This window comes from Ambystoma mexicanum, chromosome 1p (genome assembly GCF_040938575.1).
Source record: "Ambystoma mexicanum isolate Mex_15411 chromosome 1p, UKY_AmexF1_1, whole genome shotgun sequence".
Taxonomy (NCBI): Eukaryota; Metazoa; Chordata; class Amphibia; order Caudata; family Ambystomatidae; genus Ambystoma; species Ambystoma mexicanum.
This window is the reverse complement of record NC_090921.1, coordinates 1,437,762,686-1,437,834,774: the sequence shown is the minus strand read 5'-3', so window position 1 is coordinate 1,437,834,774 and position 72,089 is coordinate 1,437,762,686.

Sequence of the window (72,089 nt, the reverse complement as noted above, 5' to 3'; positions counted from 1 at the left end):
GAAATATGCATGGATGACCTTGAACATTTGTCAAGTTCGCGAACATCACAGCAATGTCCCTGAGCATCTGAGATGTTCGAAGACATTGGAGAAGAAAAAACACCTGATTTTTGGCTATTTTTGGTCATATGGCATCTCATCCTTGTCACCACTCACCTACCCAGAGATTGTTTCATTAGTTTGACAAGTGTAATGTGCTTTTTAATTTGTTTTACCGTGTTGTCTGTGAACTAAGGCTGAAGTTTGAGAATCCAACATCTTGTCAGTTCCAAAGGTTTTGACGCACCTCATATTTTTTATTATCCAATCAGTGGGCACATACGATATTTGCGAATGTCATGAGGCTGCCTGATTGGCCCATCAGCGTCCGCTGACAAAAATCAGGAAGTGAGGCAGCGAACAAACGCAGATCTCACTAATTTGTTTACTTACATTTTGTGCATTTTAAAACAATCTGCTGAGTGGCTTAACCAGATTTGCAAAAGCATGCTTTCGTGACCATTCCATTGCCCCTCGTGCAATTTTGTTGCAAATCTGTCGAGCGGTTTGAGCTGTAGCCGTGAGGCAAGCATTTTTCCATTCATGTCTACCCAGATTTAAAAGGTTTTGGGCAGTGACTTGAAGTTGTATAAAATATTCATTGTTGAAGAGAAGGATGTTATTCATCAGACATGAACAGATAATTTCAATGACCCCCCATAACTTTTCCCCCCTGAACAAAAGTGTACAAAACTTTGCAGATTAATTTAGAAGTGGCCATATACTTTTCTTGATTTGTTTTTTGTGCAGATTTGTCTAACGAGGTCAAAGTTGGAAGCTGCCCCAAAACTGCTCTTCCTAGGGGTTGAGCAACTTAACCATAACTACTGGCCCGCTAAGGAAGTTCCTGCAATAATATATGTATCTTTTAGTAGTAAACAATTTAATTCGATATATGAACCATAAAATCCACACAGTAACATAAAAACAGATACATTCACCACAGCCTGATATTACAAAATCAGTGCAATGGATACATGATTTTCTAAAACATACCAACTGTCATTCAGCAACAATTTGAGACTGAGCCCAGAGTTCAGAGTCACGCTGGGTTCCCAGAAAGGTATCCATTGACTGGCTGGTAGTCGCAATATTTAAGTTCCTATGTATTGGGAAGAGCCATCTACGCCACTGATTGTTATATAAAGGGCAAAAAGTGAAAAGATGCTGTAAATCTTCTTTCTCTGCTTCAAAGCTCTTACATATGAGTGTATCACCCCTCCTCCCGCCATTGCCTGTAACTGCTGCCCAAGGAAAGACCGGAATCTGGCCTTAAAATACAAGATTTTCATCTCCTTGTCTCCATGAGACTTTCAATACTTTTCGAGGACAATATGAGATTTAAACACTAGATACTTTGTACATCATTACGACCCAGGCGGTAAGTATTCAACATTACCGGCATGGCGTAATTAACGTTTACGCCCTGGTGCGATGCCGTAAAGTCTGGCACATTCCGACCCATCGCGCACGAGCATTACGCCATGCCGGTAATGTAAACTACGCCATGCCGTAAAAGACCCCAAAACGGCCCCTACCGGCATCGTACGCCGCGCAAGGTGCACTACTGCCATCCATCACAGCGGCGACCGTAATTAGCAGTCACCGTAAATAAGCGGACCCGGAAGTAGCGTCATCGCACAGGAACGGGAAAGAGCACGGCGGCCATCTTTAAAAACACAATCCATTGCCATCCTCCCCAACCACTCTACATCCGACCCTGAGACCTGTCAAAACCCATTACCCACCCATTTTCCCACTACAAAATGCCAAAAGTTGTCAAAAAAGCCTGCGATCGGCAGCGGCAGGACCGCTTCACTCGGGAGGAACTCACTATGCTGGCGGAGACCCTCCTGGAGAATGCGGCGGTAGTCTTCTCCACACAAATGACCAGGCCGGCAATTGCCAATAAAAAGGCCATATGGGCCCTGGTGGCACAGCGGGTCAGTGCGGTGGGAACTGTACCCCTCAACGCACAGCAGTGTCGAAAGCGGTGGGACGACCTGAGGCTCCGCGTCAGGAGCATCCTCTCCGCAAACCGCAACCTGGGCCTGGCAACCGGGGGAGGATCGGATTCCCCAATTAAACTCCAGCCATGGGAGGAAATCTGTGCCTCCACAATCGGCATGGAGAGCAAAGAAGGGGTAGGAGGGATGGAGAGAGGAGCACCGACATCAGGCGATGCAGGTAGGTGCCTCAAATCAAGCCATGCAATAGTCATTGAAGTCCATTCATGTGTAGCACAATGTTGCCCTACAGTGTCAATGCAACACATCAGCAGGAGACTGCCCACAGCCACATCCGACCTCCACCCTGTACACATGTAGTATGCATACCCTAACTGCAGACACCCACATACCTCCATGCTAAAGCCACACAAAAAGGAGACAACCTGCATGCCCCTGCCTCAAATGTGCTGCCTCTAGTAACCAAAATGATGTCAGTCATCGCGATTCCAATGTCCGCAGACCCATCAATAACACTCTCCCTCCTTTGCTCCACCACAGGCTCAAATTCCAACCCCGAGGATGAGGACACCCCTGCCACAACACCAGCCAAGAGGGCCAAAACCACTGTGCCAACACCCTCCACCTTAGCTGTAGTGACCAAGACACCGCAGCAGCCAAAATCCGTTGCCAGTACACAGGACGGGCCACTGACAGGCACCCCAGCAGGCAGCATGGCAGCAGCAGCAGCACCACACATCCCCACAATGTTCGCCACAGAAGACACAGGTTCTGCAGGAAGCAGTACCATAGGCGAAACTGCTGCCATTGCAGCATGCTCTGAAAGTGACACAGAGGAGTCCGATGTCGGACCCCCCACTGACCACCATCATTCCCCCTGTCTGTCCCAGAGCAGCCCCCATGAGGATCCCACACAGGGGCATTCAGAAGATGAGGACTGGCCATCCATCCCATGCCCTGTCGAAAATCAGCAAGAGGGGAGCAGCCCCTTTGTAACACCATCTGCAATAGACATGGGCCAGCAGAGCCAACATTCCCCGGAGGAGATAATCACGCGCCAGCAACAACTCTCCTCGCTTATGAATGAACATGCTGCAGAATGTGGGGGGGCAAGGGCAGCTATGGAACAATGTACAGAGACCCTGAGGGCTGAAATGGAGCGGAGCACCGAGACCCTGAGGGCTGAAATGGAGCGGAGCACTGAGACCCTGAGGGCTGAAATGGAGCGGAGCACAGAGACCCTGAGGGCTGAAATGCAGTCCTCCTCAAAGGACATGTGTGCGGAACTTGCCGCCGTGCGCCGCGTGCTCTCAGAGCTAGCCAACTCCATTCGGGACATGTGTGCACATGAGCAGGCAGGGACCTCCTCCGCTGCCAGTTCCACCCAAAGCAGCCCCATCCGCCGATCGGGGGGGAACCTGCGCAGGGGCGGGAGAGGGGGCTTGCAATAGCGGCTGCCCACTGTTATCATGCAACATTAGCCACTTAGTCACAGGGTGTGTTGGGGTGTTCAGGGGGAAGGGGGAAGGGGGGAGGGGGGAGTGGGTGTGTTGGGGTGTTCAGGGGGAGGGGGGAACGGGGAGTGGGTGTGTTGGGGTGTTCAGGGGGGGCAGGAGGGGGGAGTGGGTGTGTCACAACAATTCACATTTAAAATACACATTTTCCTTTTGCACAAATCAAATGTGTGGACATTCTTCATTGTGTATGTGTGCTTTATTGGTGTACAGTCCACAGTGTGCATGTCCCCGACACACACAGTGCCCCAAGTGCCGTCTCCATGTCATACACACCAGCCGTGTGTGCTAGAAGCATTGGTTGATGATATCTTGACGCATTTCACGCCCCTCCTGTGCATCACCTCCTCCATGAGTTGCGGCCCCATCTGCACCCTCCTCATCCTCATCGTCAGGTGGTTGCAGTTCTGCGTCAGGGGGCAGGGGCACATTTCGTCTGATGCACATATTGTGTAGCATGACACATGCCATGACGATCTTTGCCACCTTCTCATGGCGGTACAGGAGTGCCCCGCCAGACCTGCTGAGGCAGCGAAACCGTGCCTTCAATAGGCCGAATGCCTGCTCAATGACCACACGGGTATGTGTATGTGCAAGGTTGAAGTCCTCCTTGTGCTGGTTCTGTGGGTTCCGGACTGGTGTAAGGAGCCACCTCTTCAGGGGATAGCCTGCATCACCTGTATGGGGGCGAGAATGTATGTGTCAGTCATGACGTCTAATTCGAAACATGATGTGCCACCATGGCTTGCATCCAACTGTTACTTTGGACCACTTCTAAATGCACTAATTGATTCACACTATGCGACCGGTATATGCTCATGGCTCTCATGGCCTGTTTTGCATGCCATCAACCAATGTATGCAGGGGGGTCAAGTGCCTTGTGAGTGCCCATCCACTGTGTTCGTTCATGCCATTTGTTTTGGTGGCCTGGCACGTGTCCTGTGATGTCAATGCGAACATCATTGCAACATTGCTGTCGGCCTCATCATGACCCCAGTGAGCAATACTGATGTTTATAGGGACATTTTGGGGCCCCTGCTGTCTGTGTGATGGTGTGTTGATGTTTCTGTACGTCATGTGCCTCCTTCATGCTCAGTTATGGGGGACAGGCCTTTCGGTTGATGGTGTTTGGTGACGTGCATGTAGGTGCATTTCGTTGTAGTCAATGTGGTCTGAATTGGTACAATGCACTTGCAGATGGTTGTGTCATGGTTGGGACACAACCTCATTCACATGGTAGGGCTGCATACATCAGGCATTGGGTTTACTGGTGTTGGGTGAAGTTTGTTTTGCTTTAGGGTATGATCTGGCTCCGTTGTCTCTGCTACTCATAGCCAGGTGGAGTGTGCATCGTCCCCCCCCCCCTTTCAGCCAGGTGGAGTATGCATCATCCCCCCCCTCTTTCAGCCAGGTGGAGTATGCTTCATTCCCCCCCTCTTTCAGCCAGGTGGAGTATGCTTCATCCCCCCCCTTTCAGCCAGGTGGAGTATGCATCATTCCCCCCCCCTTTCAGCCAGGTGGAGTATGCATTGGTACATCGTTCACCTACCCACTTCACATTTCCATGGTCATGACATTAGACTCACCGAGTAGCTAGGATCTTGGGCCTGCATGTCGCTCCATGTAGCGTGGTATTGTGGAGTTCCTCAGGACCATTGAATCATGGGTTGCTCCGGGGAATTGGGCACAACAATGTGTGATGATCCTGTTGGAGTCACAGACCATTTGCATGTTGATTGAGTGAAATAGTTTACGGTTGCGGTACGGTACCTCCATGGCATGTGTAACCACCAATTCCACATGGGTGCAGTCAATGGCACCACTGCAACCAGGTATGCCGGCTAGTGCATGGAAACCCACTTTGGTGTTTGCAATCTCCTGGGCAGTCCGTGGTAATGAGATGTGGTTGTCTGTGTGCTTGAGGAGGGCATCGAGCACTTGGATCAGTGTACGTGAAAATAATGGTTGTGAAATGCAATGCAAGTGCCCCACTGTGTGCTGGTAGGTGCCTGTGGCCAGGAAGTGGAGTACAGACACTACCTTCAGTAGGGGTGGGATGGCGGTTGGTGTTTCTATCATGCTGACGATGTCGTTGTGTGTCATGTCTGCGATGGCGGTGATGGTGTCCCGGTCCAAACGGTACAGGGTGTGGATTTGCTCAGCAGTGAGGTTGAATGGACTGGCTCTGATGCGTGGAATTGGGGGCTGCCTGCGTGGTGGCACTGGCTGTGCTGGTGGGGCTTGCTGGCCCTGCCTTGTCCTCCTTCTCCTCCTGTGTCTCCTCTGTGCTGCCTTTTGTTGTTGTTGTTGTTGTTGTTGTTGTTGTTGTAGCACTTGCATTGATATCAGGTCCTCCAGCCCCAACATTGCCAGTCCTATTCGTATCATTGTGGAGTGTGACTGGGTGTGGGAAGGGGTGGGGTCTGCTCTTTTTGTACTTCCTGAGTCTGTATTGCCTCCACCTGTGCTGACTCTGTGCACCTGTGGCAGCTGGGTTCACTTTACATGGCCATTTACAGTTAGTTCGCGATGGCGTAATTAGCACCATGGCGGTAAGGTACTTAACGGGCTTTGTGATGGCATTAGGTGCATGTCCGCTTGGGTCGTGATCCGTTAACTTTGCGCCATGCCGCTATTTACGGCGTGGCAGGTCGCGTGCGCGCGACCTTGGTGCAGTTAGCAGGAGCGTTAACTACGATGCCGCTAATGGCATCGTAGTTAACGGTCACGGGTCATGATCGGACCTAGCGGAAAACGATGCCGGTAATCATTTACCGGCATCGTTTTTCGCTTACAGCCAGGGTCGTAATGAGGCCCTTTGTCATTATGCTTTTAGTGTCTATCGAGGATTATTTCATCTGTTAGTACCAGTCTTTATATTTCTGTAATATATATGCTTTTGGTACTGGATTCCCTAGGCTTATGATAGAAGAAATTTAAGGTAGCCCCAGTTTCACCCTTAGGTCGGAGATGTAACAGACCCAGGGAGGCTTTTTGCTCCCCTTTGTGCAAAGACATCCACAAATGTTGATTTATAGCTACATAAAGAGCCTGTTGTCAGTATATTATGCAAGTACAAGAGGGGTTTTAGTTTAACATCATATACTATCCCATCAAACGCTAACTCTAATCTTATAGAGATCAATGGTGTGGCAATTGGAAGTGAGAACATCTTCTTTGTCATACCTATCTCTTTTGGCTCCAACTTCCTGAGATAGGATTATCCCCATAGCTCAGCCCCATATAATGCTGATGAGTTGGCAGATGCCCACATGCCCTCAATATCTCCAAAATTTTATGAGTTGCCTTCCCACCATAGGGTTTCAGAAAGCATTTTGCAACCCCTTTGTCTTGTAAAATTAAGTATGGACTTATCAATCTGTTTTCCCCACGATATGATATGATCTGACATGATATGATATGATATTTTATTTATGGCGTGCCTATACACAAGTGTTTCAAGGTGCGACTAGGCAAGGGAGGACAAGACAACAATCTTACTAGGCCCGATGACATTGAGATCGTGCAAGTGCAGGGGAGAGGGAAGGGGGAGAGTGCAAGGGGTGGGGGAGGAGTGGAAAGTGCTGAACAAGGGATCAAGACATCAACAAGTAATGCGGCCAGCAGGTGGCAAGTGCAAGAGTCAAGTGCGGACAACAGGTGTCTAATAAGTGCAGGTAAGGGGACTGTAGGGTTGCAGAAACAGACCCAAGTGCAAGGGTTGCCAGGAGGCAGTGAGGGTATGCAGCTGGGTGTGCAGGGACCTGGGCAGCAAGCTACTTTACTACCAGCGCAGCCAAAGCCATGCTCAGCTTACCACTCCTGACCGCAGTCCTCGGCCATGCACAACACGCCCAATACCGTTGGGGCAGGGACGTGTGGGAATTTTCCGTGCCACCCCATCCATAATGATCGAAGATCAGTATGGTCTGCATCAACCACCAAAACTGCACACATGTGTCCAAAGGCTTTCATCTACAGCCAGCAATGCCCTGAGATTGGGAATGGACACTGACCAGCCCAGAGAACCTGTTCCAGCTACCTACCATAGAAGGTCCAGTGGTCCAGATACACTCTGCTGCTGACCTCCACGGGCTGCCACCCACCACCCCATCCATCAACGCCCTGGACCAAAGCACAAGGGAGATGCAATCCTGAGGCCCAGAGAAGGCACCACAACTGGGAGCCGAAACTTCCAAGGACCTGGCCCCTCAACTGCCCATCCACACTTAATTTTGGGAATCCTATTCCCGACGTACACCTAGGATTGGTCACCACTCAACTGCAGAAAGACCCACACTCAGTGGGGTTCTTCATCTCTGAGGACACACTTTTTGTTTACCCCCGTCCCAACATTTTTCAATCATCTCTCTTTGAAATATATGTACACCTGTACAATTATGCTTACTGTATATGTGTTTATGTTTGTATTGGCACTCAATTATATGATGCACCTTCCTCCACTCATACTGTGCTTAAATTCAATGTGGAGTTTGAAATTATTGTCTGTTTAAAAATGCCTAGTTCACTATAAATCTGAGACTCATGCTCTTATTCACTTGTTGATCTATGGCAAACTGGTATGCATCACCTTTATTATTTTACAACCAGAACTATGATGAACATGAAATAAATACCATGTTTAAGCCACATAGATAAGGCTAACAGCAATTGTGTAATTTGTTTATTAACTGTCCTTTTTGCCATTACACCTTTACCTCTGACCAAAGTATGAGTCACTGGTGAATTTCTGAACACCACCATTATCCTTGAGAAATAGTAAATCATACCTAACTAACAGTATGATGTAACTTAGACCGGGAGTTACCACTTCTGTGCCACGCCAATTTCAGAGGGTAACCAGATGCCCAGTTGCAATAGCAGACAGAGAGGAAGAGAGAAGGCAGAAGCAAAGAAGCGGGTCTTAAGGTACTTCCAGAACCGGAGATGGTTCTCCTCAAGTTTCAGAGAGGCAGGGAGGCTGTTCCAGAGGGAGGCCCCAGCCAAAGAAAGACATCTACCGCAAACTCGTTGCTTGGAGAAGTGACTGATCCTGAGGAAGTTGGAGGTGGAGGAGCAAAGACATCTTTCATCTAGGCGGCTTCCCAGATAATCATAGAACTCCACCTTCTTGACTTCAATGTTTCCCAGGCAGATAGAAGGGATAGATATCCCAGCGTATTTAGACCAAATCAATCATTTGGTTTTCGAAAGATTATTTTCAAGTCCCATACTCAAGGCTAAGGCTGCAAATGAGTTTAGTGCCTTTTTGATACGCATCCTTTGCCGATCAGTACCATTTCATCAGCTTATGGGAGGATTTCCATTTGATTCCCTCCCAAGAGTTTAGTACCCATGTACAGCCTTTAATATTTAAGAATTGTTTTTATGTAGAGACTAAAGAGAGTAGGGGCTAACATAGCCCTGCCTCATGCCTCTAACCAGCGGGAAGAGCCTTGTCAAGCCCCATCTTTACCCAGGCTACCTGAGCATAGGTTTAAGTGTAAAGGCTTCATATTGTGGCTAAAATATTTATCGGGATACCCAATTTAAATAAGTACCGTCATAATTGCTCTCTTGGAATTGAATCAAAGTGTATAGATCTATAAAGAACAAATACAACTTTTGATTCCTGAGCATTGTGCACTTATACAAGAGCAGAGTTAGCCTTAAAACCTGATCCAGTGGGCAACTACCCGCTCTGAAACCTGCCTGTAGGTCAGAAATAACTTCATTGTGGCTCATCCGCTCCTCCAGTCTTTTCAGTAATCTTTTACAATACATCTTGGAGGTATCATTGGTTAAAGAGATTGGCCTATAATTTTGTGTGCCAACATTTTTTTTTATTTAAAAATGTTTCAGTTTAAAATAAACTTTTCATTTTATCTTGTCAAACTTCTTACATTTAAGTTATACATTTCAATCAGTTCACATTTTCAATTCTTTCCATAATCTTCTTCCAAAAGTGAAAGATTATGTGGATCATTCGTTTATCAGTCCCTGGTAGTATCCATGCCCATCTTTGCTCTGGGCTCATTGTCTTATGTACGCAGTCAAAGTAGGATCAACATACATTTCTTTGTTGGTCAAGGGCAGGACATAACATTGTAAGATGATATAAACTTTCTGTTTCCATCTGATTTTTGCATATTTCCGATAAGAGATTTCTTTGTTTTCTTGCTGTTTAGTTCTTACTAATCTTTCTCTTGTGGGTAATATGTTCAACCGAAATTTCACAAAAAACATTCTTATATCTTTATCAGGGAATATAAACAAAAACGGTGGTAGTTCATTGATGGCTCTGGATTCTGTTTAACTTGTCAGATTTTCTTTATATCGGGTTATGAATTCATTTGTATTTATCCAGTCATTATACATTACTTGTTTCTTGGCATGTTGGGGCCTCATTTGTAACATTTCTTCTGCTATATCTTCATTTCTTAGTGCGCATAATATTTGTTGTTTCCATTTTAACAAGGCCCTAAAATGTACTGAATCAGATTTTGATTGAAAAATTTCTAGCGCTGGCACTTTTTGTTCCCATGGTATTTTTCGGTAAAGATCACATTTTTTCCAGCGTACCACAGATGTCAGAGATTGAACTGCGATTTCAGCTCAAATTCAGGCTGTTGGAAATGATTTAGGCAGCCTCATTATTTTCCGTCAGAAGGTAGCTTCCAGAATGGGCCATATTTTTTCAGACAGATTTATTAGTGTTTCACTTCCGTATGTAAGGATTGGAATAACCTTATTCCTAGAGAATGTTGTAATTGGCCGGAACGAGAATTTACCAAATTTTTCATGGAGTATATATCCTTGTCTCGCCAGTAACATTACTTTTTTTTAGATGTATCTCCCATTCTTTTTCTTCCATTGTTTGACTCATCACAATTCCCAGGTACTTGTACGATGAAACAATGTTGATTGGGGAGCTGTTAATGTATAGCACTGGTTTCTTTTCATTTTGTTTCGGTTTCATAATAGTCATGATTTTGGTTTTTACTATATTTATTTTTAAGTCGTTTCTTTCCATATAGTCCGCCAACAGGTGAAGACTCTCCTGTAGCCCTTTCGGTGTTTTGTCCAGTAGGACGATGTCGTCTGCGTACATCATTATTGGTATCTTTACTGAGTTTATTTTTGGAGGATAAATTCTATCCGACTTCATTTCACATGGAAGATCTAATGTGAATAGATTGAAAAGTGTGGCTGCGAGCGGGCACCCTTTTTTCAGCCCGTTCCAGGTCTCGATATAGGTGGTCATTTGCCCATCTGTCCCCTTTTTTCTATATTAGGACTATTAAGGATCCTCTCCATGTTTGGGGTAACATTTGACTGCTCTTGATACTAGCAAACATTGCCAAAGAATGGGACCCCACACTCTTACGTCTGTAAGAAAAATATCAGCTGGTAATGATTCCGCACCCGGGGCTTTATTTGTTTTCTGGGCCAAAATGTCCTCTTCCACCTCCTTGAGCGATATATCCAGCACATAATTTGTTGGTATAACCTCCAAAACAGTGTGCCCCTCTCCTCTCAGCAGTTTGGCCACCGGGCCTTCATAGGGTGTACTGTAGTGGAGATACCAGCCATTTTCTGGAATGAATGGTTCTATAGAGAAAGAGGGAACAGCAGTGTTGGTGGAGGCTGGCTTCCAAAAGGCTTTAGCGTCTTTCATTTCGGTCACTAATTTGACCTCATCCCATATTTTTTTTTCAAATGCAGTTTTTCTTTTGTATCAATTGTGGCTTATTTTTATTCTCATTCTTTTCCATATTCTCTTTACTGCCTGGATGTCCCTTTGTTCCTTTGATTTCAGAATTGCCAATAATTAGATTTTCTTAAAATGACACTTCCGGTATAACCACCCACATTTGTATGAGCTATATCTCCCTGTGTGAGAACGGGACTTTCTCAAAACTGGGGATAGCGCATAGGCAGCTGGTTCCCAAAGATTTTTTCAGCAAAAATTAATGGTAGATATTGTATCTGTAATAAAGAAAATGACATTGGGTCTCATTATGAGTCAGCCAGTCCAGAAATAACGGTTGCGGTAAAGCCGCCGCCACCGTTGTTTCCATACCGGCTGATCTCAAGTTCTGCAGGCGGGAGGTGTCACTGCCACCAGGACTGACCTGGCGGATTTAACACCACCCGCCTGCAGGCGGACGTGGAAACACTGGCACCATTACAACATGGTGCCAGTGTTTCCACTTCCCCATTCCCATGGAGTCCTATGGGACTTATAAGAATAAATGCTGCAGGCATTAGTAAAGTGACCACTAAGTATATTGCAAATACATACTTAGAAGCAATGGACGGCATTGATTATCAACCACTACTGATTCCGTACATCCAACAAAAAAGGCACCTTGAGCACGTCCCAAAGCAAGCTAGCAAGCATGTCTACAATAAGGAAATGGTTGAGAAAAGGCGTGAATATAGGGGAGCGCTAAGAACAGCCCACAAGGTGTCAAACACAGACTTGTCAGAGAACATCAAGGACATAAAAAAAGATACAAAGACTGGGTGAAATTCCACAGGCACAAACTACCTCAAGCTGACGCGTAACAAATAACTAAAACCCTTATTACGAACAACAGCAGGAATTTTTGGACACTAATACGTGATGCAAACAGAACATTAGATAATCAAATCTTAAATAATATCAATCAAGACACCTGGGAGAAGCATTTCGCAAAAGTCCTATGGGACTCCATGGGAATGGGGATTTACCGAATTTTTCCTCCGGAATAACCGGGTCACCGGGGTTGTAATACCCCGGTGATTCCGGAATCACGAAGGCGGAATGGTAATACGCGTCCGGCGGTAACCTGCCGGCCCATTGTGTAAATGAACACACCATGCTTTCCGACGGTGTATACATAGAGTCAGCGGTTTTTCGATCCAGCAAAGCATACCTCTTAAATATTACATAGTGTCACTCCAGCTGACATTCTGTCCACATGTTTCTTTAAATTCCACTGGAAGTCACATAACATACTTTCTGTGTTAAGATTATGTCTTGAGCATCTGTTTAATGCTCTTATAATTTAAAATGATATGAAAGAAAAATGTATCATGCCAGTAGGTGGTATAACCTGTAAGTGCCTTTGCCACAGTTCTTCATTATTATTATTTTTAATTTAGTATTCAGGCAATACTATATGTGATACTGAAAATACAATAAAACGAAGGGTTAACATGCCAGGTCTTAAAAAAGAGTAAACAAAGAAATCTATTCTTTAATTTGTACTGACTTAAGATAAATGTAGAGTTCAAGTGTTCAAGTATTAATGTTCTATTATTAAGCAAATAGTATTTATTTATTTATTTATTTATTTATTTATTTATAACACTCTAAACCCCGGATGCATCAAGGCGCTTTTACAGGGTACCAGTTAAATGTGGCCAATTAGCCTTAGATAGAAGGTGCATACACAAAAGTGGTTACACCTTGGATAGCAGCAAAGCAGACAGGTTTGTAGTTACATATTAGGTAATACAGCAGACGTACAGGCAGATTGTGATGAAATCTGGTCAGGAGGACAGAAGGACCTGACCGAGAGGCAGCATGATTCGGCTATTTTCTAGTTCAGTCAAATGAAACAGCTTAATAAATAAAATAAGGCATGAGCGATCCATCCATGGTAAACAGAAAGCATGATTTTCCTTGGCCTTATATGACTTCATCTATGTTTCAGTAAAGCAAAGGTCATAACAGAGCGAAACTTGCTTTCCAAAGTTTAGAAAATATCAAACCAGCAGGCCGCTGAATTGAAAGGTGAGATCCATAGTCACAAATCACTTCACAGTCGCACGAATTGCCAAAAAACAAGCAGTTTGCAGCTGTGCGCAGCAGGGCCAGAAAATATTAAACACATGTCAAATAACAAATAGCCATTTAAGAAATGTGCTTTCTTCTGTTAAAATCCTTCTCGGTACGTACTAATGGTTCGAAGCAATGGAATGCATCTTGTGAGGAGGAAATCGGGTCAATTCATGATAATAAATTAAAACGAATGTCTTCCCAAATTCCCCCTCTTAAGGGTAATCCATCGACTTCATTTCAAATGTTCAGATTGAACAGTGTTGTCTTTTTGACAAGAAATATTAATTTCAAAAAGTAAATTTCTAAACTTTTAGAAAGGAAATTCACTAGTTATTGTATATCGAAGATCTCGTATTGAACTCTGAAAATCATGGTCTGTAGGAGTGCTAAACTAGGAACCCAGATTAACTCAGTTTTCATTGGTAATTGCAAAAGCCATCTTGGAGCTCAATGTGTAATGGAGAGGAGGGGTGGAAGGTAACTTGTATACATCACAATAACATAGAAAAAAAACATATCTTACGTTTCCACCCTCCCTTCCTCTCTGCCATACTAAAGCTCCATCATTTGCGCCAGCAAAGAGTTTTATGCTGGTGCAAATACTGGGGATTCCTGTAGAGTTTGATGCCTTTTACACCAGCAAAAAGCAGGCGGACTCCCTGCCGGCCAGGCATTTTTGTCCCCTCTTTTGCACACCGCCTTGCAAATGAGGACCTGACTCTGCGTATGTGTAAACAGAACAGGTCCCCACTCTCAAAGTATAGAGAACTCGAACATAAACTCCCTTTTGTGCAGGGCATTGTAATGTGCCTCACATATACCGAGGCGCCTAGAAAAACACATGTACGGCAACTGCAAGCCACAATGGGACGGGTATTGTGAAGACCTGCCCCAGTCACATGAACATCTTTAAATAAAACAGTGCAAAGAGGTGCATGGATGAATTTGAAAATGCAAAATATTATGGATCTCTTTTTGTTTGAGAAAGTGCACTATTTATAACAAGAAAGAACATTATGTACAGAAAATCAAGAGCTCTGAATACATTGTGCAACCTAATAGCATACTATTTGTGCATTGCTCTGTTTTGCACTATAAGGCACAAAGCAAATGTGTGAGATATAATTACCACCTAAGCAGGTTTTCAATGGTCATACACGTTGTTATCAGAATGTCAATTAACCCTCGTGAAGAGGCTACATTTGTTGGATGATGTAATCAGGAGATCCAGAAGTTAGGGCAAAGAATATTCATGCTTTAAACTTATAATTTCTTAAGCAACAGTGGCACAGTGCTGTTTTGAAAGTAGAGGTCATAATTATCTTAACAACATAAGATTTAAGTGAGTGTAGCTACAAACATTACTGAATTGGGCACTCACAGAGAGGGTGGAATCCAGATTTACCTGCAACGTGTTTACCTTGAGCTGGCTCTTAATCAGGGATACCCAAAGTTAGGTTGATGAAAATAATTGTAGACATATTTTCTAACGAATGTAAAGAATGGGCAATGAAAAACAACAGGAGTTCCATTTTGTGCTGGTTCAGACCCAACTACAGTTCTGAAAAAACCGTGCTGGGATTCATTAGTAGATCTTGTAGGTGTTCATGTTACCTAAAAAAGGAGAAATGCAAGAGCCCCGAGGGGTCCTTCATTTTACTAACTCAGTTCTAGATGTAATATCCTCAGACTTATTTCTGGTCTCTGGCAGTCTCTATGGTGTGTTGGAATAATAGAGTGTGGTCCAGGTTGTTGAAAGCTGATGATAGGTCCAAACAAATTAGGCTTTGATGAACATTTCATTTTTGCACAGGCAAATGACATTGGAGCATGTGCAAACTGTGTTTGTGCGCAATCAATTTATTCTAAGGATGCTCCAGAATTTCCAAGCCATTGCTGCAGAAATGCCGGCTCCAGCACTGATTCTTTTAAATGTAGCTTCCCATCAGTGTTTTATTTTCCTACAATTAACATGGATGTCTCATAGTTGAAAATCCTTCAGCAATGAGATGTTATTTCAGCATTTCTCTAACATGGCTGTCGAAATACATCATGTTAACCATACCCCAGGAGTTCAAACTTCCTTATAAACGGCAGGTGCCTGCAAACCTTGGCACTCAACCTGCTTTTGACTACAATTACCATCATCCTCAGCTGGCATTGTGAATGTTGAGGGCTCTTGGGAGTCTTAGTACCCAATATCTGGAGGGAATTCCCTGCTATAGACCCTGGCCAAGGCTATTGTAATCAGTAGTGCTACATTGCCATCATTGCCCTGTCTGTGCTCTTAGCAAATCAAGCTTCCTATGGCAGGGCTCTCTCTCTATGTATTACACCACTCAGCAATAGGAAACGTCTGAGCTGAAAGATCTAGAAACAACAGCATGTGTTGGTTGATCTACAGCAGGCCAGCTGTTAGACATGTTCATGAAAATGACAGGTTATATTAGTTTTTGACGACAGAGTAATCATTTAATAGAACTGCAAAATGACATATCTCCTTTATCTTTTTTGGGGTGTTTGGTAAAACATTTTGGGATAGTGGCACTACACAAATAGTTGTCATCTAAACAAAGGTGTATTTGCTTATTTGATGATGATGCCATGACCAAGAGTGTCTGCTGGAGAAGGTAAGTCTATACTGTTGGGCAAAATACATGTTTGGGACTTTCCTTCAGTATACCATGTTTTACATTTAAGCATACTTGGTTTGAATGTAGCAACCTTCTTCTATCATTCTCTTTACAGAAATAATTTGTTTAAGGATCGCAGTACCCCCATTTGATCATCATGACTAGAGGTTGCTTGTCATTAAACGTTTGAAATGTGTCTCTATTTAGTCTTTTTAGAATTTGAGCATAGAGCATGCTTATCCTACTCTTTATCGAATCTGAAATCTATTGTTGTATATGTGGGGTTATATTCCAAACATATTTCATGTTAGATTTATATTATTAGTTATTCAGTTATTCAATTAAACTAACAGGCAAGCAAAAAACTGCCAGGATAATCGCTACAATTGAGGATTCAGTAAGCAAATAAAAAAGCTATCATAAGGGATCAATTATTTTTCTAGAACTGATGAACCCCAGGGTATTGTAGCTGAGAAACTGATTGCAGAAGAGTCATGGAGCAAATGTGTGTCGAAAATCGTGTGATTCATGGAAGGGCCTGCGAGTGTTTTCCCAGTGATGTGCGCCAAATCCGTGCGTGGCGCACACAGGCGCACACGTCATTGCAACATCCAGAGCGCTATGCGCGACGCGCACAGTGAAAGCGCACAAAGTTAGCGCATACATCAAAAAGGGGGCGAAACCCGGCGCGGAACATGGTGCGGAATGCGCAGAATGGGGAAAAAAGTGGGAAAATAAGGGCGTCAAATGATGCTAGCAGTACTAGTCTCCCTACAAGGCACGTTAGATCCAAAACCTGAACTAAGATGCGTCATCATAATCAACTTATATTGGGATCCTGCAATAGTATCTGGAAAAAGATTCATCAAACAATGTGAAAGTCTGCTCATTACAGTCACGACTGAATATCCAACCACAGCCATATTAATGTGTGGAGACCTAAATGCGACATGCAAAGAATCAAAGAAAGCAACAGCTGCCCAACAGGCGTCTGCACAACGAGGCAAAGAATGGACAAATTTCAGCAAATCGCAGGGGCTACATAATCTAGACGATGCATTTCCTGCAGCAGACTACTAACGTGGGAGCGTCCGCCCACAGCCTCAACCATTGATCACATCTTTGTATCACAATCACTACTGCTTTTTACAAAAAATGTTAAGGTGCGTCGCACCCCTACGAGCAATCACAATCTGCTCGAAACTGCCTGGATTCTAACCAGTAATAAAAGTATGAAATACACCACCCAGATTGAGCCCACCGCGCAAGGTACAAGATTAAGAATAAATGCTGCAGGCATTAGTAAAGTGACCACTAAGTATATTGCAAATACATACTTAGAAGCAATGGACGGCATTGATTATCAACCACTACTGATTCCGTACATCCAACAAAAAAGGCACCTTGAGCACGTCCCAAAGCAAGCTAGCAAGCATGTCTACAATAAGGAACTGGTTGAGAAAAGGCGTGAATATAGGAGAGCGCTAAGAATGGCCCACAAGGTGTCAAACACAGACTTGTCAGAGAACATCAAGGACATAAAAAAAGATACAAAGACTGGGTGAAATTCCACAGGCACAAACTACATCAAGCTGACGTGGAACAAATAACTAAAACCCTTATTACGAACAACAGCAGGAATTTTTGGACACTAATACGTGAGGCAAACAGAACATTAGATAATCAAATCTTAAATAATATCAATCAAGACACCGGGGAGAAGCATTTTGCAAAAGTTTTCCGGTCAGCGGTTAGCCACCAGGTGAAAGAACTGGATCAATTTAGATAAAGAAGAAGACATCCTTGACGCCATCAGGAAACTAAAAAACTCGAGAGCTCCCGGCCCAGATGGCATTTTTAATGCAGAATTGAAAAGCCACCCTGAAGAATGGGCCAGTCTGATGAGCGCGATCTTCCGGCGGTGCGCTGAAACACAATCTATCCCACAGTCATGGTCCAAAGCCATAATCATTCCGATCTACAAAAAAGGTAATCCATCAGATCCCGAGAACTTTCGTCCAATTGCTTTACTTGATGTAATGGGCAAGGTTTATGCCTCACTTCTCATGACCAAATTCCAAACTTGGGCAGCTGGAGCTAACTGCAATGACCCCTATCAGGCAGGCTTTAAGAAAAATGCAGGAACCACCTGCAACATTTTGGCATGCAGCACACTAAAAGCCAAAACACGCCAGAACAAGCAACATCTGTTCGTAGTATAGATCGACTTTACTCAGGCTTTTGATCGTGTGGAGAGACGGGTACTATGGAACAAATTAAAGGCCTGGCAATGTCCAGAGAACATATTAGCCCCCATTCAAGCGCTACACCATAGCACCACTCTGAGAGTACGACTGAACCGGGAAGGCGTGCTATCAGATGAAATTCAAAGCGCACGTGGGGTTAAACAAGGATGCCCGTTGGCATCAGTGCTGTTCCTCTCTTACATCGGTGACATAAAAAAAATAGAAGAATCTACCAGGGCATTTCCACCGAAATTGGGTCCAATGCATTGGACACCTTCTGTACGCAGATGATCTGACAATATTTGCCCAAACTGAAATTGGGCTCCAACGGAAACTTACTGCCCTCCAAACATATGCCGTAGAAAATCATCTTGAAATAAACACGAGTAAAACGAAGGTCATGATTCTTCAGAATTGTGGGACGAAACAAAAAACCAACTTTAATTGGCACCTGGGAGAAGCCAACATTGAAATTGTAAGTTTTTATGGACAGTTCAGAAAAGGAATCTGCCATGCAAGCAGAATTGTATTCAAAAATCAAAAAACTAGCTGCCCAAGCAAAAGTCATTGATGGCAAATTTGCAACATTTTCACTAGTACCAACAATAAACTTCTACAAAATGAAAGTGGTGCCCACAATAACATACGATGTAGAAGCAATGCCCACAATTCCAAAACAGCTATGGGACAAGTTAGAAGCTCTATTCTGGCGTAAAGTGCTACACCTCCCGACATCAACATCAGGGACAGCCATAAGACGCGAATTAAGTCTGCAATCCTTAGAATGCTCAGTGAACTGTAATTCGATGACGTTATTCAGAAAATGTCGAATGGCACATAACAATGAGGTCTTTAGACTACTAAAATGTGAGATGGACAGCAGAAATTGTAACATGTTAAAAGACTGGCAAGATGAAAATCAAGTGGTGCTAAATAACATTGCATCAAATGAGGAGGAACTCATAACGAATCCTTGTAAAATTCTAAAAAAAATAAAAGACAATGACTGGGCCTCCACAACAGATGAAGCTGCAAAGCTAAAACTCACCAGACATCTACCAAGCAACATGGTTAAAAGAAATGAGCTACAAGCTTATGTAAAACAATGCCCTAGCAGACAGGTTCGAAATCGAACTCTACAAGCACGTTTGAATTTGCACAAAACCAATGAGATTTTGCACATTCGGGGCCATGCACTAACAAACACTTGTCGATTTTGCAAACACAATCCTCATCCACCAGGAGAGACATTAAGGCATCTGATCAAGCAATGTTCAGCTACCAGTGCCATCAGGCAACGATATCTATCATGCATGGCAGGCGCTGATATCCTGGCCGAAGAGGATACATGCTGGTGCCAATTGATAGGGGGAGAAAAAAACACATGGCAAATTGCACTGGCCAAAATGACTGAATACATTGAGAACAATCTACTAAATGAGAAGAGCTAAGCAGTTTCATAATTCAGCATACTCATCTGTAATGTGATACATCAACGGGCCCCAGAAAAGTTCTGTCACAGACTTGTAGGATCTACGCGAAAGTGAAGTAGAAATCTGTTTTGTTGTGTTTCGCTTCGAGCATCTGACGAAATGCTCTAGAAACAATAATGAATTGTATAATCTTATTTTTTGATCAAACAATAAAAATAAAAAAAATAAAGGCGTAACTGGGGATGTACTGCTGGGAAGAACACAGAACACCCACATGCACGAGAACCACACGTATTCATGGAATTGAATAGGGGAAACCCGCGTACGGCCAAAGACACGCACAGGCCTAAACACGTCCGCCACATGAAGGCAGGTGGTAGCGTCCCTGCGCATTACAAAAGTGTGCGCAAACAACAAACACGTATATAGAGCTACGATGAATGTCCCATTCTGTGGCCCCCTAGGAGAAATGACGTGTCACGCAACACACAGGCATCCCATAAAAGCAAGAAAAAGAGATAAGCAACCTCTGTAGCCCACGTGCACGTAAAAAATCACACGCAGTACGCTGTGGCAGCCAGGAACCCAAAAAATACGTACGTGATCAACACGCAGGCTAGTATGGGAAAAAAAGGGGTACGCGACAAACAGGGACACACTCAGTGGGAAAAATAGTGTGTGCGACTCACCGTCTGCCTTGCATGTAGAAGAAGAACGCGTAGCCAACACCCACCCACTGTGAAGTAATCCCGTGTGAACCCCAACGTCTGGAAAACACACGCACCGCTTTCCACGAAAAGCATGTACAGAGCGATGGAAACCCACGTAGGACCCTTAACCCATGCCAGGGAAACACCTGTGCGTGTTATGTCACATATGCCCTTACGCGCTAAGGGCCTTTCCTCGAATAATATGCTGACGTGCAGTTTTTTCACGTGCCAAATCACTCCATATCAAGCTGGCCACGTGACAACACACGGAAGACCACACTCCTGCCCAGAAAGCCGAATTGCTACCCCCCAGTGCCCCGAGCAGCCTCCCACGAGCCAACTGCTGCTGCCTGACGGCCTGATGCCACCGTGCCCTGCCATTTGGTGCCTGCACATCTGCCATCTGCAGGGGTCCAGTTGCTGTGACCCCCCCTGCTGGAACAGAAGACTCCCGACTGGTGTTCCATCACTCCACAGCCCAGCCCCAGGACCCAGTTGCCCACCCACACCTGCATCAGGGGTTGCCATGTCCGACACAACACCTTCCGGCACCAGTGGCAACCCTCCACCACAGAGGCAGAGGGCTACCAGCTTCAGAGAAAGGGAAATTGGTATCCTGGTGGAGCAAGTTCTGGGGCATTATGATGCCCTCTTCACACCATCGCGCGCCGACAAGGAAGGACAGGAGAGGATCTGGAAGGACATAGTGGGTGCCATCAACACAGAGGGGGTGGAACCCCGCGACTTCAAACACATCCAGAAGCGCTGGGAGGACTACAAGAGGGGTGTGTGTGAAGTTTTACATGCTATTGGCATAGCGCGAGTGTGGTACGTGTATTCTGAGGGGAGCGTGTGAAGTTTTACATGCTATTGGCCTAGCGCGAGTGGGGTACGTGTATTCCGAGGGGTGTCTGTGAAGTTTTACACACTATTGGCCTAGCGCGAGCGGGGTACGTGTATTCCAAGGGGTGCGTGTGAAGTTTTACATGCTATTGGCCTAGCGCGAGTGGGGTACGTGTATTCCGAGGGGTGCATGGGGAGTTTCACACGTGTTTTCGCTCGTGCGAGCGGGGTACGTGTATTCCAAGGGGTGCCTGGGGAGTTTTACATGTTATTGGCCTAGCGTGAGTGGAGTACGTGTATTCCAAGGGGTGCGCAAGGAGTTTTACACACGTTTTCACTGGCGCAAGCAGGGTACGTGTATTCCGAGGGGTGCGTGGGGAGTTTTACACAGGTTTTCGTGGTTGGGGGGCTGTATTCTGGTCCACTGGCCTTTGCGCCATGTACTGGATTTGTGCAATGTTTTTGGCGTACGGGGCGGGGTTGGGGGCGTAACTGGCACTGCTGCAGGGTCAATGCGCCACTCTGCGCCACAGCTGCTTATGGATTTATTAATCCATGAATACGCTGTGCGTCTAAATGTTTTATGGCGCACGTGGCTGGCGCAGACTGCCGCACGTGCACTCTGTGCGCCAGCCGCGTCTGCCACTTGTGCGCCGAGTTGGATGAATTACCACCTTAATTGTTTGCTGAATCTCTCCCTGCCACTAAATTAAGCACTAAAGATAAGATTTGTCAGAGCCAATCAAAATATGACAAATATGAAATGCACATTCTATTAAAAATAATATAACTTTAGAGCAACATCCCTGAGAATGAGCATTCTTGTTCTAAAATATAATTTATTTTCCGACCGAGCAATATTTTGTCAATACATATGGCTGGGCATGAATTAAAGAAAGACTGGAGAGAGAAATTAAATTTGAGTCAATGCATCCATAGCCATATAGTCAGCATTTTATCAATGTACATGCTAAAATCATTCATTGAACGTGTCTAATGAAAGTGTCCCCCCTTTCTTAAGTCCTGTATTTACCAAACTGGTAACAGGTATTAACCTAGTAACAGCAAGTGACAGAATCTGAGAAGCAATTAGTCCTCGTAAGCTTCCTACAATATTAGAGGAACACAAAAATGCATGTAGATCTAGCATTCATAGCACAAGTTATAAAACACTTTGAAAAGTTGCAATAGTTCGAAAATATTGACTTAATATGACCCGAAACATCCCAAAGGAAAGTTAGATTAAAGTGGTGGCTTAGAAATGTATCATAAGTGAGATATAGAGGGATATAGTTAATTGTTGACAGAGAGGTGAACGGCAGCAAGGTAAATCTTTTGTACACAGTGTAGGCCAAAATGTAAAATTACAAGTCCAAAGAGCTACACATGTCCAAAAACATTGCACTGTGGGGGCTGTTGATCTGGTATGGAAGTTACATAAAGTCGTCTTACCGTAAATAGTTATCCTCTGTGGCATCGTAGATCCGTAAAGGAATCAGTATGTATAAGAGACTCATTGGATGCCTGGACAGTGGATAGGCATCTGTTGATTAAATATAGGAAATGTCTGCCTTCCAGTATATGGCTGGGAAACAGGCTATCGAAAGCCTCATTTCCATCACTCCGGGAAAGGGCCTCAGCGATAATGCTAGGCGAACTAAGAATGTACGTGACTTGGAAAACATATTGGGCCAAAAAATATGCTGTCAGTGCATTTGATTTACTGGAGAACTTGTTGATTTATGTGATCTGATCTAACGTTGAACTGATTTTGAGACCTTATAAGCGGTTGTGGCCATTCCTTACAGGCACACTTAATGGCTATTAGCTCATTCTCAATAACGGAGTAATGTGCTTCCTAGTTTGCCAGTTTTCAGGAGTAGGAGGCCGCTGAATGTTCACTTAAGTTTTCATATTACTGTTTTAGCACTGCCCCTGTAACATAATTAGAGGCTTACACTTCAACAATAAAAGAGCAAGCAGGGTCTGGTTGTTTCAGTATTGCTTTGGTCATAAATGCTTCTTTTAATGTAGAAAAGGCCTGAGTAGCTTCAGTAGTTAACAAAAAGATCTTCTGTCCTTTTAGGAGATTTGTCAAAAGTAAAGCAATACTTGAGAAGCATGGGGTGAACTGATAAGAGAAATGTGCCAGTGCCATAAAAATGTGTATGTCTTTGGTTGAAGAGGGGATTGGCCGTTACGGGATTGCTTCCACTTTTTTGAAGTCCAGAGATATACCATCCAGTGGAGATGGAAACCCAAATAGGAAATAAACGTAACATTGAATTGGCATTTTTTCAGATTTCACAAGGAGTTGATTAAGACAGAGTTAATATAGGTCTTCCTTGGCATCTGAAGAATGGCAGGCTTGGCTCTTGGAAAAGACAACAATATCATCTAAGTAGACAATCAGGTTATGGCCAATTAGATCTGAGAAAACAATGTCCATAAACCATTGAAAAACTGCTGGGGCATTAGTATGGCCAAAATTCATCATCTAGTATTGGTAATGGCCAAAGGGTGTGTAAAAAGCTGTCTTCCATTTTGACTTCCTTTATTCAGACCAAATATTAATCGCCTCTAAGGATCAATTTGGTGACTTTAACAGCTCCCTGGATCGCTATAAGAATGTCCAATATCAAACGAAGTGGATAGGTGTTCTTTACAGTCACCTTTTTTTAGGGCCCTGAAGTCCAGACTTGGGGGAAACTCCTCTATGTCTTTTTTTGGGACAGAAAATAGTGATTCACTTCAAGGAGTATGCTTCTTTCCTTCTCATAGGCCCTCATTCCGAGTTTGGAGGTAAGGGAAAAACGATGCCGGTAAAGTATTACCGGCATCACTTACCGCTATGGGCTATTCTGACCAACCAGACCGTTATTAACGGCATCGTAAAGTACGATGCCATTAATTGCGGTCTGGGCGTGCGCACGCAACACACCATGCTGGCATTAGCGGCATGCTGTAAACTGGAGAAGATCACAAATGGGGCGGACATGCAAATAACGGCCTCATGAAGGTGGAAAAAGTGCCTACCGGCATGGCGTAAATACTGGCATCGCCGACCAGGCATAATAAGCCCTTTGCAGTGTTTCCAACTGCCACAGGTGCACACAATCAGCACAGGTGGAGGCAATGGAGTCAGGCCCAGTACAAAAGGAGCACACCCACACACCACACCCCCTCCCACACCAAGATGATACCAATAGTAGTAGCATTACTGAAGCTGGAGGAGCTGCTTTCAGTGCCTCAACATCAACAACAACAGCCACCACCACAGAGGAGACGCAGGAGGAGAAGGAGGCTGAGACAGACCCAGCATGCCCCAGCAGTGCAGCCACCGTTACCACCCCGGCAGCCCACAATCCCTCGCATCAGAGCCAGTCCATTCAATCCAATTCCTGAGAAGATCCACACCCTGTACCAGCTTGACCGGGACACCATCACCACCATAGTGGACCTGATACACGATGACATTGTGAGCCTCATAGAAATATGCAGCACCATCACCCCTCTACTGAAGGTAGTGTCAGTGCTCCACTTCCTTGCCACAGGCACCTACCAGCACACAGTGGGGCACATGCATGGCATATCACAGCCCTTATTTTCCTGGATTCTGAACCAAGTGCTGGATGCCCTCCTCAAGCACACAAGGGCCTACATATCCCTACCACAGACTCCCCAGGAGATATTCGATACAAAAGTTGCCTTCCATGCACTGGCAGGCATGCCAAATTGTGTAGGTGCCCTCGGCTACACCCACGTGGAGTTGGTGGTCCCACATGCCATGGAGGTGGTGTATCGCAACCGCAAGCAATAGCACTCCATCAATGTGCACATGGTATGCAATGCCAGCAAGATCATCACACATTGCTGTGCCTGATATCCCAGATCAATCATAACTCCATGGTCCTGCGGAACTCCACGCTACCACGCTTCATGGAGCAACATGCTGGCTGCTTGGTGAGTTGCCTGACTGGGCCATGGCAGTGCATCAGGGTTGTGAGGTGGGTGGATGCATACTCCACCTGGGTGGGAACGGGGGGTCCATACTCCACCTGGTTGGGAATGGGGGGATGCACACTCCACCTGAGTGGGAATGTTGATGTCAGTGCACACCATAATTAATCTTGAAGATGCAACCCACATCATTAGTCCATGGCACAGGACACATAGAGGGACCTGAAATGGGGTCAATGCATCCAGGGACATGTGCATGTGGGCACCAATTACCTGCAGGTATGTGAGACTAGTACATTTGTCTAACATTAATGTGCAAACATTTACCTTCATTCCCCTCTCATGCAGGTGATGGTGGCTATCCCTTGAAGCTGTGGCTCCTGACCCCTGTCCGAAACCCACAGAACAGGCACGAGGAGGACTACAATCGTTCCCATTTACGTACATGTGTGGTAATTGATGCCCAGGAGGGACGTGCTGTGTGCCAGTCAGTGATCGCACATTATTTCTGACTTACATGTCAGCAGAGGGTGACATAATGGTTGGACATAGGGCACTGGGTGTGGGGGTATATGTACACTATGCACTGTGCAAGATTAAATGACACATGCACAATGATGAATGTCCACTCTGGTTCTTTTTTAACACAACCGGTGTATTGAAAGTAATAATATTAACATGAATAACAAAACCCTCCACCACCCTCACTCCCTCCCTCTCCCCCCACAACTCCCCCACACACCCTCACCCCACTCCTCCTCCCCCGACAACTCCCCCACACACCCTTACCCCCCTCTGCCTTCCCCCACAACACCTCCACACACCCTCACCCCCCTCACCCCACAACTCCCCCACACAAGTCCCATAGGGTCCACGGAGCCTACATGAGGCTGCCAGTACAGTCACTCAGCACTCCCAGGGTCAGGGGGTGGCATGTCCCATCGGTGCAGCGCACGGACCGACTGGCGGAGCAGGCTGGTCTGTGTTGAGCTGCTTGTTGATGGTGTGGCCTCATGCTGAGGCTGTTAGGTGGGAAGAGCAGCGTCCAAAGCATCAGCGATGCGCCCAAGCACCTAGCAGAGGCAGTTTGTGTTATCAGTGATGGACCGGCCCAGTGCCCTCAAAACCATGCGCCACTCCTCCCTGGCCTGACGGTTGTCCTGAACAAATTCCTGTATTAGTGCAGTGAGCTGGTCAGCCTGCTGTGCTCCTGCGCTGCACCAGTGGTACTGCTGGGGATCTGGCTGGCATGCCCAGCCTGCTCATCCTCCACGGGACTCTATTCCAGACTGAAATGTCCCTGGGTCTGGTCTTGCCCACACTGCTCCGGGGTGTTGGCATCAACAGTGTTACTCTGGGGGGATACCTGGTGGGATGCCAATTGTGTTGGGGTGTGGACAACATTACAACATCCACTGAGTCGTCCTAAATGGTGCCCCAGATGTCTTGGGGGCTGTCTTCGACTGTGAGGGGAGCCGTGGCTGCCACCTCCCCAGCCACACTGGACTCCTCTGAACGGGGCGTTGGACGGGTGTCTGCAGGCAGTGCAGTGAGGGGTGGAGGTGGGGGTGGTGTGCCCTCCACAGGCCTTGGTGTTGCTGGTGGTATGTGTCCCTGTGGTGGCTTCCTTCCTGGGACACGGCGCCCCCTGGCTTGGCCCCTGGATGCAGAGGGACGGTTGCTGTCCTGTGCAGGGGTGGTGTCCTGCTCCTCACTGTCATGCTCACTGTTTGTGGGGGTGAAAGAGAGGGACTGCATGAGTGATGTTCAGAAAGGCATCATACATACATTGGTACAATTGCACATCCACACAATTATGGGTAATAGGCATTTGGGTTGGGAACGGCACGTCATTCCTTACATGGGTGGTAAATGCATCCATATGTCGGTGTCACTCATGTTGGCCAGGTACTGTGCTGTCTGACATGCTCACAATTTAGGTCATGCACAGTGTGTGCCTCATGGAATTTTCTACTTTGTGTGGTATGTGTCATGTACATTACGGCCTTGCACCAGGCATCGACATATGTCTCACTTGCTTCGGCATACTTTACAGGGAGTGTGTGTGTGGCCAACCATGGCGTCACTCTTTGACTTTCATCAGATTTGGCTTAGCAGTTTTTACTTTGGACACTCACCTCCATCAGCAGAAGACGTGGCGCCTCACTCCATCTCTGCAATGCCTTCTATGGATTCTGGGCCAATCATGCTTGCACATGTTTCCTCCCACGGTGTGAGCTTAATGGGAGAACTTGGTCCTCCTCCGGTCTCCAAGGCCTAGGTACGGTTTGCCGAAAGAATGTTCCGGACCCTCAGCCACAGGTCATACCACCTTTTGTGGCAATCCTTGGCCATGTGGGGGGGTGTTGCCCACTGCACTGACCTTCTGCCGAACTAGTGCCCAAATCTCCTTTTTCCGCAACACTGCCTCCCTCCTCATGTTGCTGTTGAACACTGTCCCTGCATGCTCATGCAAGGTGTCGACGAGCATCTGTAGTTCATCCTGGCGCAGAAGCGCTCCTTTCGGAGGCAGGCAGATCCTTCTGGGGTGCTTTAGGCATTCTTGGAAGGTAGGATGTGCTTTTTTGATGATCACCAGTGTCCCAGGGGTCTTGTGTGGTGAGGATGGCAATAGATTGTGTTTTTAAAGATGGCTGCCGTACTCCTTCCCGTTCCTCTGCGATGACGCTATTTCCGGTTCCGCTATTTAACAGTGACCTTAAATAGCGGTGACCGCTAATTACGGTCACTGCTATTTACGGTCACTGATAATGCTGCTTTGGACTTTGGCGGTAGTGTTATCTACGGTGCGCTTGATTCCGGTAAGGGCTTTTTGGGGCCTTTTTGCGGCATGGCGCTAGGTACCTTACCGGCATGGCGCAAAGCTCGTGCCCGCCAAGTCGTAATAGTCCTCTATTAGCGGGCTGCTGCCAGCTCGGACACGCTATTTGCGCCATGCCGGTAAGGGACGATACTTACCTCCAAACTCGGAATGAGGGCCATAGAGTGTGAACATCCTATCAAAGGGAACAGACAAACCAGGGAGTAGATCAATGGCACAGTCATCCAACCAGTGCGAAGGAAGCATCTTGATATGGTTGTCCGTTAATATGTCCAGATATTCCTGATATTTTGAATGAACAATGTCAGCCTATACGGCTTCAGTATTATGTGAAGTATTGATTGAGCATGGTCTTGGTAGAAACAAGGGAGGAGTGGATATACCAGTATTATGAACCCAAAAATTCAAGCAGCGCAATGTATATATGGCGTGTGTATCCTGACCCTTGTGATGCCCAATATAAGAGGAAAATGGTCAGGGTTGATCTGATCAAAGGCCAATTCCTCCCGATGAGCTGCTACAACCATTCATACATGGTGTGTGCATTCCACTACAGGTCCAGAACATAAGGGCCTGGCATTTATGCTTTCAACCACCACTGAAATTACGTTATTTGTGCTTGGAAAATGCTGATTTATAGCCCATTCTGAGTCCTTTGAAATATCAGCATGTGCTGAGTCTATCAAAACAGGAAGCTTCCAGGATCGGAAATAAATAGATATCTCCATGGCAAGCACTATCAGAGGAGTATCCTCTTCTTTGGGTCTGGTCACTGAATAAATAGGGTGTTAACCACCTTCCCATTCAATTGACCCCTATGTTCACACAAACTAATGTTTCCTGAATGCCATGATGGTGCCATGGAACAATGTCGCACCAGATGTTTATTGAAGGTGCAGTACATGTGCAGACCCAGCAGAATATGCCAATTCAGGAGGGCACCATTACAGGTTTGGTGGTACATTAAACATATTGTGGAAAATCTGTTATCTCACAATTGTTGACAGAATTGTTGCCAGTTTTACTGCACCATAAAACTATGAGTTTGGCAGTAAAGTTGCAGAGTTACTTCCATCCCAGGCAAGTAAAAACTTGAGTTTAGTCAAAAAGTGGAAGAATTAACACAGACAAAATCAGAACCCTTTGTAATTACTTTAACTCCACAATAACATTCTATGGACTTCATGAATATGCAATACGACTGCCATGCCACCTCTCATAATCCACAATCATTTCAATGGATCGAGTGGCTGTATCTGTAATCAAAAGTGGCTCTCATTTCAATGAAATGACTGCCAAATTCATAACGAGGCAGTCTTCCAGAATTTGAGTTGGCCATTGTGAGGTAATCTGGGATGGCGCAGTTGGTTAGGTGCCGTGGCTTGAGTGTGCAGTCCTAGAAAAAAAGTGTTAGTCATCCCATATAAGAAGAAACTGTGAAGACAAGATTGAGTATTTTGGTCCAGTGACTTGTTTGAGGGGTTTAATTAGGTGTGTGTGTCAACGAGATTGTTAATTTTTTATTGTAGGATGGTGGTGTGTGTGGCTGTGTGTGTGTGTTTGTGTTTGCTTGAAAAGTAGCTGATGAGAAGGTTCATGAAGGAGAGTCATGTGTTTTACATGAAAAGCGGAGGATTAGAAGGACATCTGTAGGTTATATCATGTTGGATCATGTACATTGTTGATGTAGGTCGAGGTTGGATGTTGTTGCGCAATCTCTGAGAGGTGCAGTTGGTTGATGGATCACATGGCCTCTCCACCGGCCCACCGACTTCATCCTTCTTGACTGCCTGCATGATTTGTGTTCTCCACCTGGGTGCCACACGATGTGCCAAATGTTGTAGCTTCTCTATCGTGGTGGGGTCATGTAATTTTTTTTTTTTTATTGTATATGGTTTAAATAACCTTTACAAATTCATTAGAAATAGACAAATACAATTACATTATTTCTGTACAATATATCAAAAGTAAAACGGGAAGAGAAAGAAATCCATTAGCTGCTTCCTATAAAATCATGAAGATCATGCAAAAGACATTAAACATTTTAAATTACTAAAAAGTTTTAAGGAGCATCAAAACTAGATTTTACACGTAGAGAAAGATTAAAATTCTACATATATCAACACTTCAAACATGTTATCACATGATCATTAAAACCCAAAAAGGTACATAAGTACTATGCATTTAGTGTGTTCCAACACTTTCGGTTTATATGTGTTTAACTTTCTATTTTTAAAGAAAGAGATTTAAAAAAAAACTGCTACCACTTTTTTGTCTGAGGTATTTCCACCACCTAAGTATCTATGCGAAATGTGTTCTTCATTGGACCACTGATTTTTATTGAACAATGTACCTAGATATTACAGCCTTTTTTCATTTAACTCTGAACAGTAAGCGAGTAGATGTCGGGTAGATCCAGTAGTATCTTTGTGGCTACAGAATCTACACGCAGAATCTTTAGATGAGATCATGCCTTAGTGTAAGAGAATTTTGTTAGTTGGCAGTATGTTCCATCGGAATTTGAGGATTTTTTTTCGATATAATCTATCAGGGAATCGAATGAGATAGAAGGGTAAATAACCCCTTTTTTATGTTTGTGTGCGATGTGAGACATAGGGCCTCATTACACGGTAGGCGTTAAGGGATTACCGGCACCGGTAAGGTCACTGGTGCCGGTAATCCCTTAGCGCCCTACTACGAGGTCCCTCAGCGGGTCCCGTCCTTAACGCCTGGTCTAACCAGGTGTTAAGGACGGGACCCGCTAAGGGACTTCAGAGCTAATAACGGTACCGCAAATTGTGGTACCGTTATTAGTTCCTTCCCCATTCCCATTGAGACCTATGGGGGCTGGAATGGGGAATGGCAATTGGCATGGGGACTTACTGGGTCCACCAGGGTCGCAATGACCCGGTAAGTTCCCATACCGCCTACCGGGACCCGGTATGCGGTAGGGGAGTAGCCATGCCGCTAATAGCGGCATGGTTACCTCCTACCGTGTAATGAGGCCCATAGACATAAACTATGTAATTTTTCTGAAGTCTCAATCCAATAGTAATTCTGCAGGTGATTTTTCACCTCTGTCGGATTGTTAATCAGTGTCTCAGTATTCAAACTTATCTTTTTCAGAATGCTCTCACTCGTCATTCGAATCATACTAATAACATTTATACATTTCCCTCTAGGTATCAGATGCGTACACTCCTTCAAAGTCTCATATAGAGATTTACTGACTGGAAGAAGTAATTTTATGAATAGTGACAACTTCCATACAACAAAGACATGGGGTCTCATTCCGAGTAGGGCGCAAAGGGATACCGGGCACCGTTAAGGACATCGGTGCCGGTAATCCCTTTGTGCCCTACTACGAGTTCCCTTAGCGGGTCCCTTCCTTAACGCCTAGTTTCACTGGGCGTTAAGGATGGGACCCGCTAAGGGAAATCAGAGCCAATACCGGTACTGCAAATTTCGGTTCCTGTCAAAATATTCAAATGAGATACCGCAATTACTATGTATACCTCTTTCCCCAAGCACCGGACAGAGAGAGTAAACAAAGACAATCCCTGGCCACTTATTGAGGCCGCAGGTGCAGAAACAGGAACTCAGGTGGCTCAGGTAATCAGGCAGCTGCAAAGGAACAGGCAATCAAGTGAGAATAGGACACAATTATGACAGTAAACAACTCATTAGTATAAGGAACTAGAATGACACCTACCAAAATAGCCTGTGGAGATGTATTAAGGAAAGCCCCCCTTGTGCTCTCTCTCTATGATGGATGTCAGGGAACGGGGAGCCCAACAGCAGCAACATGACTGGTATTAGTTGATACCTGTAGAGACCTGTGATGTTATTTGCACCTTAGGGGAAGAGGTGTTGGACTTCCAAAGTGAAGTATACAGAGTTCCAAAGTTCAAGGGTTGATCCAAGACAATCCGTGAGACAAGGCAGTAGTTCATGAACCAAGTAACCAAAAGTATCCAAAGCGTCTAATCCAGGAGGATAATCCAAAAGCAATCCAAGATCCGTAAGCAAAAGTCCAGAAATCCAGGAAAACACACCAAAAACCATAACGCTCTCAGAAGCCGAAAACAACATCTGAAAAGCGTGGTTCTGTGGTGCCGGCAGCTCTTTATACTGGCTACTTCCATAATTGGTTGCGTGATCGGCCATGTGACAGGTCACATGATCGTACCTGCAACGTCGTGAGTCCATACGAACGATGCTACTTATGATCACGTGACCGGGATGTTCCAACCAGTAATCGCAGCGGTCTGTATCGGCCGCGAATGTTGTCTTTATACTGGCTACTTCCTTAGTTGGTCATGTGATCAGCCACGTGACAGGTAACATGATCGTACCTGCAATGTTGTGAGTCCATACGAACGATGCTACTTATGATCACGTGACCGGGATGTTCCAAAAGTCCAGAAATCCAGGAAAACACACCAAAAACCGTAACGCCACTTAGAAGCTGAAAACAACAGCTGAGAAGCGTGGTTCTGTGGTGCCGGCAGCTCTTTATACTGGCTACTTCCTTAATTGGTTGTGTGATCAGCCGCGTGACAGGTCATGTGATCACACCTGCAACGTCGTGAGTCCATATGAACAACGCTGCTTATTATCATGTGACTGGGATGTTCCAACCAGTAATCGCGGCGGTCTGTATATAATGGGAATGGGGAATGGTTTGGTGAATGGGGACTTACCGGTCCCGCCAAGGTCGGACTGGACCGGTAAGTCCCCATCTCACCAAACCGGGCACGGTACCGGTATGGGAGGTAGTCATGGTGCAAATAGTTCCATACTCGGAATGAGGCCCATGGATAGAAATAAGACCCATGCATAGAAAAAAGACCCAGTTCAATGCTTATGGAAGATAGAGGGATATTGTTCGGTACACCCAAGATTCTCCACCAAATTTTGGCTTCCAACAAATGTAACCCTTTCAGAGACATATCAAAAAATAATTCTTGTCCATTAATAAGCTTAAGGATCACTTTTCCCACATGGACTTTTAGAGTTGAGATAATAGAGAAGGAACCAAATGTATGATTTATTACCAACACTTGAGAGAGCAGCACAGCTGCCTTTTGGTTAAGCATATATTTCACATTACAGTAGCTTGGTGACGCTGATATGGTGAAACTGAGAATACATGACACACCTGAGCCCTCCTTTTCTTGCTACTAGATATGGCTAGAATGTTCATTTTCTTTGGGTTGATCTGAGACCATTGTCACTCGCATATGCAGAAAATGCAGTGAGAAGTCTTTTTAGCCCTACTTGTCATTTCTCAAAGAGTAATAAATCGTCCTCATATGCGAGCCAAGATACCTTCAATGCGCCTACCCTTTGTGACACCTGTGCAGCACAACTCAAATAGTCATTCACATCCGACACATAAAGATTGAAGAAACAGGCAGCAAGAATACAGCCCTGTCAGAATACGCTGTTACACAGCACTCTCTCGATTCAACCTCACCTGAATGGTAGAATTCAATAAGCCGCTTGGAAGACCCCGACTTTTCAACTTTCCCCATAAATTTGAGCAGTCAACGCAGTCAAAGGTCGATGACAGGTAAGTTGATGGCATATACATACAAGCTGCTGGGCCTTATGGAAGCCTGGCTGAAATTTAGATAACCCTTGTGATTCAGAGGCCCATATTTCCAAGGGATGGAGTAAGATGGATGAAAATATCTTGCTATCAACATCTAACAATAAGATGTGTCTGTAGTTCATTGATTCAGACCTTACGCCTTTCTTAAAATTTGGGACAATATATGCAATTTGCCACATTTTAAGGAAGGTTTTTGTTGACACACCGCTTTTGAATAAGATAGTCAGGGCATTTGACCAGTTTTTTTTTTTTTTTTTTAGAATATCAATCGTTTGCCCATTAGGTACAGCAGCCCCAGATTATTTACAGTACGCGAATTTAGCATCAATCTTAATATACAATTCTTGACTCATGTCATTTTTAAATCCATCAACAAGAGTTAAGGGTTTGGCTTTACCAAAGTTATAAAAATTTGAGAAAAACATCACCCAGGTTGGCTCATCTACTGCGTTTAGCAAGGCAGTACAGGGTAACACATTTTGACCATTTATTAAGGACCACAACATACCCACATCCTTTTTTAATAATGCTTTTAGCATAGATTTAGAGTCATGCTGTACCAAAACTGCATGTCAATGCTTACAATAATGTTTGTACTTTTGTTTTATAGCTTTGCATTTGGCAAGCTTGTCATCCTGGGAAATAGTTTGGTTCTTTATTGATCTCACTGCTGATCTCAGCTCAGCTTTCTTCTGAGCCAATTGGTCCTCATAAATGCTGAGATGTTTCTTATGTACGGAATGTTGAATGAGGTTAGAGTTGTATGTTGCACCAGTTGTAAGAGTCTCAATTGTACACTCAAAATGGCCTACATTAAAAACTTGAATTTTCCATTTGAGTGTCATCAGTTGCTTAAAATCATCAATTACCAAGTCCATATTTGGTAATTATGCATTACCACGTGGAGTTACTTTTGAAGCTGTTGGGCCTATTATTTGCTTATCTGTGATTTTAAAGGGTATGTTAAAGGTGGCCCTCAAGATGCAGTGATGACTCTATGAGGTTTGTTCAATAGTAAAATTTGAGCAAATTTCAAACAAGTGCAAATCTGCAAAATTATAATCAATCGTTGATTTACTATTACCACAAAACCAAGTGTGATTGTTACCATGTAGCTTCCAATTCGACCCTTCAGTAACAGTAAATTCAGAGCAGCCATTGCACTGCTCCATTGCCAGCCCACTCTAGATTTTAGATCAAAAGGAGGGTTATCAGTGTGGTTCATAGACAGTACGTCTTCTAACATCGTCAGTACACATTTAGCATTCAAATCGCAAGCTAACACGACATATTGTGGGCCAGTTCTAGTTTTCCACATACAGACTAGATCAACAATAGTCTGTAAGAAAACATCAGACTCTCTCACCCCTTTGTGCCAATATATTAATCAGGAGAACATGGTACTTATACAATAGCAATAACATCTCAACAGCTAAAAGCATGTACAGGAGATTCTCAATGTGGTTGCTATTTACCATTAAATCTGATTGAAGTGCAATAACTAAGCCACAAGAGGGCCTATCCACTCCACTTTATTTGTGGCTTGGAAAAAGATGAAGCATTAAACAGTTGCAATTCATAGAGCTTCAATAGCTACCTTGTTTGTGTATAAGTGAGCATGCCCTCTAGAATTCCAGAATTTGAATCTACTTCACCAGCAACAAGGCTATTAGTTATAGGTATAGCTTCATCATTGTCTCACCCAGGAACCAGAATTACCAGGCCCCAGCAGTCTCAACAATCTATCTTTGCAGAATCCTGTTTGCATCTTTTGTTGATTCCACCTTTTAAAATAATTGATTTGGGAATTATCTTTTGGCTTTGGTGAGTATGCACCATTAAGATTGATACTCCCATCCAGCAAGTGAGAAGCCAACATAGTTCAGAGTAGATCTTTCAGATAGAATCAAATCCATCACCAATTTGGAGCGGTGATAATGTTGAACTTGTGACATGTTGTTATTATCAGGAAAAGCTACCCTTTCAACGTCCACTGAGGAGATTGCTGTTAGTCTCGAAATCTCTGCTAAAATTATCAGGATATTAGTACGATTTAAGCATATGGGCACATTGTCACCCAGGAGTATAGAAATCAATAGAACATTATTGTCTTCACATGAAAACATATTTCCGCTGTTTTATGCTCTAGACACATATTTTGATTTAGGCTGTGTCAGAGAACTGGAATTTGAATAATCAAGGGCAACATTACGTGATGGATTAATTGAGTTTCGGGAGTAAATTCACCCCTGTATTACATTATTTTCTAGCTTTGAATTGCATATAGCCCCCTCGTAACTGTGACAATTAGTTGTATTATCTGAGGGGATTCAACAGTACTGTATAGAGTTCCCTGTACCCGAACTAACTTCTGGGTGCCGTTAACTTGGGATACATAGCCTGTCAAGTAGGCCACTGTGATTTGTATTATATATTTGTTCAGTGAAATGACCTGAAATTGGATGAGTTGTACAGGGGTGTATTGGGTTAGATGTGCCCGAAGAGACGTATGAATGCCTTTCATGCAGGATATTTAACTTATCAAGAAAGCAACCCAAATTCATATTATTAGTTTGTACAGTGGAAACATGATCCGAGTGTTTATTTTTAAAGCTGGAAGGTAAGAACATCTGGCCACAGCTACTAGCGGCATCCTCCAGTGGTCTATCACCAGTAGGCCATGCAGTTTTGATGGAATTTTGAGCCGGGTTCAGTGCAACTCTCTTTTGCCTGGCATCACACCTGCAATAACGCAAGACTGCATCCACTATCTGCGGTATCGAGTTAAAGGATGTCAATACAGGTGATTCAGCCAGGCACACAGAAGATGGAACTTGCCATTTACTGATTTTAAGTGGCTTTGGATCTTCAAAGATACTGGGACTCATTAGGACCCTGCCGGTCCGGAAGCAAGGGGGCCGGTAAGCTCACCAGCATTGTTGTTTCTGGACCTGCATATTACAGATCAGCCTTCCGGAGCTGCTGTGCCCAACTGGTCTGACCCTGCTGTGCACAGTAGGCACGATGGGCAGACCGTTCACAGAACCACCGGCATCATTAGCAATGGTGCAGGTGCTTCCATGTCCCCACTCCTAAAGAGTCCTAGGACTCTATGGGAATGGGGACTTACATTTTACCAGCGCCTGACTTTCCCGGCCACCGGAGTTGTAATCTCCCAGTGGCAATAGGAAGTCAGGTGCCAGTAAATATTCATGGGTCTGGCGGCAACCCACCAGTAGCACTGGCACGGTTACCGTCAGACCCGTAATAAGGCCCACTGTTTTGCGTTCTGATTTAAAAGCTGCCTGTATTCGTGCATCAACTTTTAGCACTGTCATTGTGTTGGTATCTGTGCCTAAGCAGGTGCCTTAGGTAAGACTGAACAACCATGGCAGACTTTAGTAGATAGAGAACTGCTCGGATTAGAAAGTGGTGGACCACTAATTACAGCTCGAGCAGTTATCCTGGTCTGCTTGACAAGCCTAGTCAGGGCTAAATGACCATTCGGAGTAGTGGACTGGATATTCATTCCACTCTCTTCACTTAAAGGGGTCAGTAAGGATTCTGAGCCTTCGGATAGCTTCTGAGGCCTTTTCATAGAAGTATTGTTGAAAGATTGCACAACCATATTAAAGATGAAGTTTTGTGCCTTCTTAACAATTTTTGTTTCTTTTTTTTTGCCTCAAGTGCTGGTAAGATCAATAACTCCTGTTTGTTGGTTATGGATTACCACCATTATTTGCTGTGAGGATTTCTTGCATATACCTATGCTGGAACACATCTCAATCCCCTTAGAGGAGATTGCAGGTGTAAGGGTGGTGTCAGAGACTGGTGTTGCTTCAATTACAGATTCTTCTATAATGATAGTGTCAACAAGTGTGTCTGCTCGTCTGTTACCACTATTTTCACACCTAGCGGATACCATAACACGAGATGCTACACATGCTTCCAAGTCTTCAACCTTTGTGTTAATCGAAGACAACAATATAGTATGCACCTTCACCTCATCCCAAATGTTATCAGATAACTTTACAAAATAAATTAAAACCATGTTGAGGGCTAAGAGGCTGGGCAATGACAATGTAATAACGTCATCAGCCTCCCTAATAGTGTGGTGAATCGCTCCTTCACTTGGTTGTGTGGAATAATCAGGTAATGAAATAGATTGTTGTCTTTGTTTTTCTTGTGATAAGAAGTCGGTCAACTCAGTTGGGGAGCCGATGCGAGAGGCTTCAAAAGTTTGCTGGATGACGCTGTCTAGTGTTTCAAAGGCTTTTGCGTGTCCTATTGATCTGCATATTCGATTATGCTTAAATGATTTGGGAAATAGTCCATTATTCATTGGCCTGCTATAAGAGACCTTGGTGCAGAGGTAACAGCCTTCGGCCCGATATTGGTTTTTGAGCCTTGCTTGCCACAATCCTTATGCTGAGGCTTCTCAACAGAGACTGTGTTTCATTCAAGTGGAGATAGGGTTTTGGGACACCTAAATTAGTGTTGCAACAATATCAGCCTCGTTGCAGCACCCAGTAACACTTATTTTTGGGGGGCAAGCCCCTTGTTTCTACAGCTAGTTTACACCCACACTACTCCTATCCCTTTTAATCCCTTACCCCAACCTTCATGTATACTTTTCCTAAAATAAAAGTTTTTGTCATTAGGTGTCACTGAAATGTTTGTCGTTATTTTTTTCCATTAATGTCATTATTAACAGTGCATACCAGTTCACCTATCCTGAAAAACCCTCTCTTGATCCTTTCTTCCCTGCTAACATCTGCCATATTTCTCTCCTCCTATCATAATCAGCATTACGTATGTTTCCCCTCTTCAGTCTGGCTTTTCCTTCTCCCATTCTACCGAAACTGCCCTTCTTCATGTAACTAACACTCTTGCCATTCTAAGCTCCCTTCTGTTCTTATTCTCCTGGATCTTTTGACTGCATTTAACACTGAGGATCACTCTGTCCTGCTTTCCTCACTCACCTCGCTTGTATGCTCTGGTTTTGATCTAAAAAGCTTTAATCCTTATAGTTCTAATCACTCCTACTCTGTTTCTTTTTCAGGCAACAGCTCTCTTTCTCCTTCACATCCACTTCTTTATGATGTTCCTCAAGGCTTTGAACTTAGCCTTCTCCACTTTTCGCTCTATACCATTCTTCTATCGGCTGTTATATTTTCCTACAATTTATCGTATCATTTCTTTTTGAACGACAAGCACATCTTTTTCTCTTTCTATTCATCTTCCAACTCCATCCATTCTACTGTCTCAAACTGTCTCTCTGTTACACAGCATTGGATGTCTTCCCACTTTCTTCATATAAACCCCTCTAAAGTCATCGTCTCTTTATACCCTGTGCCACCCTACCACCCCCTATCGTTCTTCCTTCTATTTCCTTTGCTTTCCTTCTTCTTCTCTTCTCTTCTCTTCTCTTCTCTTTGCAACCTTTCCTGTTACCTTTTATTATCTATCCCTCTATTTCTCCCTTCATATCTCAAACAATGCCCATTCCCTTCGCTTCTTTTTGTTCAAAATCTGTCACACTCATCCCTATATGTCCTTGCATGACACTAAGTTTCTCATCAACGCACGTGTCTTTTCATGTATTGATATTGCTCTGACATTCTCCTTTTACTCACTGCTTCCCATCTTGCTCTCCTCCGATCTGTCTATAACTCATCTGTTCATTTTATATTCTCTGTTCCTCCTTGGTCTTCTATCACACTCTCTATGCTCTTTATATCTCTCCTTCCCTCTGATGCTTACATACTCTTACAATTTCTTTCCATTGTTTTTAAAATGCATCCATGGTAACTCTTGAGCTTTAATCAATTCTACAAAAAGGAAGAGCATACTCGTACTTAGCAGTTAAGGGATTAGTATCTCTTTGCTCTCGTCCACGCTCTTTGTTTTCCCAAAACCAGCTCTTACTCTCTGCCCCTAAACATCCCTGTGCATTCTCCTGCTCCCCCTCCTTTACTCAGATTGCTCCCAAACACTGGAACTCCCTTCCTTTTTCAATCTGCTCATCCTTTTCCCTTCACATTTTACAAAACCAGCTCTAAAGCACTTAATACATTAAAATAAATACAAATAAATATAAATAGCGTCAAATTCACAAACATTAGGACAAATGAAAAAAAACTGCAGAGTATGCGCTTTTTCATTTGCACTCATTGGAGAAATGTGCAGGTCACCTTATTCTCAAATTTCATCTATGCATTTGGGCGAGGGGCGACTGTTCAGCTCATGACATCAATGACATCTCCTGGCATCAATGCATGACTGGCCCCCAGCAGCCACATGAAAGCCCCTTAAAGGGCATATCTCTGTTGAAAGTTAAAAAATAAAATAGTATTTCCATCCCTATTTGGGGGTTAGAAATCATCTGATAGCCGTGATTTAATCCACATCTGTCACACTACAATAAAAATACATGACAGGAACCCACCTGTTATGCAATTTGCACCCCCTTCTTCCCCCTTCGAGTGCCTACCCCAAATAGGCGATTGGGGATATTTTGGTTTTCTGCACATTTAACAATCCCATCCAATTTGTGAATTTGGGATACACTTTTAAATGCATAGAAATGCTGCTTCATTTGTGCAAATGTGGACAGAATGTGAGAAAGGTTCATCTGAATGGGTGAATATCAAATGCGTCTTTCGGATGACCTTTGTGGATTGGGCTAGTCCCTTTTTTGCCACAACTGAATAGATGGACAAACAAATCTCACCACTTACGCCAAACAATTTTTGAGAATCTGGACCCCCGTCTCCAAACCCACCTAGTGTTTCCCCTGAATTACTGAAAGGTAACATTTCAGATTTTAAATATCAATTTTATATCCTGACGCTGCTTGAAACAGTGCAAGAATCTGCTGCAGCGCTGGTAGCGATGTGCCTTGCATTGCTTTGCAGTACTTGGCTGGGGAGTTTTGCATCAGGAGTTAATGTAATGTCTGTTCAGTTCAGTAAAACGTCCGTTTGGAATAAAACTATATTACATCATACAATAGCAAAATCAGACAATGTCATCAAATAAAAAAATAAAAACATGTAGGATACATTCACTTTTTTAGAAGTACAAATAAATGATGGTATCAAAAGGGCACCAGTTTCATGAAATGCTGCATTCCTTATATTCTCACTTAAAAACATCTTGTTTATATTTGGTGTATAGAGCCTTGAAACTGGTTGTTTGTGCCAGCGAAATGTTTGGCTGTAAAGACCCCAGGGGCCACATGACTAACCCTTGTCTCCTCTTGTGTATGTAAGAAGAGGTGGCCATCTTTGGCCACTAGTCCTGGGATACAGATGTGTAGTCAGTCTGAGACCATTTCTGACAAGAATATGCAGATGCTGTTCCGATATATAATGGATAAATTACTTTCTGTGAGAGAATTTTTCAGAATGCATGGTGGTGCATGAAGGGGTGGGCTTCCATTTGGCTGACTGCCGCTCTGTTTGAAAGATTTTTGCTATGAGATTGGATTCTATGTTCGCATATTGACTTCTGAGGGAAATAAAAGTGCCCAACTTACCCACTCAACTTCTCTCCTGCTATACTTCTTTACCTGCATTCTGGGAAGGTCTTCTGCTCCAGAAGAGACTGATTCTGCATCAGCACTCTTTGACACTCCAAACAATTTGATGGTGAAGCACTTCCTCTCCAGACGACCAGAAGGAACAATCTGTGGTGCTCCCTTACCAACGTAATAGGAAGATAACTGGATCACAGCTCCTACTGGAAACCCTTGTGTCCATGAAGTTCCTGACCCTGCCAGCAATGAGGGACCCCAAAGCAGGTACCCCCATAGCTGCTAGGAGTCCAAAGAATCTCTGTGCCAAACATACCTGAAAGTCGTACTCCCAGAACTTCAGGCAAGTGTCCCCCGGTTCGATCTGCTCCAGCTGGGAAGCTCCACCGCCCAATGTTGCCCTTGTTCCTTCAACTGCACCACCAATCTTGCCTTCCTCTGTTGCAGGCTCCACTCCATTGTGACTTCTTTAAACCACCCTCAATATTTGTTCTACCTTGGTCTTTCTCCAAGCTGACTCCATCGTCAGCAGCCAAATCCTATGTCCAATAATGATTTAGGAACCCTGAATCAGTGACTAACAGCGATCATAGCTGACTCACCTTTCCATTTCTCTGGCCCCAACCCCTGACCTGGGAACCAATGAATTGAGGATAATCACTCTTCCTATGGGTCACAAAATGTGCACAGCAACCACCACAGAAAACATTCAAATACATCCTGCAGAACTGCTTTTTGGCCCAGTGATGTTGCTCTCCAAGCTCTCCGGAGCTGCTGGCAAGTCTTTTCTTCACACTGTTCTTCATCCATGGTCCTATTCATCTTCTTCAAGGAACTCTTGAGGATTTACCTCCACAGGAACTTGAGTTACTGCTCTATGGGGAACTTCCACACAAAGCTATCTCATTCCCACCAAACGCTGACCCTATCCACACTTCTGGTCTCCCTGGATCTCTACTTGAATTAGCCATCCTTGATGGAAACATACCTTTTATTGCCTTTTGCTTTGTAGGAGGTAATCTCTGTTGACTTTTCTGTTACTTTTCTGATACATGATTGCGTGTTCTATTTTACACAGAACCCTTGTGAATGCATCGTCTTTTCTGTTTGTTTTTAAATAGATAATGATTATATTTTTTTGTAAAAGTATACACTATGTGGACATTCTCTTGCTTAGAAATAACAAAAAGTGAGTACTGTATCTGTGAAGCACTCCATTTTATAGCCTGAGATTTAGGTCTAGGCTGCTCTGTCATAACTATTACTTTCTGGTGTGCTTTAGAGAATATCCTGCAGTACCCAATGAAGATAAATATACATAGACTGAACAAAGGGCCTGAGGAAAATCCCCCTAACATCCTGCATGCCCTGTTTTATTTGTTTTGTCTCTGGAAATGCTCCTGAAACTCATTGGCATGAATCAGAAGATTAACGGTAGAACCATCAGTGAGAGCTGGATTAAGGACTCAGCATATCCTGATGCGATCTTTGGGTAATAATTAACTGTAAAGGTATGTCCAACACTTTATGGAAACCATTAAAATGTTTACACAGTTATGATGCTACAAACTAAATATCGACAAAACTAAGGCTCAATATGATGCTTAAAAAGAAGACTTCTGGGTATTCCAATTTTTGTTGGAAGTTTATTTTTCCACGCTATAAAAGAAACGCTCTAATTCAGTGGTGGCTTGTTAAAGTCAAGTTTATTATTCGCAAATCAGCTCCTATCTCCCTATCCTGTGGATTTGGCTGGGGAACATGAGAATATATTTTTCTCAGCTTATTATTTACCACTTAGAAGTTTATTCTGGGAAGAATAACGCCCCATAGCAAAGTGAAGCAAATGAATTAACACATTAAACTAGATGTTAACCTGAGCTTCTTTTGCATGCTTTAGAACCAACACACAAGGTTTTTGTCTAAAGCATGCTTCCATGTGGATATAATTGTCCTAGCGCAAAATACATATTCTTTCAATTCATTTTTGTGCCAGGGCAATGTTTGCCTGGAACGATGCCCTAGAGGCACAAGGCAAACATTGTTCTCGTGCAAATATAATAAAATAATATATTGTTTGTATTACTTTAAAGACCATGTACAATTGAACTTGCACTGGTGCAATCATTCTGTAACAAAGGCCACATTTTTGTAAAACAATCAAATGTGGTTTATTTTTTGGGCCACTGAAGGAAACATGTGCAACTATGTTTGTGAAACAGAATGGTTGTAGTGGTGAGATATTGCCATTCATAAGGATGGAGGTTGACTTTGAGCTTCTCCTGGAAAATGTCTGCATTATGCTTAGCTTTTTGAAGCACATTACACATTTTTTGAAAGGATGTGAAAAGCCCTTTTGTGACTTTAAAAGGGGCTGATTTCCTTAGAAGGGAAAAACAATCTGCTTCAAACATCTCTGCATCTCAGATTGATAAACTTTCTAAAGTTCATGAAGGTTGGGGAAATTATCTGTTTTTTTCTGATAGTGTTGCTTGAGAAAGGATATGAGCCAAGATGAACTGTGTTTCCATTCTGATAAACCTAATTCACTCTACACATATTTCTTTAAACATGTTCTGAAGCAGGCACTCCTGAGACACTGAATGGGCACTTCCAAGCTGCCTGAAATGACCAATGGCCATGACCTAGACCCCATATGCATGGAAACTGGCCACTGGTCTTGTAATTTTGCCATGGTCAATGAAGCCATTACCAGTAGGCCCTTTGGCCGGTCCACCGGCACCAGCAGACCGTCCACATTTGATGGGTAGACATAGAGATGGAAGGATGGAGGGAGTGATGGATGGATGGGTGGTTGGGTGGTTGGATGGCTGGACAGGCAGACAAGATAAAACCCTCACACTTGAGCCATATCCTAAAACCTCTGACTCAGCAGCCCAAAGCCATCCCTAATGGGCAAAGGCCATGCATGATTTCCACCCAAATGCACCTTAACTGGCCACCTTACCTGCTTGCTCTTTGACCATTCAGTGGGCACCATTGAGCCAGCCACTGTGGTTGGGCAGACACATGGATGGACAGGTGGATGGATGAATGGATGGATGGATGGATGGATGGGTGGATGGACTGACGGACGGGGATACAAATAAATGGATATATGGATAGGCAGAAGAAATAAGCCCCTCATACTTGAGCTACCTATTCAATCTATTGTATCATGTCATGCATAGCATTTCCCAACAGAACCCTTCCTTCATCACCCTTGTCCTCTGAAGACAGGACTATGGCAACCACCTTTACACAGAGCAGGCAAGCCTGTTGAACCATCTAGAAATAGTACAAAACCCAACAGCAAGACTCCTCCTAAAAATGTAATGATGGGACATCTCCATGTTTACACTCATGGGCGTGTTTTGGCTTTCAGTCAAGTGTTCAATCCACTTCAAACCACTCTGCAAATCCCACCACACCTTCCATGGAAGGGCTCAGAAGTTCCCCTTATACATGCTAAGCATGATGATTTGATTCAGCAACACATCTCTACTAACAGACTCACTGTCAGGCATCTCATGTGGTAGCCCATCCAATCTTCTCAAACAACATTTGAGCAGGATTTTGGTGCCACCCAAGGAATGAGCTGAAACATGTGAAAGAAAACACACCAATCCACAGCCTATAGAAACAGACAGAACAAATAAAATAAAAATAAAAACCTAGAATAGTATTAGAAAGACATCTGGACAGATCTATGCATTCAGAAGAAATAACTGCTCAACATACTGAAGAAGAGAATGAATGGAGCTGAAGACCTACATGAAATTTACTTTCCACCCAAGCGTATGATTCCATTGAACAGAACATCCACACACTGATGTAGGGACGAAGGCACACAAAGAACAAGCCAGGAGGGAACTGATTCAGGTGCACATTACCGAAGCACAAATGGATTACATAACAATCTAGAGGGCAGTAGATAATTTCCAGTCTGCAGTAAGGTGATGGCCAGTCACAATTCGCAGAAGGTCAATGATATGCAGCGGTGTGTTGAAGCTATGAGCAGAAGGTTGCGCAAACAAGCTGAAATCCAGCACCCAACAAAACAGAGGAGTTAAAAGGCACAAGAGTCATGCCTGGATATGTGCAGTGCTATTTGGAATGACAAAGTGAAAAGGCTTGTGGGAGAGAGGAAGGGAAGGACCCCAAGAGATATACACCAGATTAACAAGCAAATATGCTGACCCGAAAACTCATGGAACAACTCACAATACTGTTAGATCAGCGAGCAAACGGTCTCATTCTGCACTTAGATCAGATTCAGCAATGCTTAGGCATGTATGCACATTTTGGCAGGGAGTGGCCATCCATGAGCAAAACAAGTTCAGCAGTAAAAATCAGAGTACAGTCAATGTGGCAAAGTCTGCTCTGGAGTACAGACTGGAATATATTCATAGGAATTCCAAGAGGTAAGTAGTAGAAGGCACTAGTAGGTCAATAGCTGCTGCGCGCCATTCTGTACTAGTTTATGCTTCATAAAGGAAAAGGAGTGCAGGATGTGGCAACGTGACATCATGTAGTGCACAGCCAGAACATCATACTCTGCTTGAGTTGCTGTGAGATTGACTTTGTTCCAGGACACTGAAGCCGCAGAATTCAATGGAACTCATCAAGGCTACCATCAGTACAGCACCTAAAGATGCTGTCTCCTGACAGCTAATTTCCACAAGGGTCAAGTACTGCAAAGCCAATAGGGAATTCACCTTTGTAAATGAGCCACCTGCAGCAGCACATACATGTTGCATTCAGGTTCCCATGTGCTCTCTTTGAGACCAAAACTCTTCCAATATATCAGGTACTGAAGTGTACCACAACTGAGGCAGAAGGCAAAGATCTTGTTCATCTCATACTCTCCCTCGCTATAGCAGGGCAGGTAATCAAGGAGGTAGATAGTGAGTGCCAAGAATACAAGGTTTCACCAAAGACACATGGAAGATGGAGTGGATCTTCTAGACAGTGGGGACAGCCAGGTGAACCAACACAGGGGTGATGATGCCTGGGATCGGAAGGGGTCCAACAGATTGTGGATTAGTTTTCTCCCCTCTGGCAATTTAGAGTTAAGCATTTGCTAACCTCACCTCATCCCCCAACCAGCTTCACATGTCTGGTTTAAGCATTCTGTTTAGCCTTCATTTTTTTTGCAAAGTAAGATGCGCAGAGAGTTGTGTGCCAATGCCAAGAAGGATAGTGAGAACCTTACAGAACTGCGACATGAATTGAAGACATTGTTTAGAAATTACAACTGAAAGAAACCCAGGGAGCTGAAAGATTTGCACAAAGGAAATACATCATGACTCGACAGCTTTAGGGGCTCACCAAACATACTATAAAGTGCACCTTTTCATAAAACGGTCAACCATATTTAGTACTACATCACGTGAGTTGATAGGTGGTATTTCTACTATGAAGCCTTAAAAGACAGTAAGCCAGGGGTGTGACAGAATAGGTGTAAAATATAAAAGCCCCGTCAGATTTTCTAGAGTGTGTTTGCTTCATGCAAGGTCGGCATAGGTAGACACATGATCCTGTACATTTAAAGACACTGTGCGGTCCAATCCTACAATCTTACAGGGTTAATCCAAGGTGTACTGCACATTTAGTGTTGTGGCAATAGGAAATATATGTCTGTTGTGTGGCTGGTGTGGGTATGTAGAAGGGATTGTTAAGGTACAGCAGGCCTTGGTGATGTTTTAAGGATCTGCGCTTCCGCGACGGAAAGGTTTGCATGAGAAACACAAAAGTTTTGCACATTTCCCATGCGAACACGCATTCAAACCCGCTACATACCCACACCCCCACCCACACCCCCAACATAAACAAACCCCACTTACCTTTTTTACACGCTGACTCCCTGAGGCGCCAGTTCCCCTATGTCAGGTCTATGGGTAGATGTAAGCCCCTGAGAAAGTAGAATGAAAATAAAATCTTTATTTCATTACAATACTTAATTTCAGATTTAGTTTCTTTCTGCTTTTGGTTAGGCATTAACTTTAGATCTCAGGATGCAGTCTAAACATTCTAAACTGCCTTTTATTTAGTATTTCTTATGAGCAGGTCATTTTTTTGTGTTCTCCTGAGTTTTTAGGCCTTAGGTCTTATTGAAGAAGACTGAATTCTGAAAGTTACCTGATAAAAATCATCTGAACTCTTTGGAAAGAAGAATTCATTTCTGTGAGCAGAAGAATAAAATTCAGCTACATGAATTTCAAGAACCAGAGCTAAGTACAACTTTCTTATGGACAATTGTGGAATCCTTGTAGAAAGTAATAATCCTTGCTTAAATAATGTAATTCTTGATCTAAAGGACCTGGTTTGTTTAGGGTTAAAATAATCTTTGACTGCATGTGCAAGTTTTAACACGCGTTTGTTTTTTCCAAAAGGTTGTGGCGCGTTTAAAAATTATTTCTGATTATATGCGCGTTTTTTGTGAGCGTTAGTTTTCTTTTGAATCGCGGTATTTTTCTAATGTAACCACTTACTTCTTTAAGTAACAACTCATTTCCTTTGATTGCTTACATCTTGATGAGGCAGCATGTTGAGTCGCGTGTGATGGAGCCGACACAGGGAAAGACCAGTCGCGGGAGCTCGTCAACAACGTTTTGAGGAGAAGGCTTGTAAGTCCTTTCCGGGTTGTTTCCTTTGAAGATAAGTTAAGCCGCTTGTGTGCTGTTTATTTTTTCGTCGCAAAGTATATTTTTGTGGCTACGTGTTCCGCGCATGTTACGAACAAACTGCTCATAACTTCTTTGCATATACCCTTTGTTAAACGCGAGTGCGCATGCTCGGCGACAGAGTTTTTTTTAACAAAGACTTTCCTGTGAGTCAAATTTCTGTATGGAAAATATTAATCAACACCATATGCAAGTGACTTTACAATTGTGGAATTCTTATCTGGGAAAAAAGAGTTAAATGGAAAACATTTCAAGGTGAAACTACAATACTGAGTAAAGCAAAGAGAACCAGCTAACTAATGCAATTTATGAAAATTGAATAAGCAAATGTCTTCTTTTGAGAACAACCAAGAGAAAAATATAGTATATCAGTTCCTAAAAAGAAAATGAACGCTATCCAGAATTGCAAAGTGGTTAATTGTGCTCCTGTTGTATGAGCTGGTTATCTGAATGACAATTTAGTTTTCAGTTACTGAAAGAAGAGAGACATATCTTTCATTAAAATTTCAGTTCTCTTTCTAAATGTTGTGGCAGTAAGGCAAACTGAAGAACTCTCTGCATGCTTCAATTGAGTCTCAAGTAATGCCTATAAGGGGAAGAGTTTCTCATGTAGAATTAAAGGGTGCATACTTTACTTCAAAAGGGAAAAAGAACACATGCTGAACTATTTCAATTTGTATGTTAATTCCCTATAAAAAGCAAATCACAAGAGTAAACAAGTTAAGATAACAAGGAAAAGATCCTCTAGGCAATAAGAGAGGATTTTCAGGTAACTCTTGTCCATGTGAGTTAGATTGTGTAAATTAGATATATATTTATATATGCATACTTATTCTTGTTCAACTTGTCGATCTCTCATCCATGCACATACTTACCTCCTTAAGGGGATTCAAGTTCCAGTGTCTGATTTTATTATTTTATCCAGATTCCCCTTTCCCCCGGTGTGTCACGGGCTCAACTGGTTTTATAGTTAGTTGAGAACACTACGCTTTGGTGGGTCTGTGGGGTTCAGCAGCTCCAGCGTTGGATAGAAGACAAGTCTTCACAGAATGAAAGGCCCCAGTAATTAACTTTGCATGAGCTCCTTACATAGCTTATGCATTTTGCATAACCACACTCAAATGTCTTCAGGTAGATTAAATGAGAGGTTCAAAGACTTATCACATGGACCACTAGAAGTATGTTGGTGTATTTAGGTTTTGAAACATCACACCCAATCATACAGGACAGGATTTCTACTTTACCATTCCTAATACCATGAACCTGGACAGTAAGTCATTAGAAAATAAAATAAATGCCACCCCACAAACCTAGCATGGAAACATTTGGCAGTACATACGTGAAAATGTTATTGTTGTCCATGTTTATCAGCACGTGATGTTTGGCTTCTTGAAGATACAGTGTCTACTCCATTGCTGCAGCAATGATCACAAGTAGGCCGTTATCGTTTTTGGAGTACAAGGCATCAGGAGGTGTGATTGTTTGAGAATAGAAGATTACTGCATGTAGTCACCTTTGTTGAGGACAGTGCTTAGAAAGCACAGCCCTGATTGTGAGAAGGGTCAGCCTAGTAGGAAAGGTTGCGAGCTAAAGAATATGTGCAGCATATGTTGTGTTTAGTGTTGTGTAGTAAATGGATTACTAACATGGGTACTACAATTTAGCATTTGGGGAAAAAAGGCGGTGACTTTGGGTACTAACAACTAGTATCTGCGGAACACCAAGTGGTCTAGAGTTGTAGGATGTAGGCGCTAGTAGTACTAACATTGCAGCAAGAACATGAACAAACAGCAAATATTTCAAACTGAACAGAACCATTTGTGAGGCAAGATTCAGAGCGCGCAGTGATGGGCCTTGAAAAAGAACACCTTCTTTGTTCATACAAAGCAAGCACAGAAAAGAAGAATGGGAAAATGTTTCAATTTCCTTCAGGCTGCAGGAAGAGACAATGAACAGGAGTGCAGCTTAAAGGATGCTATGAACCAGGGATGTGAGTTGACCCAGAAGGGGTTGATGGGTGCTAGAAGGTGCTGGAAAAGACTCGATGATTCTGGCACGTGTCTGAATTTGGAAGTGATTTCATTAAAGGCAGACAGGTGACATCGAAGGATATGAGGGAAAACACAAAAATCCATAGGAGCCAAATGAAGTGAGGCTGGGTTGTGGAAAAGTCTTTAAAAGGTGCTGGGAGTTTGTTTTATTTGGCTTTTACAAGACCTGGAGTTTTTGCAAAGCTGAAGAACTTTGAAAGGAGCTTGACGAAGGAAAAAGCCAAGGTGAATTTTGTTAAGAAAAGAGGAGAAACATCACTCTGGCTTATGCAACATTTGTGGGGCCTTGGAGGGGGTGAGTGAAGAATGTCTCTGTCACCTCTGATTGCATGGAGTGAGAAAACTTGAAACTGAATAGTTAGCTCTGCTGCTCCCGAGTATAATGCTCCTGGCCTTATTGAGAGGCTGGGGTCTTGGGGCTGCTGGCTGTGAGCAGACAGGAAGCTGAGCGAGGGTCAGAGTAGTACAGGGGGATCCGTGAAGGCAGTGTCCTGACAGATGGGCAGAGCTCTTAGGAGCTACAAGGATGGGTGGTCATGCCAAGGGCAAGATAAAGGCATCCCTGAGGGGCTTGCCGGAGTCGCAAAAAGTGGGGTGAGTATAAATAGCACATGATTATCTTCTTTTCAGTGCAATCCTTCTGCTGGAGGATTTGACCTGGCAAACTGACACAGAAGGCACGTCTTCCTCTCTCTCTGAGGTAACAAGGGGCCGATGAAGTTGCCTGAATCTTAATTTAGTAGTAGGGGATTGTTATGCTAAACAGAAGGGTTACTAGTCTCGTAATAGTCTCCTAATCTCATCACTACCCCAGTATTAGACAAGGGTCGAGGTACAACAAATGGTGAAATTGCTCCGTGTCGGGCTGCACTCAGTGCTAATGAATGTCAGTTAGGATTTCTCAGGACAACATCAAATTGCTTCTGTCCGAAATGTATGTCGTTTCCTCACCTTCACTAATTCAACTTGTTGACATATTTTGTTTTCTTACCTATGACCAAGTCAAATGGAAGCAGTTATTTTCTTGCTAACAAGTTTGAATATTTTCATTTAAAGTGCAAACATGCGAGCATGTGTGGTGGTTTGTATTGTGCCTGCAGCCTGTTTAATTCTGGTTCACAGTGTTACAGGGACCTTATGTGTGTCTGGTACAGCACAAAGCCTGCCAGTGCTTAGCCAAAGACCTTGTGCTATAATACACTTGTGGTAACAAGGGATGAGTTTGGATTCTCCCCTACAGCCTTCACAACAAATGTGTGTCTGAATTTGAAGATAATTGGTATCTCTTGACATCAGGTGTTCTATAAAGGTGAAATGTTTGTGGATAAACTGCTGATAAAAGTTAGCAAAGCCTATAACATCTTGTAGAGCATTCAATGTTTGTGCTGTGGGCCCCTCCAATGTGGTGTTCACCTTGGCATCTTTTATGGTTATTCAATTAAGGGTCAATAGAAAACATAGACATGAAACCCTTTCTGTATGGAAATAACACTTCTGGAACTTTACAAACAAACAGTTTTCACAGAGCCATTGCAGAATCTGACAGACATGTGGAATGTGTTGCTGGTTAAATGAGGGGTAAACAAGGACATCATCAAAGTTTAACAACTGCAAATACATCCAGGATATCCTGAAACACTTAACTAATATGGCACAACAGTGTATTCATAAAGTCAGGTTTTAGAAGGCACATTTGCACTTGTTTACAGTTTTAGGCACACCTCAGAGGTCAGGTTCAGTATATAAATCTGATAAGCACACTTGATCAAGGAATATGGATATCGGGGAAGAGGGTACATTTTTTTTACAGTTAAGGAGTTCAAGGTTGCAGCACCTCCCTTCCTTTGGCACTGACAAGAGGGGAAAGTCTGCAGGGAAGTTGGAATGATGTATAAACCAGTTTGTGAGGGTTTCTGACAGATATTGACAAAGATGCCAATCTTCAGCCACGGGTGGGGTGTGGGGACATAGATATGACCACATGGAATTCGGGTGTCTGGGAGAGGTTCTACTGGGCAATCATACACCACAAGGAGGCCATTTTATCAGCCTCCTTTTTCTCTAATACATCACAGATATTATGATAGTAGGCCAGAAGTGGTGTTGCACTTCACCTATGTCATGCATTGCAATGAGAAAAGGCATGGAAGGTGAGACTGATAACAATGCCCCAACCACATGAGCTGATCTTTTGGTGGTGCAAAGGGGGCATACAATACTACCACCCATTTCACCCAATAAATTCTTGGCATTTTATTGATTGCTAGCAGGTGTACCCATGTTTTGCACAGTAATCTTTTACTTCAGTCCTAGTTTGAAGTGTATTCATTGAACAAATGTAGATGATGATGTTGTATGGTTGTTTTCGTTAGCCGAATAACAACGCATGAAGGTGACCACACGCTGTTCCTTATGGTGAGTTTCATTTGTCCTGGCAGGCCCTTCTGACTACTAATGTGTTTGAGAATTGCATTGTATGGAGAGTTATGGGGAGTTCCATATGTACCTGTCATTCCCCTTTGCCAAGTGCCATAATTGGTAAACTATTATCCCTAAAACAATGCTTATTTGTAGACAATATTGCTAGTCTTTCCTATAGGAGCTAGTGTGAGTAAATTGTCTGTTTGTCAGTCTGGAGCCAGCGACAAAAAGCTCATCATGAGAAAAGCATAAATCCCTTAAATAAATGCCAGCTACTTGAGATTGCACAGTAACATTATTGTGTCCCGATCTGAAGCCGAGGCAGCAACAACCTCAACATAAGTGCTGTGTGTGTACAGATGAAAAATGTAAGCTTCGTACTGTTGAGATGGCATACGTCCATCAACTCCTGTCGGAAATGAAGTTCCTGTAATTATCATGCAAGATCTGCCATGGTGTGAAAGACGTCATTGCGAACACTATTGAAGAGAAATACACAGTTTCTTGTCACCCAGATTACTACAAAAGCACCATTTTGTGTCCCTCTATGACTTCCAAAGTGAGTGCTGCTAATGTCAGCTAGAATGTTGATAGTGTGGAAAGTTTGGGAACAATGAACTGTTGAAGTTTACATAGGACTAAGAGTCATATGGTAGGGGTAAGCATTGCAGATCACTTAAAAAACAAAAACTTTAGAAACATGTATATCTGATACTTTTTAAATTGTCTACACCATGGAACCTACCCACCTGCCACATTTCAGGTTAGTAGCATGTTGGGAAATATGCCGAACATTTTGACCAGGCACACACACACATTTTCCCTTTTATTACAGGGCCTGCGGTAGCGGCCCTGTAGTTATGGTTAAGTTGATCAACTCACATGAAGAGCACTCTTTAGGCAGCTTATAAATTCGCTCCCCCTGGACGAATCTTACAAAACTTTGCAAAAAAAGTATGTGGCCCGGTCTGAATTGGTTTGTAAAGTTTGCTGAGGTTTCATTGAGGGGGGGCAAAGTTATAGGGGGGTCCCAAAATTATTTGTTTTTTCATAGATTGAAAAAGTATTTTGCTCACGCCTACAGCCCAAACCGATGGATGGATTTTCACCAGATTTGCGGCAGGAGCCGCAACTTGGTCCCGAAAGCATGCTTTTGTAATTTTGTTGTAAATCCATCCAGTAGTTTTCTTTAAAATGGGCGAAATGTAGGTTAAAAAAATAGTGATATCTGGGTTCGGTCTGCGGACTCACTTCCCTGTTCGCGCTGCGGACAGGCCCCAGATTGGTCCAGAGGGCGGTGTGATGTCTGCAGACATATGACACACTCGCTGATTGGTTCATGAAAAGCGTGATGTGCATCATATTTTTTCCGAAACACCTGCCATTTTCTATCTGCGTATATCCGTGGCTGTCCACGGACAGCACAGTGGGGAACAGAGGTGGGAAACATATTCTGGGTCATTTAGTGTTGGAAAGAGGGGTTGGGAAGGGTGAGGGAGTGAATGAAAGATAGTATGGGGCTATTTGTTTTGGAGGAAGAAGAGCATATGGTATCGGCAGTCCGCGGACACCTCGGTGGTCCGCGGACAGAGCCGTGGGCAGGCAGCTTATCTGGTGACTGCAGGCAGGCTTATTAGAGTAGGGGAGTGGAATGTAGATGATATGAGGATGTTTGCATAGGCTAGAAATAGGCCATGAACCTGAGAATCTAGGCACTAGCACAACCACCACAGTATAATATGGCCATGCAACCAAGAATCTGGCCACAACCATAGTAATACTTAGCATTCGGTGGGCAGTTGGATAAACACATTTGAGGTTATTTGGTGACTACAAGAGGGCTTGTTAGATTGAGGGAGTGGAATCTATATGATATGGCGATATTGGCATTGGTGAAAAATAGGGTTGGCAGTTTATTTTGATGTTTGCAGATAGCAATCGAATTGGGAAGTTAAGGGCAAGTTGTGGCATGGTGGTTGTGGCCAGTGGCCAGATTCTTGGGTGCATGGACATATTATACTGTGGTGGATGTGGCCAGTGCCTAGATTCTTGGGTGCATGGCCATATGCTATAGGCCATAGGCCATACACCCAAGAAACTAGGCTCTGGCCACAACCACCACAGCATAGTGAGGCCATGCATCCAAGAATCTGGCCACTGGCCACAACTATTGTAATATGTGTACAGAAATGGAATTCGACCATTGGAAACAACTTTTGATTGCTGTACCATTGGGGGTACAGGTTGACTTTGTTGTACATGGTAATGCAGGAGAAATCTTTGTTTCTTTCTCTGTGAAAAAAACATTGCATAATATGTTTGTTAGGGTAGTTCACAATGCTGCATTGCATACAATCTCACATATTCATGTACTTTTAAGACCCTCATAATTAGTGCATTCCAAGTATTATGCTTCAAACAACATTACTGTGCGTTTTGCACAGTTGCTGTTTTTGTTTGCATAATCATTGGGTCTTTGGAGAAAAAAATCCATGTAGTATTAAAAAAAGCTACTACTTTTATTTGACGTTGCATGTCACACTATGTTTTTTTGAAGTGTGCAGTACTTAAAGCAATGTTTAAGGTGTACAAATAGGTGTATTTGTTGTTATAAGCAGTGTTGCAGTAGGAAGAATTATAATGGTGTAATTGTTTAGCTTTTCAAAAATGCTGGTGGTCTCTTTTTTTAAAAAGTATTTAGATATCTGTTAGCCTATTGAACATTTTTTTTAAAAAAAGCCGCATTGCAGTACTACATATGTAGTTAAATACTAGTTGGTGTATTATAATTGTTGATACTTTTATAGTTCTGAAGGGCATTTTTTGAAGAAATTTGATATTTGTTGTATTGCTACTGAAAAATAGTATTGCAGTATTAATGGTGCAGTTAGATACCATTTGGCATATTCTAACTGTTTATATTTTTACAGTTTTGAACAGTATATTTTGAAGCGGTTTCATTCCTGTTGGTGGAGTCTAACTATTTCACTATTGGAAAGTAACATTGCAATAATATGGGTGCGGTTAGAAACCAGTTGGCATATTCTAACTGTTGATTGTTTCATAGTTTTGAAGGGTATGTTTTGAAGCACTTTGTATTCTAGCTATTTTGATATTGAAAAGTAGTATTGCAGTAGTGTGGCTGCAGTTAGATACCACTTGGCATATTCTAACTGGTGATAGTTTTACAGTTTTGAAGCAATTATATTCCTGTTGGTGTCTTCTAGCTATTTTGCTATTCAAAAGTAGTATTGGAATAGTGTGGCTGCAGTTAGATACCAGGTGGCATATTCAGTTGATAGTTTTACAGGTTAGTGACTAAACTTTGTAGACCCTCATAATCAGTACATTCTAAGTAGTATGGGTGAAACAACATTAGTGTATGTTTTGCACAGTTGTTTCTGTTTGCATAATCATTGGGTCATTGAGGAAACATCTATATAGCATTACCAAAAATGTACTAAATTTACATCTGTTGGCACATTGAAGTAGTTAGAGACCTGTTTGTGTCTAAAGTGCACCAACTTACCATAGTTTTACAGGTCAATGACTAAAATTAGTTTTAAGGAATATTAAGTAGGCATTTGTTAGATTTGCTGGTAATCTATGGTTTAGAGTAATGAATGTGTCATCGCATTCAAACCAACCACGACTTTTTTTAATGTATGCAGTACAGTGACTTGCAGTGGTTGTGGCACCAGTGTGGTATATTATGCCTACTGTTGTGAAGATTTTTGTGCTAAAAGATACTTGCCCGTGTATGAAGCTTGTAAGCTTGCAGTTGTTTTTGGTACCATCTACGCTGTACCTTAAAAGCATTACTATTACATATTGGCTATGCAAGTTTATTTGTAAGGTGGAACGATTGTCTTAATTGGAAACAGTGCATAATATGGCATGATTTGCATTTTGCACCAGCTCATGAAATGGAATGGGTTCACAATCAGGTATAGATACATACACAAATCGTTCATTAGGGACCTGTTCTTGAGTAACATGGCTGCAGAGAGTGCATGTATGCTTCCACGTGTATGAAATCTGGAAGATTTCGTTTATAGATATATTTTTGCTTCCTAGTACTTGCAGTAAGTCCATTAGAAATGTTTGTGGATCTTCTAGTGTGTTTATGGTGAATGTTACCATTCCTGCACAGTAGTTCATTTCTTGCCTTATTCCTGAGACAATTTAAGTTTTGTCAGGATTATTTGTGCATTTCTATGAAGGACGGGCATTTGCAAACACAACTGGTCTAAGCCGTTCAAGTAAATGATTTGAGCAAGTTGTGGCAATTGGAACAGAGCATTGATTGCTACATTTGCATAGCAATTTACACCAGTTGTGTTGGAAAATGTAAATGGACCAGAGAATTCTTTCTCTGTGTCATTTGTTGGACCTCCACTTGTTTTTTAGAAGACATATTTCTCTTTGTTTCTGCTGATGGATGTGCACTTCCATTTGCACTAGATAGTTTTGTGGTTGTACTAATTGATGGAGTAGAAGTTGTTTTTAGTTTCTTTGGCAGTACTGTTGGGAGATCTCTTATAAATTCTGTTTGCATTACTTTTCTTTTTAAAAGTTAATTTTTTTCAGGAACAGGATACATATTGAGATGGGGGTAATTCATGGAATATTTATGCTGAGGAAAACGGGATCTGTGCCCCATTCTGCCTGCAAATCCCCATTTGTTAAACAGGGATTTGCGGGTAGAATGGCACAAAATCACATTTTTTTTGGTGCAAAGAATCCATGAATCAGGACCGGGGTGTGTAGAGTACATGTAGTTTGTTGTACTCTACGATGCAAGGAATGTCAGCCTTGACTTTGTTTGTATCAAAATTGACTAGAAACAGTCCTTCAAGTGTTTGCAGATGTGACAGTGCTACATAACTCATGCCTTCTTTAAAGACGGTGCTGCCAATGCCAACCAATGCTTGATATAGGATTAGACCTTGTGATTTGTGAAAAGTGACTGAATATTCAAAAGACAGAGAGAATTGCTCTCTGCGTACATACATGTCTTTGAAAAGAAGGAATTGTGCTGTGTTGGAGATACACTTTTGTAAGGCATTTAGTTGTGCTTTTGCTTGTTGACACATAGGAAGTGTCATGCCATGCACTTCCATTTTTTCTGTGGAGCTAATATGCACTATTAGTTGCATTTCTTTTTTTAACATTGTCTCATTGAATTGCATGCAGCTTGCTAGGGTTGGCATTATGGACATACATATTACATTTTTGTGTGTTAATTGTCCATGACATCAGGATTAGTTGTGTCATAGCTCAAGGAAGAGTTTACTATTTAAGATAGATTGTGCATCTTTAGAAAGAAGACCATTCCTAATGCTTTTTGAAATGTTAACATAGGCGAGTCTGCAGACTGACACATGTTTTGAGTTAGTTCTCTGTATTGGAAATGTTGCCACAGATTTACATTTCCTATGCTGCCAAGTGTGTTGCAGCATTATGTGTCTCCTAAGGTTTTAAAAATAGTTTCACCTTTCACTGGTGTTAATTGTAGGAGATCTCCAAAAACAATAACGTGTTTTCTACCAAAGAGTTCTTCATAGTCCATGTTAAGGAATTCTTGTAATATGAGGTGAATTAAAGCCAACACTAGGTTGGACACCATGCTTACCTCATCTATTAGGAGCATTTTCATTTGTTTCAGAATTATGCGTTGTTCAGTAGCTGCTTCTGTTGATAGTTTGTAGCAATCTAATTTGTTTTAGTGTTCTACTGGAAGGAGCAGTAGTTGGTGTACCTCCTAAAATGTAGGCAGCTAAACCTTTGGGGGCTGTTACAACAGCTGAAAGGCTGTTGTTTGCTAACTTTTGTATGAATTTGCTGATGATTTTTATTAGGAATGTTTTGCCTGATCCAACTCCATCACTTACATTTAGGAGTACAGGTTTATAATTTTGACAGCTACAAGTTTTATTGTCATGCTGCAAACCATGTTACATTTTTTAGCCACTTCTGATAGATGCAGATGTAGATGAATCTGCAAGTAGAACTCTTGGAGAGTTTTAGAGTAGTTTTGATGCATGTGCTCTGAGTGTTAAACAGTACATCTGAAGTATTGAAATGAGATGACAGAGTTATATGTACAGATCTTGGATGTGATTGGTGGATGGGTGTGGGACTGCTTAACAGTAGCCAATGAGGAAGTATTGCAAAGTTTAAAGTGCAAAGGGAAGAAGGGATGACCAGTGCTATGGGCTCGTGGACTCTGTGGTTGTCCGTGGACAGGGAGTGCCACATCCACGTCTTTTCAGGATGCCTGCCATGGAAAGGGGACTTTGGGGATTAGCCAATCAGGTGTTCTGGTTGTGCTTTATAGGAAGAGAGGGGGAATCATTTTTTTTCATATCTGTGTGTAGTGAAGATGGCTGTGGTTGTAGGGATGGAGAGACTTGGTGTGTGGATGGTGGGTGATTGTTTTATGATTCATTTGCAGCGGTACATAGCAATATTTGGCATTTCTGCCAACCTTGGTTTGGCAGGAGTGGGGTCTTTGTGGTGTGATGTGACTGGGCAAAACTTGAATAGTGTATTTGCTCTTCGCAAAAATATGGCTGTTTTCAACACTCCAAATGTCATTGTGGTGCATTGTGGAGGACTGCATTTGGGGTACATTAGTGTAAAAAGTTTGCAGAGTGCAATGAATGTGTTGGTGAAGGCACTAATGCTGTTCTTTCCAGATGCAAAGATCATATTTTCCATATACCATCTAGGGCACTATGGACCTGCCCCAATGTATTTTGTCCTCAACAAGAGGCAGGAATGCATCTTGTCAACAAAGAGATATCTTCTTTTTTGTGCAGTGTTGGGATGTCATTGTTCCCAAATGAGAATGTTCTGGAGGATGGTGCATGTCCTTCCTTCAGTGATGGCATTACTGTAACGGATTGTGAGAATGAATCTGTATTGCAAACATTTAGAATGCACTTAGAAAGTTCTTGTAAAATGATGTACAGTGCCTGTGAGTTGGTGTATTAAACAAAATCTGAAGATCCCCCGAAAACAAGTTTCTTTTCAGAGCACCACTAAAGAGTAAATACCTTAGCTTGTGTTGCATTTCTCTCCTCACCCCCATGATTTCAACGCTGGACAACACGTGCCACATCCAGGTTTTTGAGGATGCCAGGCATGGAAATGGGACAGTGCAGTCCAGGGGATTAGCAAATCAGGTTTCCTGGGTGTGGTAATCAAGGAGAGAGTGTGGCAGAAGGTCTGTTTGCTGAGAGGAGTGCAGATGGCTATGGCTATGGCTGTGTCTTCCAGGAGGCAGAGTGTGTGGATTTTGGGAGACTTGTATATCCATTGGTTGCATGTGTATGCAGAGCAGTGTGGAGTGGCTGAACATCTTGCATTTCATCATGTTGATGTGAAGTGGTATGGAGTGTGCAGCATGAAGTGGGGCGACCTGTTCCCATTTTTTATCAATTTGGTCACGCTCCAACATCCAGACATTATCATTGTTCATTGTGGAGGAAACAGTTTAGGGCATGTAACTGGGATTTCACTGCAGTTTGCAATGACTGAGACATTTGGCAAGATGATGGAAATGTTCCCAAAATCACAACTAATTTTATCTTGCATTTCCCAGAGACAGATGTGGCTGCTCTCCAGTTCATTTGGTCCACAAATGGAGAAAGCAAGTCGCATATCAACAAAGCTGTCTGTGCACTTTTGGGAGATGTTGTCATGACGTCTGTCCGCAATGAAAATATTAAATTTGATGTTACTAAAATTTTTGCTCAGAGTTGGAGTACATCTTACTGATGTTGGCAATCAGCTTTTTCTGCAAAATATACAAAATGCTTTAAAGTACTTTTTGTAAATAAAGAAAGCATTTTCCCATAGGTGGAACAAAAAATGCATGGAAGGTTGGCAAAAAAAAGGGCCTCATTAGGACCCAGGCGGTAAGGGGTTTACGGCGGCGTAAACAGCGCCGACCCTTACCGCCTGATTCCGAGGTCCCTTAGCGCCATGGAGGTTTTAACACCGCAGGTGTTAAAATCCATGGCGCTAAGGGACCTTGTTGTTAATTACGCCACCGTAATTTACGGTGGCGTAATTAACGCCTTCCCCACTCCCATTATGCCCTATGGGGCAAAAATGGGAATGGGGAAGGGTAAATGGGTTAATGGGGACTTACCGCCCCACTCACCTCGGAATGGGGCGGTAAGTCCGCCAACCACCATGGCGTAAACGTAGTTTACGCCATGGTGGTAAAGGTACAACCCAGGCGGTAACTTACCACCTTGGTCGTAATGAGGCCCAAAATGTCTAATGTTGTGCAAGTTGCATGGACAAGTTTAGTTTAGTAGAATGTTGTTTAGTTTTCTTTAAAACTTGAAAGAAACTTTCCAAAAACAAAAAATACAAAAAAACACGTTATTTTCAGAGCCACCTCTTTCCCACGCAAAAGAGTACAATGTTTTTGATGGTACCACCACCTACATTTTTTAGATGTCCATGGACTTCCCAGCCTGCATAGGGGCCGCACCTTTTTCGGCTATTTCTATGTTTTAACTGTGAAAGGTGGTTCTGAAAAGAACCTTTTTTCTATTTTTTGTGTTTTATATTTATTTGCACTTTTATCCCAGGAGACACAACGGAGAGGATGGAAGGGAAGAGAGGGTAGGAAAGGCACACCAACCACAGGGAGGAAGTGGTAGGTGGAGATAGAAAGATGTTGGGTGGGCCTTTATTAGGTAGGGTACAGTGTTTCTCATGCTCCCAGACTGCAGCCTCAAAAGCACTTTGAAACTGCTCCCTCCTACAGAATGGTGTGTCACAATACATGCATAGCACTGTCACCCTCAAAAGGTAAGGTTCAACAGTGTCATGTATGGCCTGCAAGGCTTTCCACAGGGATCCTCTGCCCCACAGGAGTGTCTCTTGTGGTGGCAGGAGCAGATGATGATGATATTATATGATGTCATAGGTTATTTATAACGTGCTTAATACCCAGAGGTTTCTAAGCGTGGACCCGGGGATCGAACCTGTGTTGCTCCGTGTCATTTTGCTTCCAAGGTGAGCACGTTGCCGCTGAGCTATCCTCCAGATAATGGATGTCAACCTACTCATCCCTTCGAAAGGTACGACATTTTGCACTGCTCCCTTGTGATTCGACCTTAGGTGGCGCAGCATTGAGGTGGTCCTTCCGTCGCTATACAAACCCGGTTTTCCGTGACAGAGTACAACGTTGCACTCAGTGCATCTAACCTTGTCTGCACAAGCTTTGGGTACCCCCCAACGGTGGTAAAATGTTTTCATATCCAAGATTCACGTTTGGAGCTAGTGATTGGGATTTCCACTACCTCATCCTATTCCTCCTCTTGATCCACCCCTGTATCAACACGTCTGTTCCCCTCTACAGGCCCTCCAGATTCTGGTGGTGGTGGGGGGGCAGCTACAGTGGCCATGAATGCCATTGTCTCAAGAAGTACAAAGTACAGATACCAAACAGACAGCAGAACCAGCAGCAGGTGCTCTCCTCTACACAGCCAGAAACACAATGAGGAGCAGCAGTGGGTGTGCCCCTTTAAGGCTGCTATCCACGGACCATGCGACTGCCTGTGGACAGTTTGATCCACAGGTAGGGCTCCAAATGTTATAAAAAGTTGCTAGAACAACTGAGACATAATCTAGGACCTCTCCAAGAGTGATGTTTCAACTTTAAACACCCTGGATTGGTTAATAACATAGTTTTAAATTGTCCAGGGGTACAGCCAGTGTCCATTGATACTCCCGACATGCAGCACGGCTGCGGTCACATGATGAGATCCCCAGATAGCCACCGATAGGACGGCTGTCCTGTGGACACCTATTGCGTGGGATGTGGTGTGAGCATGCGTGCCAGTTTCTGTAGGACAACGGTGGAGCCCTCAAACTAAATAAAAGTGAGACACGTGCGAGTGGACAGGTCTGGACAGGTGCAGTGTTTGTGGGCACAGAGCGATCAGGTGCGCTTGCATCCAGGTATCTGCAGGACAGGGAGCCAGGTCTCTGAACTAATTAAAAGTGCGACATGACCTTGCGGACAACTGCGACAGGCGTGATTTTTCAGGGGCACAGTGATTCAGGTACGCTTGCGTCCAGCTGTCCGCAGGACAGGGTCTGAGTCCCCGAACTGATAAAAAATGTGACACGATCTTGCGGACATCTCCGGATATGCGTGATGTTCGGGGGCACCTCCAAATTGGTTATTTGGTTACGGACAGCTTAGACAGTCATGCTGTCCACAGACTTCAAATCGGGCTTTACAAAAAAAAAACGCACCAACAGTACACACATACATATTTGTTAAGACAAACAAATACAATCAATTAGGAAAGGTATGGGTTAGCAGAATGGGAAGCATGTATGGGGGAATAGGGGTTTTCTACAGACTGTTCATGATGGGTTGAAGGGATTGAGGTTTCATCGTAGCGTTCAGGATTGGCTAGTTTACTCCATTCACCTTCCACCACAACACCCACTGGCAGGACCAGAAATTGAGAGGGGTGTATTATGTAAACTCAGGGAGGAGAATGATACAACTGCAAATCTATCAACATGGCAACTGCTCTCATTTTTCAGAGAATTGCATATGTGTATACATTTTTAAGAACTACATTTTAAGGTAAACCAGTTGAGGCTAATTTGAAGTCAGCATGCCCTTCCTGGGTGGAGCTACAGTTTTTCTTGATTTCCCCATGGACTGTACTAATGAAAAATATGACACTTCATCATTCAAACGTTAATTTTGTCCTTCACCGTCACACCAACTTTCAAATCAAATTTTTATTAATAACTTCTACCATGTTTACCACACAAAAATAATTTTAGCATGGTTCAAATGAGATTTCTATTGCCTTTAATAAAAGTCTGGAATGAGCTTTGTGGCATGTACAATGTACTCTTTATGCAAACAAAATGTATTCTTCTATTAATTAAACCCCTACCTCACAAGCCTCACTTACCTTCATAGCCCCCGCCTTTTTGTTAGGTTTCTATTCCCAAATACACTTACAGGGCATGGGGCTTTTAGCCCATGTTGATTCTATCTCTCCTCAAGAGCTTCAAATGACTCTCTTTCAGGCTTAATGCATATTTATTGGGAAGACCTGACCCTAGGTCACTTCTGCTTTCAGATTTCAAAGGGTCTTTGTTCAGAACTAATTGCACTTTTTATGGGGAACCTAACCTCCAGGGTTGTGTCTGTTGGCTATGCAATCAACTGTCCCCCACAACTGTGATCTCTAGCTTTGTATTTCTTTCTATTTTATTGAACTTATAGACAAGTGGCCTTGGTGAACCGAGCCCCCAAAGGTCACCCAGCAGCTCAGTGGAGGAAAAACAAAAGCAGCCAGTTACCTGCACTGTCCTCATTGCATTTCATATTACATTTAGGCCTTATGTTCATACATCCAGTCTTTTCTTTATATAATATTAGTGGAAATATGTTCACTCTATCCTCACAGACAGGTCATAGTTAAATCAGGGATAGGTATTCAAATCTACCCCCAACAAAATAGGCCTTTCTTTGTCCATCCTGTCATTTCATATGATGCAAGTAATGTTTCTTTCTTACTGATGAATGCACTCTGTCCTTCATTTTATTTCTTTAATGTCAGGTATCATTCCTCCTTTTTAGCTTCCAATTGCACAACCCTTTCTTTTCCCCCCGTGTGTTCTGCCACCGTTTTTTATCTACCCATGTGTAATGTCTTTCTTTAATAGAACTGTTGAAATAACATGAGTGTAAAGACACCGGTGGGGGGTGCCTGTACTTCCGCTCTCTATATGCTAGAGGAGAGGCACAGAGGACCCCAGCCAAGATTCTCTATTATTGGTGCGCGGTCGAGCAATCAAGGCCTAGCTTCTCAGGAGGTGATGCGGGCTGGTTCTTAATTACAGTGTAGTCCCCAAGTACCCACAATGGAATGTCCACACACTGTATCGGTTACAACACAGTCTTTATATAATTAATATTCAAAGGTATATACAATATCACGATAACTCACTTTGTACTCTGAAAATCAGCAACAGTAAATATATACATTCCTAAAGTGGTACCACTAACGTTATTAGATCTCATTAAAGTGCATACGGTTAGAATGACACACAAATCAGAATGAAGAGGAAACCAGCAGTAGAGAAAGGAAGGAAAGGAAGATGGTTGAACACTTGGCAGAATACTGGCCCTGTACCACTATACACAGTTCTGTGTGGCGATCCCTCCACCTGGGCAACCTGTAGAACAAAGATACAAGCCCAGTCCATATATTGTTCACACTAGACTTTCCAATAGTTCTGCAACCCCAAAGTACCTTGGTGTTGTAGCGTTCCTCATCGGGGAATCGACAGCCCTTCTTGAGTGCCCTCCCTTTAAGGAAGGAGTCACGGGTCGTCGAACGTCCGATGGAGAGCAGGTCAAGCTATGACATTGAAGAGGCCACGTTGTTTCTAGCGGTGCTCATTGACAGGGAAGCGTAAACGTCCTGCAAGGAAGAGGCATGCGGGGCACCTCAGTGTCGATAGTTCTGGACTGCAAAGAGTTTGAAGAACTTTGGCCCAGCAAGGGCGTCGAGTCGTCGGCATTTCTGTGGTCTTTTGGGTGGTGGGAATCCCACCGGCGGATGCCCCTCTGCGCGCCGATGGTCAGGCCTTCTCCAGCAGGATGCAGCGGCGACGATGCAGACGAGAGCGTCCCTGGAATAATGAAGTTCTTAGGCAAACGGGAGCACAGCAGCTCCGGTCGGCGACGGTGGTCATTGACAGTGGAGGACAACAGACCAGGCGCTTCTCTTTGAAGTTCTGCAGCAGTCCCCGTATCGGGTTGGCAGCCCGTCGAAGGTCTGTCTAGCAGGGAGCTTTGGCAAAGGTCAGCTGGTGCACGATGGTCCCTCGTAGCTCGGGAAGATGGAGCCTTACCAGGTCCTCTCTGGGTCAGTCCTTGGAGACACAGCAGCTTTCACATTGTGAAGGAGAGCAACAGCAATTCTTCTCTTCCAGCAGGGCTTCAAAGTCAAGCGTCGGTTTCACTCCAGTTACTCTTCGTAGTTTGGACTTCAGCTCTGAACACTTCTGGACACAATTCCTAGCAGTGAGAGGTCCCCAGATATACTGTTGATCTCCGATTCATTCCGCTGGGTCACACTGAAGCATCCAATCACTACGAAGGACATTCATGCAGGCAGGCAACCAATCAGGCACAAAGTGTATTCAGGCCATTCACTTCCCTCCAGACACTCACAACAGGTTATGTGTATTGGGACAAGTATCGAGTCATTCAACACTTCATACTGCATTCATATCGGTTTCGGGCAGGGCTGTCTCAGTCATTGTGTCAACCACCAGATACTAGACACCCACAACATAGAATGCGTATTCGTCACACACTCCATTCACCCAGGTCCCACCCACAGGTGTACCCACAACATACGGTCATTGGGAAGGCTCCAGCCAGTCTGGTCAGCACTTCCCCACACTACCATATATGGAACTTCCACCCACTAGCCAGTCAGGGGGAAGGGACAGAGTCAGGGCTTCCCGGGACTTCAGGAAGATCAAGGTAACAGGTGATGGAAGGCAAGAGGCCATAGGGGCCATTTTGTCTCCATCAGGAATCTACCGATTCCAATGACAGGGCCTGGGCATCCCAAAAAGGAGGACATTCAGGGCACCAGTCATTTCAGCACAGAGCTGCCACCAGCCCATACCCTGCTCTGTGGGCCACCCACAGGTGCACAAAAACATACACTAGGGGCACAGGGTTGCACCCCTACCCATGGGTGCCATAAGGGTATCCCATGGGTCTGTTCACCAAACCAAGAGAGAGAGCTGCACCGCCAGGAGTCCCACACAAACTCCTGCACGGAAAACATGACAGAACACCATAAAAAACAGTAAAGGACAAGGATACGGAGGCCCTGTCCCTGCGATGCATTTCCAGCATCACAATGAGTATCTCAATGCTCCAAGTAGGCCTCTCTGTTTAAATCATGTCATTTAAATGTTGACAAGTACGTTTTTTTTATTTGTGACAAATGCAAAGTGCTTAGCTTCACTTTATATTTCTGGATCACATTATTGTGCTGCATTGAAGTCGATGAAACGTACTGCTATCTGTCACTATAAGTACAATTGTAGCTTTCCACATTTTATTAAAACAGCATTTTCAGCCACATATGTCTTTTGCCATGCAATGGGCACATCTAGCCATTGTACATTTTCAGGGACATGTTCCTTCACTTGAGAGCCTGTTCATTTTGGTTAAGTTGAAAGAAGCCCATTTCTGTTCATGTCACTTGTCCTTAAGTCAGAAACATTTTTTTGGACTGGCCTGCCTTTTCCAATGGATAGCACCAGTCAGCTTCACTCTTAAATACAGGCCCGACCTCTTTATTTCTGGCCTTCGGGAGCTATACTTTACGCCACAGCAGAAACCACACAAGCAACGTATTGCCTGAGCTTACACATTGTTTCCTATCCTGGGCAGCTGAGACGTGACATAGAAGCAGGTGGCAGGGGATTGTAATGCTGATGAGAAACAGCATTCCAAACTTCTAAGGTAAGATAAATCGAGGAGTGTCACGGACAACTGAGCTGAAAATAAACAGGGGTCCTGGCTAGTGGGACATAATGTAAAATATATGCATGTATTGTTGTATCTTTCTGTCGTGCTGTTGAAACAAAAACGCAAGATGTGTCAATTCACTTCTTTTGTAGTTAGGCTATTTAATTGTCAGCAATGTTTGAAGGCCCATCTGCCCACCATCCCCATCCCATGTAAACTCATTTCTCTTTTTGTAAAATAACTTGGTTGGGAAGTGTACCTGCTGCAGGAATCTCAAAGTAATCGATAGGTTAGTTGCAGCCTTAGAAAATGACAAGGTTGATAAAGGCATTTCATCTGAATTGCCTAATAATAGTACATGTTATTTAAATGTGCAAAAGGACAACTGTTTGTGTTGCGTGCGAGATAAATGGTACATTGTATAATTAGACATCTGATTTACTACTGTTTTTAAAGCTATAGTCTTTTTTAATTATTTTCCTAATTGTGAAACTTTATTTTGTAATAATTGTCTGCAAATATGTATTTGAACTGCTAAAACCCTGGCTTAGATATTCGATTTACTGTTGTTAAGGTGGACTTTCAAAAGCCCTGTAGACGGATTCTGGAAGACCACCCTATTCTGGTGAAAAGGAAAAGACACTCATGTCTTGCCAAACTCCATGAAGGTAGTGTGACTGGACAATAAGGCTAAAACTTACTACAATTATGCAGAATGTATACGAATACAATCATATTTATTTAGGCCTTGGACAACTCCTATAAATCAAAGCGTACAGGTAAGTAAAACACTAAACATACAGTACTAATACATGTACATTCACTTTAGGATGCTCTGGCTACAGAGCCTCAACACTTGACTTTCAAACACAGTAAGATCAGAATATAGAACACTGCAGTATGGCAAAGCAAGTGAAGAAAAGACAAGGTAAGTATTAAACCAATTTGAGACTATCTAAGTAATGTAAAGCATTTGAAACTCAATACATAGCCTTATTAAGAAAATATGGATCTACACATTAAAAGTCCCTCCCTTGCTGGAGGTTATGTGACATAGGGCCACTAAAGGCACAAGTCCCAATTAAACCCTTTGCCGAAAGCTAGGAGTCAATTAAGGTGGTCAGAACAAGTGTTAGCAGGGCTAAGAGGCAGTTTGTAAGAGGCAAAGAAACAAAGGAAGCAAAGTTTTCAGGAGATCGTCCACCAATCCCAACACCTGAGGTGTTGGGATTGGTGGACGATCACAAAGGAAGCAAAGTTTTTAGGAGATCGTCCACCAATCCCAACACCTGAGGTGTTGGGATTGGTGGACGATCTCCTAAAAACTTTGCTTCCTTTGTCCTTCCCGGCCAGGGGAGGATCCTTGAGCAGAACTCTATCAATCATGGTCAGTCAATGGTGAGGTGGGGTTAGTACTTTGCACCTGTGTAACCTTATGAAGGTGGGTGGGAAGGAACAGGCATGGTAACTCATCCCCTCTACTCAGATTTTCTCAGGGACATCATCTGGGGTTGCTAAATTTGTTGGGGCCACTTACTGAATGTCGTTGTTCTGCCTGCAAAGGCACAGTGGGCGCTGGTGAAGAGGTCACTTTTGGCTACAAGATTTAGGCCTGGGTAGTCAGCTGTAGCTGTCTTCCATTCGTATTAGCTATTTTAATGTATTAGCTGTAAGTCTCTATAAGTGAATTGCAGTTACTGACATCTATGACATTGCACACTACTTTCGAATTCCTTGCTGTTTTGCCTTTAGTGATCAATTTCTCAGAATGCTGTCACATTCTCTCCATTTTACTAGGGTTCCTTGGCAAGGGCGGACCATCCATGATGTGCGATTGGGCGCCAACCCGCTGGAACCCTTGCCCATTAAGAAGGAGCTACACCAGTCCAATGGAAACACTGAGTGGTCCTTCAGCTTCAGAGTCTTTTCCCCGTGACAGTTTACTTCCTCACTGCACATGGCCAATGGACCATACAAGGCTAGAGGGAGTTGTTTCCCCAGTCTTGCATGACCTATTGGAGATGCAGGCTGGTGAACTGCACATTTGTATGTGCGAGGGAGCACTTTTGCACATCTCTACATATACAAAAAGAATGGGGCGCCACATTAGAAGTGCTCTGGCTCCTGCGTGCATGTGCAAGAACCATGAAGTGTTTTTTCCAGGGCAGAGTTGAGACTGGCCAGTAGCTATTTACAGGTATGTCTTTAACTGTTTTATCAATTATGATTCAACTCGTGTGTGCAAGAGTTAGTGCATGATTTATGGGTGTGTGTGTTACTGAGTAAGTGAATGCTCTGTGTGAATGAGTGAGTGCATGTTGTGTGAATGTATATGTGTGCACATGTATTTGTGTTGAGCCGGGGGATCTTATTTTTGAAGGTGGGGGAATGTGCCGTGGAAGGGGAGAGACTGCAACAATGGCATTGTTTTTTGAAAGGGTGATATATGCACTATTACGTGGCTAGACTGGTATTTTGGGGCAGCCTGTCTAGTCATTTATTACTGTGGAATTATTTTTTTTTCTGGACATCTATGACAAAGTAAACATGTTAAGTGTTATTATGTGGATAAATTCCCATTTTAGTGGAGCCAGTTTAAATATTTCTTACTGTGGCATGATTTGTTTCTGGGCTTCTTTGATAAAGTAAGCATGATAGTTGTTATTACATGTCTAGTCTGGCCTACGTTGTGTGGACAGTTTGAAAATGTGTTCTCATTGTGGCATAGCATTTTTAAAGGCAAGGCCAGTAGGAGTATAGTGTTACGAGGGGATGCTGCCATATATTGGCAGAGCCAGCTTGGACATGATTTCTTATATTATCATTACTGGCATTTTGTGCACAGTAAACATGAATATGTTCTTCTGTAGGAATACTGTAATATATTGGCGCAGCCAGCTTGGAAATGTATGGGCACACCCAGCGTGAACATGTTTTTATACTGGCATATATTGTTGGTAAAAGCAACATGAAAATGCATTAGGAAAGGCTCCTGTGCACGGTTTGTGACTTACATTATTAGCTTTTGCACATTACACTACATAACCAATTGGAAACTGTCTTGCCTTTTACCCAATTTTACACAAAAAGTGTGTTGTAAAATACACCATGCTGGACCCATTATTCAAAAACTGCTCTTGTATTGCCACAAACGTTTAGCACTTTTCCTTGGATCATCTGGGGAAGTTCAAACCTATACATTAATGCTATGTAAATTTCGAGGCAGGAAGGGTCCAATAACATGGACGACTAGGGCCTGTCATGTCACTGCCTGGCAGTGGGGCATGATCAAAGCTTATTTTTATTTCCAGTGATCGGACTACTCTTGGGGTGCCCTAGCGGGTGATAGGATATTTGAAGCAGTGGTGAGGCAGAGGGAGTCATAACGTTTTTTTTTTTTTTTGGGTGTGCAAGTGTTCTAGGTTGCCACCCCAAATGTTTCATATTAATAGTTACGGTAAGGAGAGCTTTTGCTCTGTGTCCAGTAAATGTATCACGGGACATGTTTGGGTAAGTTTATTAGTGCATTAGTGCACATGCAACGATAGGAAGAGAAACATTATCAGTATTTGAAGATGCATGCATTTTGTTCTTGTACATATTTTGAAAAAACTGCAAATGTTTCAAAAGATTACCTTTTAAAATTGAAAGTGATAAAGAACAATTTCACTTTCCTGCATCATTTCACGTTTATTTATTTTTTAAAACACTAATGTAAACAACGAACCTTATAAGTGGTGGCTCGTACAGAGTTAAAGATGTGTGCAATTTACATAGTTACAGTTTTGTACAGATAGACATAGTAGAAAATAATGTACATAAACACAGAATAATTTACGCACAAAAAAACATTACAGGGCATTTAACATAGTTCAGCTAAAGTTCTAAGATACAAGTTATGTACCGTACAATTGGCAGGGACTATAGTACTAGGTAGCTTAGATAGTGGTCGACAGAGGGCCTAGTGGTCATTGGAGTTGATATATTTAATGTAGGTCCTTCTAAGGTGTAGGTAGGGTTGGTCTACTCTGAAGTTATGTTAAGTTAAAGTTTAGCAGCTTTCACAGGAAAGCTGTTGCCCCCAATCTTGGATAGTCTGAATCTAGGAACTACAAGGCAGTTGAAATTGGCAGCTCTTGTCTGCCTGATAGATGTTTTTCTGTTTAGTTTATCCATAAGGTAACAAGGGGCGGCATTATTTAGAGCTTTATGGGTCAGGGAGATCATTGTTAACTGAATGTTGTTGTCAGTGGAAAGCCATTTGTGTTTGCGTCTAATGGCGGAAATATGTACTCTTTTGTTTATGCCGAGCGCAGCTCTTAGGGCATTGGTTTGTAGAATTTGAAGCCTTTGAATAATGGCGTTATTTGCACCGCTGTAGAGGGCATTGCAGTAATCGAGTCTGGAGAGTATTAGAGCTCTAGCCAAGATCATGTAGCTGTCATTAGATAAGAAGGGCTTGCCAGCTATTATCAGCTTACAGGTATAAGCAGTGGTTGATGCCAGGGAGTTAACTTGTTTGGGGAAAGACATAGTGGAATCAAGGTAAAAAACAGTTTTTACCTTGTAAAAGAGATTTTACTTCCCTAGATACCTTGATGATATTTCCGTCTATACTGAAAGAAGAATATTCATGGCCAAGTTTATTAATGTGAGAGTGCGTGCCCAGGAGAATCAACTCTGTCTAATCATCATTCAGGCATAAACCATGTGATGCCGTCCATGCCTGAATGATGAGATATACCCTGTTCACCAACTCCTGGTCGCTGTTGTGATCCCCAGAAAGCGGGAGGAGAATCTGTGTGTCACCTGCATAGTTAGTGTAGGTGACACCCAGATGGTCCAGATCGTCGATCAAAGGTGTGGTGAAGATGTTGTATAGAGTTGGGGAGAAGCATGAACCCTGAGGGACACCACACGTGATGGGTATGGGGTCTGCTGCTGCTGAAGGGGAAAACACGCTCATGGTTCTCTCACTCAGGAAGGATTCATCTGATAGCCTAAGTGGAAAAGTGAGCTGCTGAATCCAAGTGTCTGCAGAGGACCTTATGGTCCACAAGATCGAATGCAGCTGAGAGATCGAGTAGGAGGAGAAGTGCTGTCTTTCCTTTATCTCTCAGCTCATCAATTTGGGTCTTTAAATCAATAAGGGCCGTTTCAGTTCCATTTAGTGGATGGATGCCATA